Source organism: Ammospiza caudacuta, chromosome Z (genome assembly GCF_027887145.1).
Source record: "Ammospiza caudacuta isolate bAmmCau1 chromosome Z, bAmmCau1.pri, whole genome shotgun sequence".
NCBI lineage: Eukaryota > Metazoa > Chordata > Aves > Passeriformes > Passerellidae > Ammospiza > Ammospiza caudacuta.
Genome location: NC_080632.1, coordinates 21994493 through 22048180, shown reverse-complemented (window position 1 = coordinate 22048180; position 53688 = coordinate 21994493). Strand labels below are relative to the sequence as shown.

Genomic DNA, 53688 nt, shown 5'->3' with positions numbered 1-53688 from the left:
GATGATAAGGGAATTATTTGTTTAAATAAAAAGTAAGGTTAAATTGCGACGGAAGGCGCACGGCAGGGACACGCAGGCAAAGCCGGCTCCGCAGCAGCGCCACGGCCTGCGCGGCGAGCCCGGTGCGGCAGCGGCCGGGTCACCCGCTCTGCGGAGCGGCGCACGGGACGCCGCGATCCGACACTTGGTCCCTCGGGGTGCGGAGCCCGCCCCGGTATCCCCGGCGTGAGGCGGGCCCATGCAGGCAGGAGGCGGTGCCGCGGGGCCCAGCCAGGGGCGAGGAGGAAGCGAGCGCTGAGGCAGCGGCGGGCGGTGGTTGGCCGGTGCTGCCTCGCCTGAAAAGGCTGCCGAGCGGGGAGGGAGCCGCGGGCTGATAGCGCTGCGGCCCCGGTGGGGCGGTACGGACTGAGCCCTAGGAGCATGCGGCGGCGGGAGGAGGAGGAGTAAAGAGCCGTGGCAGCGCCTCCGCTGAGAGCGGACTCCGGGAGGAAGATGGAGCCCTTTCCCAGCGGTGAGTACCTGGGCGGCCGTCGGAGCCCGGGACGGGGCCGCGGGGCCTCCCGGCGGAGCCGCGTCCAGAGGAAAACGGGAGGCTTCGTAGTGTTGCTGCCCTCGTTGTTTGCGGCTTGAAAATTGTCTCATGTTAATTAGGAATAGGTGTTTTGAACGACAGAGGGGAAAGGAGCTCCCTCGCTTTTTCGGCGCTGTTGCGCTTCTTATGCCCGGCCGGGGTCTCACACTGGGAAGCCGGGGCCACTTGAACTCCAGGTGTACACTCGCCGTGTGTGGCACCACCGAAGGCGCCTTATAGGTGTCTGGAGTTCCAAAGCCATCATGACTCTGATGGGAAGTAGGCACCAGCCCCCCTGTTCATGGCGTTTTCCTGATCGGGGCATTCTCATCAGAACGTACCTCCAACCGCCCCCCCCCCCCCCCCCCCCCAAACCCGAGCGGAAGGAGAAATAAAATACAGAAGTATAAGCGGTGTACGAAATAGCATTTCAGGGTGTTCTTGAAACCCAGAAAGCTTTCAGAGCGCCCATGCAGTGACAGAAGTGCTTGAAATTCCGACGTGGTTGCATAGGCTCAGAGATAGGCATACGGGAGCGTTTGCTGGCATCGTAATACAGCAGTGTGTGTGCATCCTGTGCTTGTGCCTGAAATGAAGCCATGAAAAGTCGTGTTGCTTGTGCCTCTACTAATTGTAACACATTCTACCCGTCCAGGGCAGAGTAGGAAATGAAGCTCTCAGATCAAACTGAAACTGAAGTATGTTTGGTTAGATTCACAACCATGGCCAAATATGGAATTAGACAGTGGGTAAAACAACAGCCTTCCTGCTGAAAACGCAGCACTTTTGTTACAGGTGGGATTTGGTCTGTTAAATGGCAAGCATGTTGGATAGCCATCGGTAAAGTATCAGGTAGAGTTTGCTGCATCGTATTTTAAAAAAACCCCATGTGATAAAAAAAAAATTTTCTGTCTCATGGCAAAGAGGTTGGCCCTAAATGATCTTTAAGGTTCCTTTTAATCCATTCTAAGGTTCTATAAACCGTGTGTGAATCTATAAATATATGTTCATTGCCTTGCATTTCTCTTTTTTTGAAATGCATGAAATATCCCCTGCCATTGGATGCTGCCGTTTAGAATCTGAAAGAAACTGAAAGTCGTGAGCTCTGGGCATATTTTGGTGTTGTAACTCGCAAGAGCGCCCCCCCCCCCCTTTTTTTTTTCCCCTTTTTGTATTGTCATGCTAAAATTACAGTTTTTACAAGCAGTTGATGTTTTGGTTCTCCATTTAATCCTGGCCTTAGTGTAAGGTCTTTCAGCTACAGCCTATTTCAGTCACAGCGTTGTTTTGTGCATTCTTGTATGCATCATAAAAAGATCTTGTCTTTAAGAGTAGTGCAATTTGGGGGAGAATTTAATTTTGAAGTCATCTTGCTAAGGCCATTCCTTTTCAAAGAGATTAAATGTTGTTTTAAATGTCTGTTTGGCATAATGCTATTGCTGCACTGTGCAATAAAACGTTTTAAAAATTCTGCTCCATGCAACTGGGAGAAATGCACCTGTGGGCTTTAGCATGTAGCTTAAGGTGCCGAGAAGCAATATTCATGCACTGAGCTTCCTAATTTTGTTCCCTGAAATGAAAACACTAAAGATCATGGTAAGACTGGAAGAAAATTTGGAGCTGAAGTTGGTCAATAAGTTTCTTCCTGAGGGCTGGCTGTGCTGGAATGGATGCTGCAGAGAATATGCAAATATTAGAGCAAAAATGTTGCACCTTATTTCTGATGATCTTGGGGCATATTTGGTGCTCAATAGCAGTGGCAAAAAATCTGAAGTGAAGAGGGTGCTTACATTATTGGCTTTTTGAATAGAATTTTTATTTTTATGCCTGGTGGTGTGGAACCTTTTGTAGGCATCAAATTTTCCAAATAAACTGGATTTTTGTTTTGTCTTACCCAATACTTATGAGTTCTATTTGTGAGTCGTGTTGATTTCCTGTGCAAAGCGCTGTTTAAATTGAGAAGAAAGCATCACAGGAGGCTTACAATATTATACTTATAGATCTCTCAGTTCTTTGGGGTTTTTAACCCTTGTAAAATGTGGGGAAGAGGGACCAGGCTGGATCTTAAGATTTTGCAAAAGCATTTTAGTTGGATTCAGCACTCTGATACCCATTGGTCAAACTAGCAATGAGACAATTTCTTGTTTTTATTTGTGGGAGTAGAGCTGTGTCTGAATGAGTATGTGTCTAAAAATAGACTTTAAGGCAGCAAATGTACTAAAGTGGATATAAATTCCTGCTTTTCTAGTTCAGTATTTGTTTGGAATTCTTTTTCTTAAATAAAAGAAAAAACACAGTCATAATGTATTTCAAAGTTCAAAGAAACCCTTATCCTTTCCTTGAAATCCTAGTGGGTGTGCTGAACTCTTTACTCTTTGAATGGCTCCTCCTGTGGAAATGCTCAGATAAAGTAAATAAACTTGGGATTTTTATTTTTATTTTTTTTACTTCTTCCCTCTTCCCTGCACTGTAAACTTAGTTTGGGACCTCTCTGAAGAGATCTAGGCTGTGTCTTCTTCCCTGCTTAGGACTTTGGGTGGAGATGATGTATGAGGTCTGTAGCTCTAGAAGAGCAGTTAATTGCATATTTATTTTTAGCTCCTGGAATAACTGAGTTAATCATAGAATATCTCAGGTTGGAAGGGGACTATAAGGATCATTAAGTCCAACTCCCTGATCCTCTCAGGACTACCTAAAACTAAACCATGTAACTAAGAGTGGCATCTAGACTCTGGTAGGCTTGATGCCACAACCTGTTCCAGTGACCCGCCACCCTCTCAGTGAAGGGAATGACATTTTCCTGATGTCCCGTCTGCACTTCGTCTTGAAAGTTATGAATGCTATAAAGTAGTAAATGTTCCAGAAATGGTTACTGGTGGGATTTTTTTTGAGATGGATTCCTCTATTTGCATGACTGCTCTTAACTTGAGATTGTTCCCCCAGAACAAATAATCAAACTTTAATTAAAAGCTCATAGAAGTTTTGCTTATTTGTTGCGCAGAATTTTTCCACCTAAGATGTATGGTCTCCCATTCCTTTGAATTCTGCTTTGAATCAATGAGCAGAATTTTTTTTATTTTGACTAGTCATTTGTTACTTAAACAGTTTCACTAAAATGTAAAGAAACAAAAAAGCAAGTGAAAGAAGTGAAATACAGATTAAAGGAAATATGTAATGTGATTTTGGACATCTGTATCTTGGACATCAGTAGAAATTATTTTGCAAGTCTTTTGCTTATTTTTTAGATTGTATGTGTTTCTGAAAGGTCATTTCATAATTTCCTGTTTATTACATTAAATATGTCACTTCTCTACTTAGTATGGAAAAGAGAGAAGTGAGCTATTACAGAGTTTCTCATTTAAGACAGGTGACATGCGTGAACTTGCAGCTGCAGATGGGATAACTTGTGAGGATCTGAAGTGCAAATAGCACTGACTTTCACTGACATTCCTGAATTATTTTTAGCCTTTTCATACACAACAGATGCAATCTTTGATATTAATTACAGGAATAGATTGATGAGCAAAATAAAAAGACTCTCATGGGAAGAAGTGGGGGGGTTTTTGGAAAGTAGAAATAAAACAAGTTGGGTAATGTTCTTTACAAAATGAAAATGTTACTTGCAAAGTCTAGTTATTTCAGGTAGTTCTGTCAATTCTAAAATAACTTTGTTCTTTGTGTTAATTTCAGTACGGAAGTGTACTGGAGGTTGCAGGAGCATGTTGTGTGTGCAAAGCTTTAATTCTGTCGGAGACAGCAGGCATAGCCTTGACTGCCATTGTTTTACAATGCTGTGTCATGGGGCAGAAGGGTTCCTGTTTGTCTTAAACTGTTACTCAGTCCTAAACAGCAGATTGGGTAATTTAATTTTTTTTTGTACAATGGTAGATAGAAAACATGAAAGAGGTCTGTTCTTAATGTCTTCTTTTCTGCCCTGTGGTTTGCCTATCCCATCAATTACTACTGGAAAAAATTCTGATTTAATCTGTTCCTGAGTGTGAGTTTTACATTGTCCAGGTGCATTGTGCTGGGTTGTAGTTTTCCACAAAGCCATGTTGTATCTGTGCTTGTGTTCCTGTGTCAGCTGAGCAGAAACCTGTTTTTTCAATGTATTTGATATGTGTTTGCTTTTGCTGATTCTCTGTGAACCCCTGCCAAACAGTGGATGTTCAGAAGGGGAATTCAGTGAGTTAAAGAATGTCTGAAGATGAGAGTATAGGTGCTCATTATTGTCTATTTGTTAGTATTCTTCCATTAAGCAGTTGGTCTTCCACTTGCAGAATGAAACCATGGAGTATCTGTGTGTTTACTTCATAAGTAAAAAACAATGAAAGCTTATGCTGACCTCAGTATCTACCTGTAAAAGTATTCCAGGACTGTCTTGCCATCTTTTTTGGGAAGATGATGTAAAGTTGAGCAACCATGTTTCACATTGCTGGGGCTACGTGAATGCTGCATAAAGTTCTGTAACAACTGCCATAAAAATAGTACAAACAAATAAAAGCAAGGATAAAACCACCTCTGTTTGTTTCACTAGTCAGAATACTATTTTCATATTAGATGGGCATTGGTGTAACAATTATGTATAAAGAAGCTGAATTTATCTTTATTTAATGTATCCTCTGATTAAAGTAGTGATGAATTCAGAGTTCAAGTTTTTAATATTTTACTCAGTTATTTAAGAAAGTCCAGTTAATTTTCAGTTCTCCTGCACAATGGTGTTTTTTTTTTTTCATTGAGTACAAAAGCAAAGATTGTGTATAAGAGCAAAAAGACTGAGATTTCTTTATGTTTGGGAGCAGTATTATTCCTTTGTCTATCAGAGAAATATATGCATGGTAGCTGCTGCTTAGACTTCTGTCCAACAGTACCTTAAAATAAGATCATATTAACTTTTAAAATAAACCAAGATCTTGTGTGATCTGGGTTTTAATTGCGTCAAAGTATTTTAAAGAGTACATATGTGCCTTTTGAAGTTGTGTTTTGACTGTTTATGATACTGCTTTACATAGTGGAAGTATATTAACCTTAAAATGTAATAATCACAAAAAATTGTGTGCCTTCTTGCACACAGAAAGATGGATACTCTTGAAGGAAATTTGGAGTAAGGAAGGGAGGGAACATGTCTGGAAAACTCATCTGGTTGATTGAACAGACAGGAATTTCAGGGTAATATGGTGTGTTGGGTTCTGTGCAGTTCGTGTCCCTGGGGCACAGCTGATCCTTTATTGCTTCATGAGTGTTGTCTCAAAATAGATGTTCAAGGAAGACCTTAGAGCCAGCTCTTCTGGATTATTTAGGGCATGCAGTAGTCTGTTGAAGCAGAGGTCTTCTTTACCACATCAGGTGGAGAGTGAAGAAGTGGAATCCTGATTTCACTGAAACACAAGATGCTTTCAGTCAGTTGTTTTGTTCTTGTGGAAATAAGGTGAGTTTTGATTTTGGGATTTGTTTTTTATTCCAATCAAAACTACCACCAAGGTGTTTAAAGGAGTGTTTCGGCGTGCTTTACTAAGCATAACTGTGTGCAGAGAGCTTTCCTTTGGTTGTAATCGCTCTGACATTGAAGGAATATTTTCTGTTAACTGGAGTTCTTGTGTAACAATACTTCTACCACAGTGCCATTGACTTTTATGGAGAATTGATTGTGTTCAAAACTAAGAATGTGCTTAATTCACCTACTATTCTAGGGCCCAATGGTGATTTTTATGTAAGCTTTTCTGTTGTATATAGTTTCTTCATTAGCAATGAGCCGGTAGCACATTAGTAGAACCACTTTTACTATTTTTCATGGATGAAAAAGTTCTGACTTCTGTTAGTGGGAGATCAAAATGCTTTGATATGCTTTAGAGGCCTCATAATTCTGATCTGTAAACCACTATAAGAGAACAACAGACAGTAGGTTTTTAGAAACTGTGGCTGTCAATACAACATATATAAACTGTCAGTTGCTGTCCAAACCTGGATAGGGTTTTGGAGCAATGTAGATTTCAGTATGTCTTAAGCTACCAGGCAGACCCACTGCTACTTCTTTCCTTATCAATACTCTTTCTCTTGTTGTATTATGAGACTGAGAAAAATGTAGATAGATGTATTTTTGCTCCATTAAGTTGATACAAAACTTAGTGTGTTAGGCCATAACCTCTAGCCATTATTGCATCTTGCTTTCTGTGAATCGGACTACCAGTTACAGAGCAGTGAATACGTAACGTGGGCTTGTGACTGCAGATAGTTTGGGATGATTGGAGCTGTCAAGTGGGTATTAAGTAACAGTAGTAATCCAGAAGGCATATCAGGTTGCCTCTGTAGAGAGTGTTCAAGACAAGAGAATATGATTCTATTCATTTATTGCTAAAAGCAAACAAGAGAACGAAAAGATTAGGCAACCATCAGTTTGTATATAGTCTGTCAGGTTCTATACCTAACTGTTAGATGTTTCTGAAAACTCTCAAAATTTTTTTTACTTCAAAACAACTGGTACCAGCAGAGAGATGTTTTGTATTCTCAGCAGTGATGAACGAGGTTTTTATCAGACGTGAAATTAATGGACAGGTGTTGTGAAGAGGATTGTCAGCAGTTCTGAATATAGGAGTTGAGTAGCTCAAGAAATCTGAGACACAACTTCCTGTGTGTCTCTTAATATTCAGGACCTTTTCATTAGGCCCCTGTGGTTAAACGTTTTATGTGATTTTAATTGCAAAATACACCTTTGGTAAGACTGGAAGCAGGAAACTAAAGCAACCGTATTCTGTAATTAAAGCCAGAAGCTTCTTTCCTATCCCATTTTTTGTTCAACAAGTGGCTGAGGATTGAACACTGCCTCAACCTTGTGGAAGGTTTTCCTTCTCAGAAATATCCAAAGACGAAAATGTAATTTAAAACTATGTCCTCTTTCCTTCCCTCCATTTCCCCTGCATTTTCTCATAGGAAACCTAACTGGTACCAGATTTAAACTTGAAAATCTATGTTAATGTGAACTGACGTGATATTGCATCTCTTGGATATCAAAATCCAGACTAACCTTGGTTTGGTTAGCCTTAAGTTCTCCTCTTATTTCCTCATAGCTCCTCATTGCTAATGGACAACACCTGTCCATTAATTTCATGTCTGATAAATAATTATGACAAAAATAAGTTACAAATTTTTACCAGTTGTTTAGGTGGAGTATTCACTAAATGATCTATTCACTTTTTCCCCTTCTATGATATTTTCTTTTTTGTTGCTAACATAGAAGGCTCCATAGTATCCTGGCTATTTACATTTAAATCTAACTGGTCAATGGTGAAATGTAATTGATCCATGTAGTTCTTCAATCTGAGGTCCTGACAAAGCAAATGCAATGGTACTTTGCTTAAAAATCAGGAAGAGAACCTTTTAGAAGCACCCAAGACTAGTAAACACTGACTTCCTTGAAATTACACTCCTCGCTCATATTTGTTATGGCAACGTCAGATAAGAGAGGGTCTTAAAATGCATAATCACACATTGTTTTAATTTCTGTTATACAGTTAATTGGCAGGGTTTTGTTCCAGTCTATGTGCAGAAGCTTGTCACTGCACTATTTATCTCACATTGATTTTTAAAACCCACATAAACAAGTAAAAAGCAGAAGTAGACCTTGGAGTATAGCTTGAAGGGGCAAGTGACCTTGTAAGGCTTGGAGCTTGAGTTCCCTTGTGTAGTTTGGAGTGGAAAGCAAAATTTGTCCCCCTTTGCAATACAGGAAAATCTATTCATTTTCAAGTTAGGAGGTTTTATTGAGAAAGAAGAGGTTTTTTTCTCCCAAAACCAGCATCTGTTTTGAAGACCTTTTGTCTGTCCATTAGAAGTCATGATATATACTTAACTATACACAGTCTTCTAAACCTCTACCAGTTATTTGTATCTTGAAATCAGCCCTTACAGAGTGGCATATGTGGTTCAAGTTGTGAGCAGATGTTAGGTACGGTCTGTCTTTTAAGAGTATTTATTAAAGAGTATAACAGTATTTATTAAAATCATATGGAGTCATCATATCTGTTTGCATGTAGATGTTGATACTACAAAAAACAACAGATCCTCTTTTGTTTTACTGGAGTCTGTGTGCCTTTTTAAAAATTGCTTCTTTAATGTTTTTTTTAGTTGCATTCAGCATATGAAAGTGTATATATAAATGTATATGTGTCCAGTTTTGGTCTATTAAAAATATGCAACGCATATATAATCTTGCTGCATAGTGGGAATTAAGAACTTGCTCTTAGCTTACCTGTACCTTCTGTTCTGTCTCTAAAAAGCAGGCAAATCCCGTGCATGATTCAGATTCTCATAGCAGTGCTTCATATTGCCTAATACTTCTTCATTTGTTTGGGTTTTTTTTCCCATTGGATTATTTCCTTTTTCTGTTTGAATTCAGTAATTTGCGAGAGAAAAATGGTGACATCTATTTTGTAGCAGCCTAGCCTTTCTTTTTCCCCAGAAATATTGTTCTCCTGTAAAGGTTCTTAAAGTAAGGTTTAACACATTTAAAATAACTGCGGCATGAAAGATTTTGTTCCTAAATGCAAAGACTTATGTTTTCCTCTGAGTGGCTGCATATTAACCCTTTACATTGACTTTACCAGTAAGTAAAAATTCTGCTTAAATCTTCTTGTTGTAGGTAAACCGTGATAGGCAGCTAATCCCCATGTAGCCAAATGCTTAATTCCTTGCAGCTGGGTGGGGGAAAGAATCCCAAGGGCAAAAAAAGGGAAAAGTCGGGAGATGAAGACGAGGAAAGCAAAAGCTGTGTACATGCAAGCAAAAAGAAGCCCCAGCCCCAAAGTTGTAGGTGAAACCACAGTGAAATGAAGGCAGAGGGCTTTCCAGTAGAACTTGTGATTTCTGTGACATTCCAGTGGCTTGCTTTGTCTTTGTTAGCTGAGTAAAGGTTATAACTGTTTTCTTACTGCAGACAGATGCGGGTTTGAAATTACATGAATGACTGTACAGTAATTGTGTACTGTCCTGCTTTAGTAAGAGCAAATAATTTTTCTGTGTAGAATTGAATTATTTTCTTGCTCAGGAGGAACTTATAATGTATGGAATGCTTAGGGAGACATGGTAGAGAAGAAGGAAATCTTTAGTAAGGATCTTAACATAAGTAATGTGTTTGTGGACATGGGCTTTGTTTGCTGAGCAAGCTTATTGGAAGAGATAAGATAAGCTTTTCTTGATTCCCTCCAAACACAGAAGTTTTAATGGATGAGTTGGAGACAGCCCAGGGCATAACAGTGAAGGAAGTAATTCGCATTAGAGAAGGAAGGGCTAAATTGATATGACAAGGAATAATAATAAACAAACAAGTTCTTGAAGCATGCTGAAAATATTATAAAATTAAAAGGCAGCCTTGTCAGAAGTCACTGCTTATTACAATTCAGAAATTTTTAATGTCTGATTTGATGTATCTGTTGACACTTACCCACAAGATGAAATAGTGTAATGCAGTATTTAAGTGTTAATACAGTGACGTTAATCCCTGCTTCTAGGTTTTTAAAATATGAAGATTTTTACTTGTTTTATTCTTATGTTTTACTTACACATTGTTCACTAACAAAGTACATTATCTTTCAAAAATTAGATTTCATAAGTAAATCTTCAGGATTTTTTTTTTTGCTTGTAAATGTGTGAACTCAAATTTGAGCATGTCTTGAATTTAAGGAGTTGCACTTGTCTCCTGTAAGATCCATGTAGCCAGTCTTCGGAGTTTTTATGTTGAGTTCAGGGTCCAGAAATGCCATGAGTAATTTGCTTTCATGAAGACTCTGAATAAATATAACTTTTTGCTTGATGTTCCTCCTCACTCTTCCTTTCTTCTGTGGGAGGGAGGATAGGACTACAAACACCACTGCTTGCCCTGACCCATGAAAGCTTGAGGCTTTAGTTAGCATTTTGAATAGGTTTCCTTTGAATTTCTTTGTCCCAAAGAGTAGGCAGGTGGCAACAGGGATTATTTACTGACTATGCTGTAAAACAATTGTCTGTGAGAAAAGTTCAGCAAAACTGATATAACTTCTGTGGGGTGATATTTTAGAAGAACAGAAAAACAATTTTAAAAATTAATATTTGTTAGTTAAGTATTTTTTCCACTTCGAAGTTTTTTTTTCTAATTGCTTCTTCCAAAGTTTTGAGGCATTTCTTTTCAAGCTATGACCGGACAAGACATATACAGGGACAGAGCAGGGAGAGCGGGGAGTTAGAAGAGCTAAGCGAGTCTTGTATCTTTGCATGGAAACCAAGGTAAGGAAGGGGGTAGTTAAGAGTTGGTGACTGTTGCAAGCTTTGCAAGAATAAGGAACTACACTAATTCCTGTGTTAACTGCTCCTGGAAATAGGCATACAGTCCTACAGTGAGTCAGTGAATGTAGTGCTCAGAGGAGAAGTAGGAAGAGCTTGCTCACATTTTTAATTATTTAATCTTCTGGGTAGCAGCAGCTGGATGTCCAAAACTGTTGTTATGAAAGGAGAAAAAGAGAAAAGAGGAGGATGAAAAACAAAACACTGTCTGCATTATCCTCAACACTGGTATCTGGGAAAGGATAGTGGGATGTGTTGAGGGGTTGATGTACCTTCTGTTACAGGAAGTGGTGAGCTGGGTGGGGGAATAGCCCCAGTAATGCTCAGAGGGATGCTTTGTCAGTTTTAACAGCTAGGAATACAGTATGGCATCAGCAAATAAATTGAGATGGTCTACAAATTGTACAATTTACTTAATTAGATTAGATTATAGAATTTATACCTAATATTAGAAGTCCCCATGGTAAGCAATTGTTTATCAAATCATAGAATCATTTATTTTGGAAAAGACCTTTAGGATCATGGATTGCAACCACTAAGTGGTAGACTGGCAAGTCTACCACTAAACTATGTTCCTTAGTGCCGCATCCATGTGTCCTTACGTACCTCCAAGGATGATGACTCCATCACTTCACTGGCCAGCCTGTTCCAAAGCTTGATAAACCTTTTGATGAGGAAATTTTTCCTAACTTGAGGCCATTTCCTCTTGTGCTGTCATTTGCTACCTGAGAGAAGAGACCAACACCCCACCTCACTAACCTCCTTTCAGTAGGTTGGAAAGAAACTAAGTAACTTGGAAAATTCCTGTTCTACTTAAGTATGGTTTGTGGTTTTATGTGGTTTTTGTTTTTCTCCAGAATGTGTAGTTGAAATCTGGTGTAAAAATAGGAATTCCCTATATTGTATGGAAACTACTGTAAAGTTAAGTAACTTAACTCAGCATTTTGGCTCTAAATTTTCCCTTGTTATTTCAAATCACTTAGATTTAGAGTAATTTACCCATTGATAGAGTAAACAAAAAAAGAAATATCCTAAACCAGATTTAACTAAATAAGAATTAAATTTCTGGATAGAAGACATTAAATCTCTATACTGACCTCAGTTCCTTCATCATTCAGCACTGGCTCTGTGAGTTGATGAGGTAATAACTTTAACCAAAGTTCTGCTTCGTTTTTATCCCTATGAAGAGAAACTGCTTACTGATCATCATTTTTTTCCAGAAGTAACAGCAACTGAATGTTTAAGCTACACTTCTTTAGGTGTTTTGACCCCAAGCCCAGACAGTAACTCAGTCTCTCTGAGAACTGGTTATAGAAATGCAAATGGGAAAATTGCCTCCAAATTGTGGTTTTTGTTTTTCAACAAGAAATTAATTTTAGACTTCTGTTTGCTTCTTTTTTTTTTCTTTTAAATAAGCTACTCTTTACCTGTATTTTATGTATTTGAACTGCAGAAATTGTTATGAACACAGCCTGGGTATTTTCACCCAAGTTTTAAATTGGACAGCTACAAAAGCAGAGCAGCTGAAAAGTGGAAATGTCAGTAACAAATAATTTTCTGAGTGTTTTTGTTGCTCTTAGGTGGAGTTTGCATATAATGAAATTGGAAAAATGGCTCTAGGAGCCAAGAAAAAACGATCCACGAACACAAGACACTGCATGACTGTTTTGGGAGAAATTTGAGGACATCAAAATAACTGCTACATAGAGGAGAGCTCAGATGAGATGCTGTTTTCAGTTGGACTGCTGAGATTCAAAGTAGTTCCAGAAAAGATAATTGTTGAACTATCAAGTAACACCTTTATCTCTTTTTTAAACCTCTGTTTTAAAGAAGAAAAGAGAGGCCTGTGTCTTTAAGAGCTGGTATCATTAGACAGCTGGTGTTAAGCATAGCCTTTGATTTTATTTTTCTATTGTCTGCATCAGCGACTTTCAGCACCAGTGTGAAGATAAGTTTGTGCTACTTATTCTACAACTTCAAGACCTGTTGAGCCACTAGAAGCCTTTTGTGTTCAGTTAACTTTTGCTCAAACCTCTGAGCGCTGCTTCTGGTTTAACAGCTGTCACTGAAGGTGTCTGCTCTCCTGCAGCCTAAACCTGTAGGCCAAGGGTTGCCTTGGAGCAACTTACTCTAAATGCAGCTAGAGTAAGAGCAAATATCTTTAGACGAATTACAACAGTCCTGAAATAGACAGTTTGTAAACTAGGGAAAGCAATTTTAAATGAGTTAGATTTTCTTTTATAATAGAATGCTGCTTGCTCAGACTGTCCAGAAAAACTTATCAGCAAGCAGTGAATGAAAAATTCAAAACTAAGTTCTTTCAAAAGTAAATACCTCTCAGACAAAATCATATAGCAATTCTCCTAAATGTCTATAAGCACAGGTCTGATCAACTATTACTACCATTTTCTGCTAAATGTATAAAATGCCTGCCTTTTTTTTTTGCTTGATTTCAACACTTTTGTTCTTTGTTTTTTTAAATCAATCTACAGCAATCACTGTGCTGATTTTAACTGTGCTAATGTACACAATTTATCAAGTAAAAATAAGTCACTAGACCACAGCAATTAACAGTTCATACAAAAGGCAAATTTAATCCTTAAAGAATGGTTGCTAGGTAGTAGCAGGGAGCCGGCAGTACTGGGAATAATTGCATGCTGAACATGGAATATTGCTACCAAATAAGCTACAGAAACTTTCCAAGACTGTCTGTGGCATTACTGATGCTACTGAATGTTTATTTTTCAGTGTGCCTTTTTTTTTGTGTGTGCAAAGGTTGTGAGATATGGCGTCAGATTCAGTTTTTTGCTTTTGAGGGGAATGGAATTGCGTGTAAAGTCTGTCTGATTGATCATCACTTGTTTTGCATGTCTGTGACAAAAACTGTATTACATAGCTCCAGTCTGGGTCCAGTCAGTACTGTACTCCTACTGTTAAATTTTCTGATTGGGCAGAGATAGGATGCAATTCTGCTTTTCCTCTATTTGGAGATGGTCTGCTTTCAAATGTCAAAAGGTAATGCAGCTTCCGTGTACTTAGTGTTCAGGTGGATTGAGAGGCTTCAACCCATAGTTCTGGTCTTGCCATGAGCATTAAGATGACAATCGGTTCTGCGTATGAGTACATATGTTTGTTTATCCTTTTGCTTAACTGCCTTTAAAAATTCAGGCTTCATATTAATACTCAATGGTGAGAAAGCCTGGCTGTCCTTTTCCTAGCTGCTGATGCTTCAACAGTGAATTACAGTTTAAAGGTTAAATACCAGTATGGTTGCTTTTAGCCATTTGATTTAAGTGTCTTTTGTATAATTGTTCAGATTTTGAAGTGCTTGCCTGAGCAAGCAACCTGTCATAAGCTTTATTGCAGAGCGGCAGTTATTTCGGATTTGACCAGTCGGTTTTGAAATTCTGAATCTGCATTCCAAATGTGACAGAAGGCTTTTGATAGCCGGAGGTTTTCTCATTGTAAGCACTTATTTGTAGACTGAGCATTTACTGGCAGATACTGCCAGGGATCAATCAATGCCAATTATTTGTATTCTTTGAGAATTTTGTAATAAAAAATTAGATATTACCTAGTGATGAGATAATGTCATCTATGTGTTCAAATCCTATGGCAAATACCTTACAATACTGCATATAGACGGGACATAATAGACATATATGGATTTGAATAGTGCCTAAATAAGTAGGGAGGTGTGACTCTGAAAAACAAAAAAAACATATTATATGTAATGTGTTGAGGGTTTTATTCTTAAAATATTTATCTTCCACAAAACTATTGATACAAAATACTGTTAGTTTTCTAAGTTGTCACTTCTGTTTCTTGATCTTTGGTTTTTTTCTCATTTCATTTGCTGAAGTAGTTAAGTAGGGTAGAATGTTGCTTCCATCTCTGCTGGATTTTTGAAAATCATTTCTGTCGTATTAGGTTATGCAATTCATAAACAGCATTAGCTAAAGTTTCCAGCGTTATTTCATCTTTAGGTTTAGAAAGATGAAGTTTATATCTAAAAAAATGTTAATAATTAATGTTTTAAGTGTCCATTTTCAAAGTCTACCAATTCAGATGTGTAGCTGTCAATTAAACTTCTTCTTTGCTGGCCATTTTATTCTTCATCTGTTGAAAAAAGAATCTGATAGACAATTGTGTTTTACCTATACCCCTGGATGTTCTTATTTCTGTTTACTTAAAACTCTAATGCTGATCTGCAGTAATAAAAACCCTTAACTAATGATGTTTGGAACTAGTGATTTTTGGTTTCCATTGAGGAAGTGATTGCACTTTCTGAAATATTTCTCAAGTTTGGATTTCCAGTGTAGTATTTGGAATCAAATTTTCTTCAAAATGCCTTTGTATGCCAGTTTGAGTATCTGTGACAATGAATCTGTTTTAGAACTCCCCTTTGGGCTGTCCATCTCTCTTCTCTCCTCTCAGACAGCTTAGAAACAATAACCAGGACAATAGTTATGGGTGAGGATAGGTTGTAAGATTTGGAGGAAGTCTCAAGCCATGAGTCCAGCATAAGATGCACAAGTAACAGTGCATGTTCCTTTCTGTCTTCTATAAAAACATTAATATTTCACAGTTTGGAACTGGGGTGATTGATCTGCTGCTTCCTGTAAAGTAGAACTGGTGAACTGCCATAGTAAGAGCAGAGCCCAAGGATATAGTTTTAATTTTTACAATTCTGTTAAAATCATATTTTTACTAAGTAACTCAGCATAAATACATAGATTTAAGTTATATGTAGAAGTTTGGTCTAGGCTGAATTTAATTTAAAAATCCCCCAAACTTAAAAGAGATGACTGAATACCATATGCTATGTTGCTTTTCCATAGTGCTTCTATGTACTTACATGGCGCATCAACACTTCTGAAATTTAGATAGGACAGTTCAGAGATTTGGTGTATTAAATATTTCTCTGTCTCTACCCTCCTCCTATTTGAGGTTGAAGATGCAGATTTGCATCAGACAGTTCAGGAAGACAAGTGTAAACCTTTAATAGTGTTTCCAAATTTTTAGTGCCTCAGATGTCCTTAAGCACATTTTAGATGACTCTTTAATGTGAAAAATCAGAGTTTTGTTTCTACAGTCAAGTCTAGTCTTTCTAGGAAAGAAGGGAGCATTAAGATTTTTTTCTTACAGTGCCAGCCTTAGTTTGTGGAAAATATTGAGTAATTTTAAATTTATATAGAAACTAATAATAGAAACACGTAATGTTTCTGAAAGCTTTTTGAATATTCATTGTACTTTTTTCCTATAGCTAGTTTTGTTCCTTCTTGTATGCAAACTGTACAATACAAGTACATCTGGTTTTAATTGAGTCTCATATTTCATCTTGTTCTGGTCACTAGCTTGACATGACTACAGACATAAGATGTGTGAGAGAAATTTCACTAAGTAAGTGTATTTTTGGTTTCCTCTCATAAATATAGATGAGTACTGTGCTGTGAATAATGTCTTAATCTTTTCCCTAAAATAACAGATTCTGTAGCAGATATACCTATTATTTGCAAACTTTCTGGAGCCATGCCTGCACAAGTCATATTATCTCTTAAAGACTGTGCAATTGTAGCAGAAAACTGTCATGGCTAGTAGGTTCTTCTAAATTTGTGCTGTTTCTAGTTGGGTTTTTTTCAGATACAATGAGAAATTATTATTTCACTAAGCAAAATACAAATTTTAAGTTACAGTGAAAGCATTTTTTTGCTATCTAATTTTCAACCTTTGTTTTATCTTCTTTTTCTGGGAAATAGTTGTACTAAATTTACTGCTTTTGAAATGGGAGAAGGCAGTGATTCTGTATGTGTCATTATTTCTGCAGAATTCCTTCATTGGCTTTTCCAAGTGACCTACTGTTAGTACTGACAAGGACTAAACAACTTAAAGAGCAGTAGCGTTTGTTCAGTTTTGTATCCATGGCTATGTATGAGTGACTTGCTTCATTCGTAGCTACCACATTTCTTTCTGTTTGTCCCAAAGACCAAGTAAGAGAGAGAAGGTCAGGTTCCATATACTCTAACCATTCTTACTATTTTTACTGGTGAGTTAAACATACATACAAGCATGCATTTCTCTGCTGGGAGCGTGCTTACGTGCCATACACAAAATATTTGCAAGTACTCATAAGTGGTTCAGATAGTTTCTCAGAGTCCTGGAAACAGGGAATTTTATGCTGTTTGCCAAACATTAACAGTGTAGAACTAATTCTCCAATTCCTAAGTATTAGTAGAGCCTTTGTTCTTCTAGTTTTAGACTGTGTCACACAGTATTTGTGCCCAACAGCATCTTCTCCAGCTCACTTTATTGTCCTGGTGGTAAGCTCATTCATGTGTTAGGAGTAACATACTCTGATCTTAGTACCTGTGCTGAAACCTTGCAAGTGTTTCACCACTACTTCTAGCTGAGGTGGCATTTAGACAGGTAGATAAAGATAAAAAATATGTTTAAAGGGAAAAAAATCCATCTTGGAGTTGCTTTTTGCCCTGCTGAATGGATTTAACCAAAGCAACCAGGCTTTTAATAGGAGCAAATTTATGTGGTTTGTTTATGGAATTTGCTGTTTTGTCAACAGCTGTTTCTGCAGAAAAAAGGGCCAATGCTTTTAAATTTGAACATAAAAGTTATCTATGCAAAACAGTATTATAGCTCTTAATAGCTAATGGCATTGTTAAACATCTATTCCTGAAATCATTGGGCAAAATTATTCTTTGACCTACTATCAGTGAGTTGCTTGATAGCAAAACAAGTAACTTGGCTTACGGTTTTTCTGTTTTTCTTTCTTGACCCACAATGCATGGATGTCTTGTTTTGGGCAGGCTTAACTCTGCACATTCTCTCCTATTATTTATATGCAGCTGAAGTAGTTTACATTCAGTGGGAATCAGTTTTTATTCCAGTTGGTTGCCACACTTTATACCCCTTTACAAATTTGGTCTGGGTTTTGCTACTTCTGCTGGTACATGCTACCCAATAGTTGTTTTGCTCCTAGGTTATTCCAGAATTACAGAAAGGTTCTCACTTATTTTCAGTGGGAGTTTGACTGCTATAATGTGTCAGGTGTTACTGTAATTCATCTAACATTTTTTCAGTTAAAATATTTTATTATAACTTCTCGCTATTTTAAGATTGTATTGTGGTGGATTTCAGTCTCAGAAAGCAGGAACAGTCTGTCTGAATGGAATAGGATTTTTAGGATTTTTTTAGTTTTAGCCTCTTAATCAGAATTGAGAAATTGAAAAAATCCCTTTGAGGATTTTCTGCATATCTTTTAAAAAGGAATGAACTCAATTAATAGGTCACTTAGATCCATATAAGACATTTGAGTATTGAGATTTCTGCTCTGAGGTAGAATACCCAGACATGATAGACATAGACAAAAGACAACTGATTTTGTTTTGCAAGGGAAAAGTACATACTTCTAGAACTAAAAAGAGATATCAGTAGCATTACAGGAAGATACTGTCTCTGAAATATAAAGGAATAATTTCTTTCTGTATTCTGCGGAATATTTATAATGTATTCTAAAAACCAAACATCAGGAGATATTTTGTTGTTGCACACACTAAAATTCAAAACATTGTGTTGTCTATTAAACTTCAGGAAAAAAGCTTACGTTCTTCTCCTTAATGAGATTGGACCTCTTCAGACAGAATAAGCGCTGGGAGCAAATGCTAGACTAGTGTTTTACTTCAACACCTGGTTGTTCCTGTAGGATCATGTGACATGCTGAACATGAGTATTGTGGTGAAGTTGCTTCGTAAGTTTGAGGACTGATTTGTGAGAAGTGAAGAGTGTATGTTTTGCAGGAGCAAGCTGTGTGCTTGCCTTTGTGTCCTTAAGTCACTCTTTACAGCCTAGGTCACTTTATCAGAGCCTGTGGGGATTACATTGTCAAAGACCGCAGTACACGCAGCAAGCTCATTGTGCTGTTGTCTTGGCGCAAACTGCATTTGAAGTTCACATCCTAAGCATTCTGTCCTCTTCAAAGAAAATAATAGACCCAGCTTTTTACCATCCCTGAATATTGTAATGAGGAGATATCTTGCAATATATTTTTGGGAATCTGTGCTGTAGGAGGCAGCTGTAAAGAAACTTTCAGAACCATCAATTTTGAGAAAATATCTGCCTGCCCTAATTTTTTCAGTATAAGGAAGATTAGTTTTCTGGATTTGTCAATCATATAGTAGTTAACCTCACATCTTTTCTCAGAATTGTTTCTAACTGTGAGTATTCATATTATTCACCATTAAATGTGATAATAGATCATGTATTGGGGAAGATGTTTAAAATCTCTTGCTTTCAGAATAAAAATTTGTAGAAGAATTGTGTAAAATCTCTTTTGTTTGGGTATGTTTAAGCTTTTAGCTGATGTAGCTAAAAGCTTAAGCTTTTCACCTTTAGGCTCTTAGCATTTTATTAGGACTCTTTAGAGAACTGCAAGACTCACTTCCAAGATTTTTTTCTTCTACCTCCTTGTTTGCTCATACTAGACTTGTGTTTAGCAAAGATTTAGATTCAAGTTGCCATGCTTGATGGCAGATGGCTTTTGTAGCACATTTTAGCAGCTCAGATCAGTACTTCCATTATTGTGGACTCATGTGAACACAAATGTCTCTAGCTCACCTGCAGCCTCTGGCATGACAGTGGTAGTTCACTGGAACCCTGCAAGTTCTTTCCAGGTTAATTTTCCTACTCCTGAATTTATAATAATTTATCCTGTGGTATATTTGGAATATGAATTAATCTGCTTTGTATGTGTTTTAAAATGGGAATGTTTGTTGCTTGGCCATACAAGGTATGAGATGACTGTGAAATGTGATGCTTTCATGAAATGTGATGCAATCATGCTCCTCGAGATGCTTCTTATTCCGTGTGGCATGTTTCAGTTTAAGAATACTGGGGTTTTCCTCTTCATGTGGCTGTTTATCTCATATTGTAACAGCTCATGGGCTAAAATAGAAATATCATAAAAGTTCAGTTCACTCACACTATCATGTTAGCAATGCCAGTGAACTAGCAGGAAGCAAAGAGTTCAGAATTGATCTGAGTGTTAAAGTTTTAAACAAATTTTCTATGGTTCATCTCCTAAAAATGTGTTCTGTGAATAAAGAATAAAAAGACTTTTATGTCAGCATAAATAGCTCTAGTAATCTTTTGATACTTGGTCTGTGTTCTTTCCAATGGAGAGTAGTTAGTCTGGTGATGCTTTTCATATGCATTAAAGTTTTGATCTTGCAGATTTTGATTACTTCCAATTTGTGCAAATACTTCTGTAGAAATTGCCTATAACTCTTGTTTTCCTAGAAAATAATGTCTCTAGGTATTAAAACTGTGAATTGTCTTGAAGCTAACTTGTAGTTTAACTTTTCTATCTTAGTTTTAGTTTGAGATTTTTTAGTATAATTGTTTTTCACTGAAAAAGTTGTTACTACATGCATGCAACTTTGAAAATACTGTCTTTAGAAGTAATTTACTAGAGAATAAGTTCCTCAAAAAGCAAACTGTATTCTGAACCTCAGAGCTAATGAAACCTACTTTCTGCTAGATTTATGCACTTTATCTTTCTCCTCCTTCCCTCTGCAGTGCCTCCCATGTCTTCTACCTCTTTTGCTGGCCATGCAGCTGCACATGCCATGGCTGGGGTTGGAGCTGTGTACTGATTGACTGCTACCTTTTGGAGTGGTTAAGATGTGAGTCTTAATACCTGCCTTTTCTACATAGCAGATACGGATTTGGGTGTCTTCTACCAGCCGCTGGTTGTTTTGGGGTGGGATTTCATTGGGTCTTGAAGAAATTTGGTCTTGAGCCTGTTTTCAAATTCAATTGAAGCTAGTCAGCAGATTTTGAAAGCAACCAGCAGAGGCGAGTAGTCAAGAAATTATGTTAAAAGTTATAGTGAATTTTTGATTAACTGTTCTTGGAAGAAGAGGAATTGTAGAAGAGTTTCTGCTGCACAATACTTTCTTTACGCATTTTTTTCCTCCACTAGTTTGCCTATGTGTTTTCATTTCTAATTTAACTTTAGCTTTCTGTCCTCTCAGTTCTGTGTGGCTCCCAGTCTGACATGCAAGTGCATGTGTTCCAGTGTAGAAGTCATGGTGCTAGACCACTGAATGCAATCACAGCCTGAAGGCTGGCTTGTGAGCCCTGTACTGGGAAATGGCATAAGAATAGAAAATTCTGGAAGCTGCTTTTGCCTAGAGGTTGGAGCAGATGGCTTCCTGAAGTCCCTTCCAGCCTCAGATATCTTGTGATCCTCTGATCCTTTTCCTTCTTAGAGAAGGTAGATCCAAGTTTCACCAAACTCCCTGCTTTCATACATTGCTATATCTCCTGTTCAGGTTAACTAGTACATTTCTCTTACTGGATTTTCTGGGGAAGGATTTTTAAAATTTTCTTTTTACCTTATTTTAAGGCCTTTTTTTTGCTACAACTACTGAACTCCAGTTCTTCTGATTTTGTGGCCTTGAAACAGGAAGTCTTGATACATTTAGAGTGAGTGTTGAGAAACTTAGTATATCTAGTTTGAAAATATTCTTGCCATCTTTTCTTTAAAATGTTTTATTTTCACTTCTGAGATTTTCAGCCATATAGAAACTTGACTTTCATAAAATGAAAAATAAAATAAATTATACATTGGAGGAACAGTTGTATTCTAGGTTGTTTATAGATTGGCAAAATGTGCATTCTTGCCAGAAATTAATACAAGTTAGCCTACTTTATAGTAAGTTTACATGCAGAGCAAAATTCAGCTTTCTTCTTCTGGAAACAAATAATGTGGAAGATAGAGGTGTGATGTGAATATTGGTCAGTTGACTGTAGACAGGCGTGTCCAAAAGATACTAGATTAATTTCTGAACCCTTGCAGTTGGGCAAGAGTGTTTTCTAGTCCCTTGGATAGATAGAACTGTGTCTGGAGAGTGATTAGCTAAAAGATAACCTTTTGCATAAACAAAGATACGGAAGATACAATCAGAAGTTTGATCAAAATGTAACTGTATATTGTAAAAATGTGATTTTAAAATTTGGTATGAATTTCAATTCCTCATTTATATTCACTGGTCCATTATCTATTAAGGACAAATTTTATGGAGGCAAACAGTCTGATTGGCACTGATTTGACTTCTTAGGTGCGTGGATTGTTTCAAGGATTATCTTAAATGAAGATGTCAGTTGGAACTCTGACTTTTATACTGCTGTTTTTCTGTGAGAAATATTTTTATTGTTTTTGCAATAAAAATAGTTTTTTTGTGAAAAAAAAAATTTGTGAAATTTTTTTTTGTTTGTGAAAAAATTAAGTTTAAAAATGTCTAATGAGTGTGTTATTTGTGTGGCTGCCCTCACATTGGCAGATTTTCTCCTCTGCTAAAGAACTCAAAAAGTAGCATATTTGAAACACTTCTAGAACTGTATTGACTGTTGTGCTTTACTGTGCAACATAAGAAATAATCCAACTTGAAGAATTTAGTTGAGTACAAATATAATTTACTGGAGTAGAGGAAATGCAGGCAAGCCAGTGGCATCAGTGGACTGGGAGAGCAGTGCTGTGGTCTAGCTGACCTCCAGTTATGGTGTAAGATGCTTTTCATTATGCCCAAGGAGTGCATCCTTCTGAAGATACTGAAAGCAAAGTTAGTGTAGGCAGAAAAGCGTAGAAATATTTCCAGGAAACAAACTTAGGAGAGAAAATGGAAGAGATCTTGATGGTATACACTGTAAAGACGTTTCCCATTCTGTAATTCAGTGAAATTTCTTGGAGATGTTAAAATCAAGCCTGTTGTTTATGATTTAATATATGGTCATTTCTTTTTCAGATCAAATCCAGTTACCCAGGAATATGATTGAGAATAGTATGTTTGAAGAGGAGCCCGATGTGGTTGACCTGGCAAAAGAGCCTTGTTTACATCCACTGGAGTCTGATGAAGTGGAATATGAACCAAGAAGCTCTCGTCTCTTGGTGCGTGGCCTTGGAGAGCATGAAATGGATGATGATGAGGAGGATTATGAGTCATCAGCAAAATTGTTGGGGATGTCCTTCATGAACAGAAGCTCGAGTCTGCAGAATAACATGTCTGCATATAGACAAAATCCAAATGGATCATGCTCAGTTCCCTCTACGAGGACCTTAGTGGTTTGCACAGTTGTTTTTGTGATTGCATTTTCATTAATAATAGTGATTTATCTTCTTCCCAAGTGTACATTTACCAAAGAAGGCTGCCATAAAAAAAATCATACAATGGAACTAATATATCCTTTGGCAACCAATGGAAAACTATTTCCATGGGCAAAAATTAGACTTCCTCCTGATGTTGTACCACTGCACTATGATCTTGTCTTGCAGCCAAATTTAACTACTCTGAAATTTACAGGCTCCGTAAAAATAGTGGTCAACATCCTCCATGTAACTCGGAAGATTGTACTTCACAGCTCAGGACTTAATATCACCAAGGCGACAATTACTTCAGCACAAGGGCAGCAAGCAAAGCCAGTTGAATTCCTGGAATATCCATTGCATGACCAGATTGCACTCATGGCTCCGGAGGCTCTCCTTGCTGGACAGAATTACACTGTCGACATGGAATATTCATCTAATTTATCAGACACCTACTATGGTTTCTACAAAATTTCTTACAAGGATGAGAACTCTAAGCAAAGGTATGCCCACTAATACATCTTCTCTGTTCTGTCACTTCTAGATTGTGCTTTGATAACAGAAATAAAAAGGTTGCTTTTTTTATTGGACATTTTATGCAACTTATTCCCATTGAGAAAAACCAGTCTTTTATCTCTTGATTAATCTACTTGGAAAATGTCTTTCATGGATGAGTTCCTTAAGTCAGGGCAGCCTCTCCTACAGTGAAGTGTACTTCAGTGTGGAGGTTGTAGGTGGTTGTAGTGTGGCTTTTTTGGTTTGTTAAATTTTTAATTTCTCTCTTTGGAAATTCTTCCCACATTTCTTGAACCCTTAAGTCTCAAGGCAGGGACTGAGGAAACAAAGTCCTGTCCTCATAAAAAGATGCCGGGTTCAAGACCACCAGAGGAACCCAGTGGGGCCCAAAGGGATGCACCACGCAGTCGTAAGGGAATGGAGAGATGTCAGTGCCAAGACACTCTCAATCATATATGAAAAAGTCACAGCAGTCAGGCAGTCTCACATGACTGGAGAAAAGGGAAACATCACACTTACTTTTACAAAGAGTAAATTAGTGCTTTTTATCAAGATTATTAAAAATTGGCCCTCCGTCCCCACTTTAGATGGGCCTTATGTTGGTCATGTACTTAAGAGTGTTCATGCCTTTGTGGGCAAGTAACTATCCGTGCAGGTCTTCTAGAAACAGTGTGATGCAATAAAAAAGAGACAAGAAGAGCAGTGTGGGTTAGCTAAGCAACTTATTGCAGGCATTAAAAACTTGAATTCCCACGAAGTAAGCAGACGTAAGAGTGCAGTGGCCAAGTGTAGAAGGCAAACATTACCTAGATGATTGAAATTCAGTGGATTTTTTTCCTATTCTGATGTAGCTGCAGCTTTCTTTTCTGTTTGTATTTACTGTAGTAGAAAGAGAATGCTTAATTGTTCACAGAGGAAAAATACGACCTGTGAGTAGTTTTTTGAGATTTTGTCCCCCTTCAGTCCAGTGCTACCTGCTTTTGTTCAGGAAAAGGCTGTTTTAACCTGTATGTTGAACATGTTTTAACGTGTATGTTTTTCAGTAAATCCTTCCCAGATAACTCTTCAGTGATTTCATCATTTTCACTGCCTTGCCTGCCTCTTCTTTTTGCAGGGGCATTGTGTCTGTCTGTTGTCTGTAGTTTTACAAATGCAGACTACTCTGATAAGCTCTGTTGTTACTGTACTTTCTATATAAAACTCAAACTATCAATTGATTTTGGAAGAAAATATATTTTCTTTAGTTTAGTTCTACTTTCTTTTGAATATTTTTTAAATCGACACAAAAATACAAAATTACAAAATGGCAAAATAACTCACTTAGCTTGTTGCCCAAAGCAAAATATAAAATAAATAAATAGGGCCTTATTTCTATTTTTATGCACAATGGTTCTTTATTCTTTGCTTTTCTTCTGCATAATCTTGCAGTGAAACTGCATTAATTTGTCAGAGGTAAGAAAAGAGTTAGAAGTTAAAAGCAGACATCTTGTGAGTTGTCAGCACTGTGTCTTCTCAGAAAGTCTGTATATCCAAAAATGTTTGAATCATAATGCAGAACAAATAAACCACCTAAACATTTCTGGGTAGTTTGGCAGTAGGTTAAAAAAAAAAGCAAGAAAGAAAAAAACCAAAAATGTGTACCATCTTCTCCGTGTAGCACCAGTAAGTACTTCAATTAGTAGACTTGCTTAACTCTGTGTTGTCTTGCAGGTGTGAAAGTCAGAGATGCTCTCCATCAAAAGCTGTAATTTCCATGGCTAGTTAGTGTAAAAATAGTGGAGAGGGAAGATAGACTCCTGGGAAGTTGTCTTGTAATATTAATAGCTGTTGTATTAGAGACAACACAGTACATGAACTTGGACAGAATCCATCTACTAGCCAGCACAGGGAGTAGGCACACTGTTAGATGAACTGTGGGAACATCTGCAGGAAATGGCCTGGCAATTAGATGAAAAGGCTCCCTTGCAGCCCTATCTACTGCAGAGATTGAAAAATTAAATTAGCAAGCATAACTATTAAATAGTTTAATTTTTCAGTCTTCTTTTTGCTCCCTCTCTCTGGAAACTGGCTGGCTTATATTTTGGCAATTGTTTTGTAAGTGGGTTATTTCAGATGTATTCTTCTTCGTTCAGAAAGCAAAAAATAGCCAAGAAGATTACTCCTCAAATAACTATGTTACTTGAGTTTTAAAGAAAAAATTGTGAATGAAACATTTATTCTGACTGGCTCAGCCAGTCTTCAAAAAGTTATTCCCATAACAAGCTCTTAGAATGTTTGGAAGGGAAATAACTGTTCTATCGTAACTAAACTGACATTTATGCTTTTAATAATTCTTATTTTGCTCTTCTCCACTCTTCCCATTAGGTGGTTTGCAGCAACTCAGTTTGAACCTCTGGCAGCAAGGTCTGCTTTTCCATGCTTTGATGAACCAGCACTTAAAGCTACTTTTTTAATCAAGATCAGAAGGGATGAGAAACTTTCCACTCTGTCAAATATGCCAAAGGTACCTGATTTTGTAGGGGAATTTTAGTAGAGCTGCTGCCTAGGTAATCCATTTCAGTGTTTATTGCATTAATATCCAGGTGATTTACCTGAGTGGGTAAGCTATAAACTGTATGACTTTATCAACTGTTTTGTTCTCAAAGACTCGAACTTTGCAGAGAAAACACTTGTTCAATGCATTGCACAGTGTAGGATGTTACAGACAGTTGAATGACTGAAGGATTCCTGTTGGAAATTAAATGAACTATTATTTTGCAAAGGCTATGTTGTTGGTGATGTTGGTCTCAACAGCCCTTGAGGTTTGCTTTTGAGTTTTCCATGTTTGCTGCTGCTGCATATGTGCAGAGTACTGGAGTACCTTCAGCAGTAGTTTGTGTAATTAGCACCAGTCTATGTGAAAGATATGTCTGATCTTGAAGGATGTGCTTCTGTGGCTAAATGAGGGGAGGTGTGTTACGAACACAGAGTCAGCTCCAGAATGTGAATGAGGAATCTGACATTCCTTCGGCTAGAAATTTTCCGACAAAATCTTTTAGGAGCTTATCTGAATTTTATGGTGATAGTTTGTCATTATGCCTTTGACAAACTTTTATGGAAGCCTAATTCAAGTTAGACAGACGAGAAAGACTGACATTACCTAGTCTGTGTCTGAACTAGTTTTTCTCTCATCAAAACATTACCACCATTTATCATCCAGCAGAAACTCAATACTGACATTGGTCTAATCTGTAAATGAGAAAATTAGACCTTTGGTGTTTCTGGTGCATTTATGTACACTGTGCAGCTTGGGTTCCAGGAAGCTGTCTAAAGCTCAGGGTGCTGATGCAGATGCCTTGTTTTTGAAAACCAAGTAATAACTGCAACCTTATGAAACAGGTACCTTTTCACAGCGTACAAACATTTATTTGGATTTGTAATGATTCTTAGCCATACAGGAAGAAATGAACTCTGGTGGACCACTCTTCTGTTTTATGTAAAAAAGAAAGGGTGCTCACTCAATCTCCTCTGCTAGGAGCTGGGCAAGTGGTTAATGTGTTGGTCAAGCTGGTCAAGATACTAATAATGCCAAGGTTGTAGATTAGAACCCTGTGTGGGCCAATCACTTGGACTTGGATTCTGTGGTCCTTGTAGGTGCCTTCCAACTCAGAATATTTTGTAATGTGTGCAGCAGACATTGCTGAAATAATCATCTGTACCTGCGTGACCAAGAGATCTCCAAAGTAGGCCTTGTCAGCTAGTGTGTACATCACTAACTTGGCAACATACCGTGTCTTGACATGGATTAAGGCTAGAAATAAACTCTGTATTTGGGGCTGTCGAGCTACCTTTGTGGTTTTGTTTGTCCTGGTTTTGGTTTGGGTGTGTTGTTTGTTTTTTTGTTGTTTTTTTTTTAAATGAGAACAACTAATTTTTAAACCAGTTTATCTGCAGCTGCAGCAGACTTTCTTAAACAGACGGTCATCTCCTTATGAAGCAAAAGCTCTAATAAAGGCAGAAATTTATGAATTCACTAGAGAAATTGAAATATGGCATTCTGCTCATGCATAATGGTCAGTTATTATAGTGGTTATGGCTTCAAGTTTAAAAATCCATTTCTCTTTAAGGCTGACAGTTAAATTTTCAGTGACAGTTCAATGTCAAAATATTGTTTGGTTTCAAATGGTCTTGTTTAAAACTAATATTGTTGTTATTTTTTTAATGTTTGTGGATTCGAAAAATAAAATCATATATGAAGTTTCAGAATTTATAAACTGCCATCTTTCTTTCCAGACCTTTAGTATTTTGCACTATAGTGGTTTTAAAAATTTTGCTTCTTTTTATATTTCATGTTTGTGAAGGAATACATAGAAAAAAGACATATAGCATGATTTTCTAGGACTAGTATTAAAGAAAACTGCACAGACAGTAAGTTGAGGTACAGTACAGTATCTTCTGTATAGTATTTTACTGTGTGCTCAGAAAACTGGGCAGACGGTCACTTTTGTCAATGTGTTTAAGCTGGGCATCTTTTGGCTTTGAAGTAATTGGTCTTAGGTTTTCCTCAGTTTTTGAAATGCATTCTCTTTTGATTTATAAAAGTGCATCTGATTAATATTTTGTTCAATTTTAAAATAGTAAGTATGTCTGGTTACCTAGTTTTGCTGAGACTTATGGAAAGAGACTGATGTAACACCAGTGTTTTCAGTAGGGTATGCTGAAATGTGTCCCTGGTCTAGCCTAATGCTCCCTTGAATCAGTGCTGATCTATATGTTGATTTTGGATTATACTGGGATTTTAAATGCAATCCATATTAGGTTAGTTTCTCCAACAGAGTAGTAGTTTGGTAATACTGCATAATAAAACTTGACAAATAATTTTTGTATATATAAGTGTAAATGTTTCATGTCTTCCTAAACTTGTTACATTGTTGTAAGCATCATCAATCCCTCTGAAATATAACAAAAGTACAAAGATATTATATAAGTGTGCCTATAAACTGTTTGTGGCATGAAATAATTACTTAGCATTGGTTTCTTTTATGTCTTAGTGTTCTTTTGTCTGCATTAATAATAATTTCCCCTGCAGAAAGCCACTACACCTGTGACAAATGGAATTGTTCAAGATGAGTTTTTTGTGAGTTTGAAGATGAGCACCTATCTACTAGCTTTTGTTGTTGCAGACTTGAAAAACATCAGCAGGGAAACTAATGGGACTCTGGTATGTGTTTGTTTCACTTTAAGTTCTGCTTCACTCTTCCCAAGCTGACCAGACTACTAAACAAAACAAAATGATCCCCAAGCAAAATAGCAAACTCTGTCTCTTTTAAATTTATTTATCTTCTTGGTTTCATTATGCTCATCATAGGTAGGGGACAAAAGCTATATGCTGTAAAGTGGACTGAGGTGATACCAGGCTGAATACACTTTTACAACAAGGGACTCTGGGTCAGGTCTTGTTAGAAGTGGGAATTTACAAAATGCAGAATTCTTAAGAGCTTTCAGAGCCAGCAGCTTTAAACTCTTCTTTTCGATGCTTCATCTGTCAACAGTAATGTCATACAAACCAGGAGTTGTTCTGAGAATGTAAAGAAATGTGACAAGTTTCTAGAAACACCTACACATGGTTTCAACCACTGCCACAAAAATTATCAGTACCTGCCAAGATAACGTATCTGAAAAACTCATGCTCTACAGTAAAGCAAATTTAGGTGGACTTTAAAATCTGCATTTAGTCACTTATATACAGTTATTTAATTTTGTTTTTCCAAAGGTTCCAGACATCAAAGAGTAGGTCCCGCTTGAGCTTTGTCCTTTGCAAGGGTATGGCCTATTTCTGTAATGTGTGCAGTTAGAGAAACTAAAGAATAAACGTGGTAATATTAGTAGTTGTTCCTTAATCTTTTTTTAGTAAGTGCAGAAGCTTCATATAGGCAACGACTTTGGTGACTCCTTAGCGAAAACTGCCCCTTTGTGGTGAAATGTCAGAACTGCCTATGTACCAAGAAAATGCCAGAGGGAATAGTGCTAGTAGCATTGTAGAAGGAAAAGCCCTCTCTTTAGTCCCATAAATAAACACAAGTAAAGATGCAAGACAGGCTTTAATTCTGATCTAGACAAGTATTTCTAATGAAAGATTAATAGAACAGATTGTTACACTTTTTTTTTTTTTGCTTTTGTGGCTTTTATTCAGGTCTATTTGAACTGTATACTGCTGAAACCATACAGTCAGCTCTTTGAGGCAGATAACTTTTTAACTTAATAAGAATACTTCTTATTTATATTTAATTTATTATTTTTAATATCTTCTTTTTTAAAAAATGTAGTAGTATTTTAATCTTATTAAGAATACTTGCCACCATGAAGGGAGAAAGCATAAGAATACCAAATAAGGTCAGAGTTTTAGTAGGTCTAAAGTAGTCTCATGAGTGTCCAGCAGGCCAAGGAAGTCAGTAAAAAGGAAGCATATATTGGCATTTCCCAGGAAATAGAGACCCAGAATGCTTTCAGCTGTTTGTGATTGGGAGATACAAAGAATTTGAGCTTCACACAGAAGAAGTTTATTGTCATGAAAGCTTTAAGATGGTGCAGAGTTGAATTAAAGTTGCTTCATGCTTATGCTTTTGTACTCCAGGAACACTGGACTGGATTCTTATTCATATGTGCTTCATTCAAACTCTAAAATTAAAAAGTGACCTTTTCCATCTGTTTGACATGTCATTTGTTGAATTAATTTATAGCACAGGAAGAGCGACTCCTTTTTTATAGAACTGGAATATGGTTGTCCACTTATTTCTTTGTTTGTGTACGGAAGGGTGTCCTAAACATGAATGTACCTGTAACTTAATCAAACATGTTTTCTTGATACATAAGGGGGAGATTGTAACCTCTCAATTTTGATATAAATGCTTCTTACATCATGTCTAATGTGGCCATAGGGATGAGCTTTATGCCAATTTTTTTTTGAGAGAGAGAATTCTTGCAGATTATACTACTGCTATCATACTATATATAAATGCTGTCATAGACTAAAGATTGGTTGAGGCATACAAGGAAGGTCACTTAATAACTTATGAGGGATTTTAAAATTTGTGTCATGTAGACTCTTCTTGGACACATTCCTTAAAGCTCTCATCCTTGAATTGTTCTTGCATACACACAGGACAATGTCCCTGTATTTTGACCTGTTAATAGGCTCTAATAAGAAAAATCAGCTTTTTATGAGCAAGTTCATAACTACTCTATGTAATTTGTGTATGTACTTTCAATGTGTCTTACCTGTTTCAGGAACTTTGCCAGGTCCTCCTTCACTTCTAAATCTTTTGTAGCTGTAAGTTTCAAAATATTTTTTCTTCTCTGTTTGGATTAGGTATCTGTCTATGCCATACCGCAGCATCTAAACCAAGTTGGGTATGCCCTAGACACAGCAGTGAAGCTTCTGGAATTTTACCAAAAATACTTTTTTATGAAATACCCTCTTGAAAAATTAGGTAAGTTCTTTAAGACTTTTTTTTTAATTAAAAAAAAACAGAAGAAGCTCTGAACTGAGAAATGCATGGGAATTTTCATTTTTAAAAAAAGTATTACTATTATAAGATAAATAAAAAACCTAAATATATGCTTGTCCAGCTGCAGGTATTAAGTGATTCCCAGGCTGGAAAGCTTTTGTGAGCATTTGAAAACAGATTGCTTATATTTTTACATAAATTTACACAGAAGAATTTCTTCGGTGTTACTGAGCTTAGTAGTGAGGAAATTCTCAATCTGTGTACCATGTTCACAACTACAGGACCTGCAGCTTGACTCCTCTACATGCATTAGTTTGCCTGGAAAGATAGTGAAATGCAGTCTTTTAAGACACTACTTTTCAGTAGTGTACTTTTCAGGCCATCTCATTTCTATGCTACTTTTGCAGGATCCATAGGCACAGTCTTGTTAAGTTATGTCAGAGTACTGCTAGAGAAACATCATTATCAATCTATGGGGCATCTGTACTTGGGATTTGAGTGTATGTCCACACTGCAGTGTTTAAATAATTAAAATAGGTAGTCTTGAAAGATAGTATTGGTTTAACTAGCAATTTTCAAAATCTTTTTTCAAATCTTTTCCAGATCTGGTAGCAATTCCTGATTTTCAGTCTGGTGCAATGGAAAATTGGGGCTTGATCACCTTCCGAGAAACAACACTCTTATTTGACAACAACACTTCTTCAGCAAGGGATAAAAAGCTAATAACTGCAGTGATAGCACATGAGCTTGCCCATCAGGTAGTAGTCTGGGTAGTTGTTTGTTTTTTCCTTTTTAATTTCTTTGCTTTTTAAGTGCAGTTCTGTCCTTAAATTCACCCCTCCCCTCACTGCGACTGGGTAGTGCATTGTGTCTGTTTAGAAAACCTGCAGGTGTATTTTCTACAGCACAGCAGGCAGAGTTCAACTCTCATGCCATGCTTAAGGAGATGTTGCTGCAAAGGCTTCACTGTGGTTTTGACTGACCTTCATTTTACCTTACCTTCATTTTAGATAAGGTAGAGGATGGATGGAGTACTTCTTATTTGATTTTAATTCTAAGAAAATAATGATGTTTTTGGTCTTTCTTAGTGGTTTGGCAATCTAGTAACTATGGAATGGTGGAATGATCTCTGGCTGAATGAGGGATTTGCCACATTCATGGAATACTTTGCCATGGAGGAGGTTTTTCCAGAATTACGTTCAGTAAGTAATTTCTATAGTCCCATTTTCAGTACCTTCACTATTAGCTGTTTTTAAGTGCTGCCTATAAATGATTGATACGTATAAACTGATATTAAAATTTATTTTGGGCACCATTGAGATCAAGCATCTCTGCTTTTGCATTTTATCATATTGGAAGTGATAAAAGGGTTAAAAAAAAGTGATAAAGGCTTTGAGAAGGGTACATTGTTCCTGTGGGTTGTAAATTTTTTTAGCTTTTTTTTGATAGTAACCTACAGGCAGTCTGCTGTGTTTTGTGAAGGTTAAAGTGTTCTGTGCAAAATAGCAGGTGTTAAAACATGTAGATGTCTATGTATCAAATTATACCTTAAAATCTTTTTAGAAGTGCAGACATGCTGTTGAACAAGTTTGTCTACTTCTGCTTTTCCTAATAGACCTAGGAAGCATTAGGTTATTAAATATGCCTGAGGTTGCAATCACATGAAAGAAGCACAGTTGCCAGCCATGGTATAACCACATTTATTAAAAGTGTACATAGCTTTTATAATATTTTCACCATTGGATTGGAACAGTGTGAGCCTGGAAAGCCAATAGTATAATTGTTAATAAATTTGCTAACCAATTATTCAGTTCCCTAATAGCAAAATCAGACTTTTCTCTTAAAGATAAATGTTTATATAGTAGTTCTTTCTGCAAACTAGTGTGCACCTGCTGCTTGTTACATTTTTAAAAACTTTATTATATCTCTTCTGCCTTGACTGAATAGTCTTTTCTTTCTAACTAAATGCTCTTTGTTATAAGTTCCCTTAGTTTTCTTTCCCTACATGAAGTAACTCCTGTCTTCTCATCATTGTGGTACTTGCTTGTGTCTGAATCAGTTTGAATTTCACAAATGACCAGACCTGGCATAAAAATACCAAATGGTCCACCATAGAGGATTCTGGGTTACACTTAATACAAGCGCTACTCCCACAAGCACTTCTGTTTACAAATATGGCTGAAGGATAGAATCTTTCTGATATAATAATGTAGTGATTACTTACTAACTCACTCAAGTGCTAAGTGACCTAGCTTTTCAGACACTGGAAAACATGATGGATTCAAATTTGGTCTCTATTTTCCAATGGAAAGGTATCAACTGCTGCCGTAAAACTTTTTTGTCAGTGAGAATGACAGGCAGATAAACAAAGGTTAGTGGAATTAAATGTAGAGGGTAGTGGAGAGACTAATTTTTCATTCTGGGTAGAGATAGCTCCAAGTAAAGGACATACCTGAGCCCTGAAATCAACCTCTAGGAGTGTTTACGAGATTTGCCTTAGTCATGGGATTAAACACCTGATTTGCACTGAGTGTTTCCTGCCTGGTAGATATCATCATCTTCTCAGCATTCTGGAGAAGTGTGAGTTTGAGTTCTTAAATCACTGTTATTAGTATTAAGAAACTTGAGTTGCTAACCTGGTCCAGTAGAATTATTTTACAGCACTGGATGTTTCAAAACTTCTTCATTTGGTCTAGCTTGGTTGTTTAGTTGGATTGTCACCAAAAGTATGCAGCCATTCTGCTTGTTGGGGGCATATGTGCTGAGGGTGGGACAAAAAAGTAGTGTTCTTTTTTAACAAGGACACATCTAACATCTATGTACTTCATTCCAAACGCTCTCTGACAAGCTGCCTTTACGAATATCTCATTTCATTGTTTGATGGTCCTAGAATGTGTTTTGGTGAAAATAAAAGACATTACCCAGAACTTCTCCATTCAAGAAGAGTAGCCTTAACATTTTAAACTTTAACAGTTATTTTTATTGTATTTCACAGAGGGTTTTTGTGGGTTTGTTTGTTGTTATTGTTGGGGTTTTTGTTGTTTTTTTAACTCTCTACTGTACAGAGAATTGTTTGCTTGTTTGATGAAATGAAATGGACACATACCAATATGATCAACTTCTTTTCAGTGTTTGGAGTTTTCTTGTTCTGGTACCAGTGTGTTAAATTCTAATATCCCCATTCTAGAAGAAAAGAAGTAAAGAGATTTTGGTAATCACTAGATAAACAGCTGTTTACATTTTCCAAACATTATTATAATGAATAATTTCTCTAGACTTCATGACATGAAAGTCATGTTTTTGTATTCCCTACCTCCTGGAAATGAACTGAAAACAGCGGTGAAATTTGACACACACTTATTTAGAAGGTGCATTTTTGTCTAGTGCCATTGACACACTTGCCTGAGACAGGGGCTTAAAGGTCTGCATAATGATGCAAACTCAAAAGTGAGAATCCATGGCTAAAATGTGGCAGGGAAATAGCTTTTAGACAAGGTATCCTGACAATTCTTTGCTGCCTGGACAATGGAGGAGCAAAGCAGGGACAACTTTTACTTTTCTGCTTAACATGTACATTTCAGCTCCCTAAACAGCTAAAAATGTTTCTCTTCCAGGATGAAGATTTCCTTACTTTAATTTTCAAGGCTATGATGAAGGATGCCTTGAATTCTTCACATCCAGTCTCTTCTTCTGTTCAGTCTTCAGAGCAAATTGAAGAAATGTTTGATGCTCTTTCTTACATCAAGGTAACTGTAAAAATATTCCAAAATATTTGGAAAGTGATACATTAGCTATTGAAAATATGAATGTGGAATCACAAGTAAATAGGCATATACTGACAGACCTTTGGTTATTTACACCCAACTCAAACAATGCGGGATTTTTCAATAGTGTTTTTGAGATCTATGTAGCATTTAATTAGGAAAATATTATATATATGTATTTGTTGCTTTACTTAACATCTTGTTCAGTGCTTGAGCATTAAATATAATACTCATGAAGATGTAAGAGGGGAGCCAATAGATGAAGCAACATAACTGGTTAGGCATATATTCTTTTGGTAGCAGAATGTAACAAGTGGTTTAAAAAAGAGTGAAAACAAAACACCAAAGTAGTCACTCAGTCTTATACTCTCTCTGGTTTAAAAAACCTCCAGGATTTTAGAGATAGCCTGAACTGGACACTTGCCTCTGAATGCAAATTATTTTACTGCATATCCTGGTTGTCTGAAATGCGATTATTTATAATGTCTAGTGAGAGTTGTGTGTGAGGCGTATGTTATTAAAGCATCTTGGTGCCTTGCTTAAAAATGCATGAGAGAAGTACCTGTATTTGCAAAATTTTTATTCACATTGTCTCAGGTTTTAGATACCAGATATTGGTAGTGTTGGAGGAAAGCCCTTTCTTTGTTCATTTTAGATTATCTGCCATTTTTTTCCATCACTATCATCTAATTAGAAGTCATGGGGACAGCTATTTTCTGCTGAAAAATAGTCAAATACTGCATCTTCCTCTGCTCAGTGGAATGCAGTTCCCATGACAGTCTTGGTTTGTTTCCTTTTGCAAGTCTCATCTGGTCAACATGTCTTGTCTGGCATCCTTGAATAGTCTGGGATGCCACATAGACTTACGGTAGTGATGTGCTTCCATTTATTTTGGACTCTGCTCTCTCAGCTGCAAGAACAGATATTTGTGATTTTCAGGTTACCTTGGTTGCCAGATGAATTTGGATTCTCTCCTTTTATCAAAAGGCATGGCTGTTGTTTCATGCTTCAGAGGTGCTGTCTCAAGTAATTCCCTTTTTAGTGAGCTTCTGGAAGCTATGCATTTGGCAGAATCATGTCTATAGCCAACTAACTTTAGAGATACAAATTATGACAGTCTTGGACTGATTGAAACTTCTCTATATAATTTTAATGGAAAAGTTTCCTAAGTGATTGGATTGGAATTGCAGTCAATTAGTATAACATTATATTTGGAGAATTATTTTATTACTTCATTGCTACTAATAAGTATGTGCACATTTTGAATAGAATTGTACTAACCTATACCTTTAAGAGCTGATCAAAAGAGGTTTTGCACATTGTCAGAAATAGTGTTTTCACAGCTGCTTTCTGTGTTTCAGGGGATTTCATTGCATAGCTTTTCATTCATGCATGAAGTTTATGTGTTATACTATTCTTGTCCTTATAGCTTAGGTAGAGTTCTTGGCAATTCATGTGAGAAGACACTTGTAATGTAGTCCCTGATAGGCAAAGGATTGTCTGTTACTGAATTGTACAATGTAATTTGTTCTACTGAACTACCAACTGACGCAGATTAGGAGGTGACCTCTGCATTGTACTGTCTTGAACAGAAATAATTGTGCAATATAATTTTTAGTCCGGCTGTTTTGCGGACTGTCAGTAAACCTAACACCCATGTGTGGGACAAGATCCACCTGGAAGGATATGACAGTAGGAAAAACAAGGAAGCAGAGCTGTAGGTCAAGTATAGATGCATACAGGAGGGGAAATAGTGGCCATATTATTAAAAACTGTAGTAAGGGCTATTCCTGACATTTGATGAGTAATAAATAACCAGGCTGCCTTCAGTTTCAGATAAGATCTTACTCACATTCCAGAACGTGCAACTGGAATGTGTGAGAACAATGCATTATCTCTATAAAATCTTCTTCTACTTGTTTCTTTCCTAGAAATAGTACCAAAAATATAAAGTGTACCTTTAAACTATTCTTGATCACAGGCTGCTCCTCTGTGTTCAGTTTTACAATATGGAGGTCCTCAGGCAAATTACTTATTGGTGGCTTTCACATAGAAACATTCACAGCCTTTTTGATACTAAAACTACACTTTCTTTTTTTTCTTTACAAGATGTTGCTGTATTTAAACACATCAAAACATACTTGTTCTTCTGCAGTCAATTCCAGCCTACCAAGTGTATCTTACATTTTTAATGTATTTTTAGGTTTTTGATTCAAATGAACATCATATGACTGTTAAACACTTACTCACAAGTGCAGTTCTGTACCATACAGATGAGTATTACTAATGAAAAATGGCAGCCAGCAGACACATATCAGTAAGAAGGCAATATTTTTCAGATTATATTGATTGGAAAAAATGTCAAATTCTACTAGTCCATTTTGTAATTTAGTTTGAGCCTTTAAAATATTTTTCCCTAAGCAGCTGGGGAAAATTTTCAAACTACATTGTGTTTTCTGTAACTGCATTTGGAGTTTGTGAAATAGTAAAAGAATATTTTCCCAAGGAAACTGAGTTTAAAGGTAAATATTTGAAGGTTATTATTTGGAATAAAATCTGCTAGCTTCTGATTTACTCCTGTGAAAGAGCTATAATATGCATATGCTTTTAAAAGTTCTGTAACTTGAATTTACTGATACATTTTCTTTTTTTTTCTACCTAAAGGGGGCTTCACTTCTTTTGATGCTGAAGCATTATCTCACTAAGGATGTTTTCCAAGCTGGCATTGAGGTATACTTGCATAATCACAGCTATGGAACTGCCCAGAGTGATGACCTGTGGGACAGCATGAATGAGGTATCCATCTTGGACACACTGTTCTTTTTTTTTTTCCCCTCAACTTCTCTAAAGAGTATAATAGGTTTTATTTATTTCCTTGTTGATTAAAAAGATAGGATAATAAACTGCAGGTAAGCACTCTGAATTTTTTGCTCATTTTATTCCAAAATTCTTTCATATAGGTAGGGAGAAGTTTACTGAAGCTTCTAGGGCTACATTGCATACCATCCCAAAAAAGCACTATGAGTGAGTATGTACTGCCCTGCATGTCCATCCAGAATGGACATATCCTCTCTAGAATTACATGGGTAGTGTGTTAAGACCAGAATGAAAGTAATAAAATTCAGGACAAGATTTGCTTTCAAGGAATAGCTATATCCAGCCTCACAGAGGTCTTGTGTTGTGTTGTGTCTTGGGTTACTCTCTACTAATGTTACTTTGTGATAGCTTCTGTTTTAAAAAGTGTGATGAAATTTTAGGAAAGCAGACTGTACAGGCAGCTCTCAAATTATAAGGCAGGTATAAAGCTGTGTCTAATTTTAAAACTACTGTAAAGGGGTCAATAAAGCAAGGGCTTGGGTAGAAGAGAGTGAGGACTAGAGTCAGCAAGGCTGTGGGAATCAGAGAGGCCAGGGTAGGGAGGGTGGAGAGAAGTCAAGAAGGACAAGGGAAGGACTGAGGGTCTGGGGAACTACAGATTATTGGCGGGAACTGAGTGCCAAGGAAGGTCATGGACTAAATCATCTTTAGTACCATTATAGGGCACATACAGGACAACCAGGGAACCAGGCCCAGCCAGCATGGATTTAGGAGGGACAGGTCCTGCCTGACCAACCTGGTCTCCTTTTATGACCAGGTGACCCTCCTTTTATGACCTGGTGGATGGGGGAAAGGCTGTGGATGTTGTCTACCTGACCTTCAGCAAAGCCTTTGATATTGTATCCCACAGCATTTCCTTAGAAAAGCTGGCAGCTCATGGCCCAGGCAGGTGCACTCTTTATTGGGTTAAGAACTGTCTGGATGGCTGGAGCTCAGAGAGTGGAGGGAAATTTTCAAGTTCACTGTCAAAGTAGATTGTTTCCAGGTGCAAAATCATGCAACCACTTACTTGGTAACTTAAGAAGAAAATTAAGTGTTCTCCATTTGCTTTTTATGTTATGATTGTTTTTACAGATTACCAATGGAACACTAGATGTAAAAAAAATGATGAAGACTTGGATTGTGCATAAAGGATTTCCTTTAGTCACGGTTGTCCGAAAGGGAAAGATTATTTCAGTACAACAGGAGAAATTCTTGTATCGTGTGGAACCGGAAAATTGGACATCAGATGCAAGGTTATTACCTTCTTAATACCTTTTATCCATTAAAAGTAAGCTGCTGTCTTAAGTTTGTACATCTTTCTGTCTTGTATTCAGGCATTTTAGTGTTTCCTTTGTAGGCAGGTAGTAACAGAGATTGATCTAGTATCTGCCTGAAGGTGCATGTCTATTTCCACTGAGGCAACTGGTAAAAATCAGGGACACCCTTTGTAATCTGAATTACATGCATCCTTCTCCTGAAGCTTTTAAGCTTGACATCATGAGTTGGTTTTCAATACCAAAAGGCAGATCTCATAAGTAAAGGTTTCTTTACATTTGAGAAAGTTTTGTGTGTTTAACAAGACTCTAAAGAAAGGCAGGCTGCAGAAGTTTCACAGAAGTTAGAGATGCATGTATCCTACTTCAGAGCCTCTGTTTCTAACTTCCAAAATTCAGTTGTATACTTTGGGCTTTGCTACAAGAATGTAGAGAAACTAGAATCAATGCTTTCTTGGCTTTGAAATTTTAAGATGACACTACTACATGACAACAAATGACTGAATGTACAACAGAGGCAATATCTATTGTACCAAAACCTAAAGGGAAATACGTACACTGATACTGAAGAAGCAAAGATATGGCAGTTGGTAGTTTTAAAATTTTGTTTACTGCAAATGTAACTTACCTTATGACCCTTGACAGCGTCTTCTAACAAAAATATATAAGTGTGAATTCTTTGATATTTTGCTGGTTTTATTCAGTTTTTTACATTTAATAAGAGCTAAGTCCATTGCATCATCTTGCAGAAAAATATGTCCGTGAAAGAAATTTGTCTCTTGAAATGTAGGAATTTAGAGGGCTCTGTTTTATTATTGTTATGCAGAGAAACAAAAGCAATGTGGGGTTGAAAGGTAAGGGAAGAAGGGAAGGATTTTTAAGCTAAGTAATTTCTGCTTCTAGTTGATGTAAATTTGGGGCATGTATGAAAAGGTTCACAAAAAGAGTAGTCTATGTGAGTCATACATAGAGAGGACCCCCGTCAAAATCAGATTAATATGTGCAGCTTCTTTCATCCCACTCAGATTTATGTTTTTCTCTAAATAGCCAAGTCCTTATCATCGTTATGAGCCTCCTTAGCATTTTTCTTCCAGCTTGCAGTTCACTTAAAGTCTTTGTGCTGTACAATGAATTTTGGTTTCTATACTATGATTTGGAATTTGAGTCTTGTACTTGGATAATTTTTTAATTTTAGTTAAAACTTGTAAAAGATCAGAAAAACAACGTTGGACTCAGGTAAAAATCATACTGGATGAATTTCTAATGCAGCCAGAGATTTACTGTCTGTATGATTTTGGACTAGCCACCTAGTGTGCTGGAACTGGGAAAGAAGTGCAAGGAAAAGTGGAATGCATCAGGGACTAGTGCAGTTTCAGATCTTACCGGTGATGTATACAGTGGGATCAAGTGCTCCCGCAGAGAATTTGTAGGTGACGCCAAGCCGAGTGGTCCAACACCCAAGCAGTTGGTGTGGCGGGGGGGAAGGGATACCATACAGAAGAATCTGGACAAGCTCGAGCACTGGGTCCTTGGTCCGGCCAACCTCTGGTATCAACACAGGCTTGGGGATGAACAAATCAAGAGTAGCATTGCAATGGAGGACTTGGGGGAGTCATGGTACTGGACACAGGCCAGCAGCGTGCATTCACAGCCCAGAATTCCAGTTGTATCTTGTGCTGCATCCAAAGCCATATGGGCAGCAGGGGAGGGAGGGGATTCTGTCTCTCCACTCTGTTCTGGTGAGAGCCCACTTGGAGCCCTGCAGCCAGCTCTGGGGTCCCAGCACAGGAAGGACATGGATCTGTTGGAGTGAGTCCAGAGTCGATTCACAAAAACAATCAGATGGACATAACACCTCTCCTATACAAGGACATTCAGACAATTTGGGCTGTTCGCCCTGGAGAACAAAAGGCTCTGGGGAAACCTCACTGCATTCTTTCAGGTACTTAAAGGAAAGATGGGAACAGACTTTTTATCAGGTCCTGTCATGATAGGACAAAGAATAATGGTTTTAAAATAAAAAAGGGTAGGTTTAGACTAGATATAAGGAATAGTATTTTTATGATAAGGGTGGTAGAACAGTGGCACTGGTGACCCAGAGGGGTGGTCAATGCCCCATCCCTGAAAACATTCAGAGCCAGGTTGAATGGGACTCTGAGCAACATGATCTAGTTGAAGGTGTTCCTACTTATTGCAGGGGACCTGAACTAGTTGATCTTAAAAGGTCTCTTTGAATCTAGTCTGTTCTATAAAATTTACTCATTTTTCAACATGGTGGGATTTAAAAAATAATTTCTGTACATGCTGTGCATTTATACTTTCATCATATTCTGATTAGGTAAGGGAGATTTATACTTCATTATTCTACTCAGCATTCAGTGATGCTAGTATTATTAGTATACAAAATTATATACATTAAATTATATTACAGCAAATTAAATTAAAACAAACCATTCAAGGGAGATAATATGTATCTAACTCAGCAGTAAACATTTGTTTTCCTTTGCAGTTACCTGTGGCATATTCCTCTCACTTACATAACAAATAGGTGCAACTTCACCTATTGCACTAATGCATATTTACTGGATCAGAAGTCAGGTATGTGTCTAAAAGCTTTGGTAGTAAGTTAATTTTGTGTTACAGGTACATGATTTCAGAGCACCCTTGAGTAAGATGTGAAGCTGAAGGCATACAGAGTACAAAATAATTTCAGAGATCTGGAGCGGAGCACTGCTGATGTTGTCATCATCAGAGAGCTGGTTCCCTGTAGCATTCTGTGTATAAATACATGACAGCAACTGGAACAGAATCATAGGTTTGAAATTTGTAAAAGCCTATGCTTTTCATCACAATGCATTCACACAATCTCTCAAACTCTCAAATGTTCTTTAGAGAGGAAGTTATGTGAAAGTTAATCTGCCAGGTTGCTGAAATGTTAGGAAGTAACTTTCCACTGAAATGTTTATTTTATTTAACTGTGTGGGAAAATATTGTATTTGGAACTGTAGGTGGGGCTGTTTGAAAGAACAACTGGACAAAAGGAGAAAAATTAACTGCTGCAACTTGGGACGGACTGTGATAAAGTTCATTCAGTCAGGTGTAGGAAGAGGGATGAGGAAGTACAGCCTGGAATTTTTAAGCTGTCTTTCAAAACCTTACTGGCTTTTCCTTTGACATTATAGGGGAAAATAGTGGGAAAGTATTTGCTGTCTCTCTGGTACTAGTCTACTTCATAGACTTTTATTTGGACAAACAGTTGTTAAATGTTTGTTTCAGCTGATAACATATTGTCTGTCTACTAGCTGTCATTGAACTTCCAGAAGAGGTGGAATGGATAAAATTCAATGTGGACATGAATGGCTATTACATAGTACACTATGCTGAAGACTGGAAAACACTGATTGATCTCTTGAAAAAAAACCACACTGCTCTGAGTCCTAAAGACAGAGCAAATTTGATCAACAATATCTTCAACCTTGCACGGTAAGACTTTGGTATTGGAAAAGGTATTTAATATGTGTTTCAAGTTTTTTCCAAGTCAGAGATCAAATTTAGTTTCTAGAGACAGCTGCTTTAGAGGAAGTTTAACTCAGTCTTCAGTAGCCTTGTTGGAACTGTTCACTGATGCTCTAGATGTTATCTCCCTCTTCTTTATAGCATCATCTGTTTGTTTGGATCACAGAGAGTCACATGATAGTTTCCATTGGTGGAAGATACTGTTTTTTTAGTGACCAGTAATCTGCCTGCTAACTGTTTTCCTGTACTCTAGTGCTTCACTTTAGAAAAGTAAGCTATTTCCCTCTTAAATTTTTACTGGTGCCCTCTCATGTGTTTCACCACCACTATCAGAAGCAGGCGAGGTGGAACATAGTGGATTGTCTTTTCGGAAACTGCTGTTCTATCTGAATACCCTTATTTGTGATAAATATTTTCAGACTTACTTGCCACACTTCATTACCCATTTTCAATTTTTGTTAACTGGAGGCATGTTAGTGGCCATTGTTGCTTTGTTGTAATCTTGCTGAAGTTAAAATGTGAATATTTCTACATGTAAGTTATTTCTTATGTCACCCCCTCTATTCACTTCTCTCTCTATTAGTGTAATAGAAAGCATAACTTCTGATTTGTTTCAGGAAGTGCTTTAGTTTTGTAATCCATTTTAATGTTTTGTGTTCATTGACCCATAGTCTAGGAAGAGAGTCTCTGGAAAAGGCCTTTGAGTTGATTGATTACCTCAACAAAGAGAACAGCACTGCACCACTTACTCAGGCTTTGTTCCAGCTGAGTTTTATATACAGCCTTTTAGACAAAAAAGGTGAACAAGAACTGGCAGCACGAGTCATGGTATGTCTTAGGTTTTCATAAATGATAATTCTAAATAATTAGCTGTAATGTTCTTTATAGTTACATTCTCTTTTTACATGTTGACTGCTGAACATATTCATTAATTTTACTAAGTTGGATGGGGATTCTGGAGAGTTGCCAGTCTTGACAGCTTTTTCTAATGGTCTCTTACCAAAATGTTACATTTTTTGCACCAGCTTCTTACCCTCTCCTTCCCCTGTTTCTGTACCGTACGCATATGCCCCAAAATGTTTTGTAGGGAGTGTGGTGCAGTGGTGGCTGGGGCTATCTTAAAGTGCCCGTACAGGTCAGTTTAGTACAAATATGTAATTAAACAGATTCCATATACTTTTCTTGTACAGAAGAGTTATTTTCAAAAGTTACAGTGGCTAGAGATCGTAGATCTAATTGCTTTGTAGAGAGACAAGATAAAAAACTGGAACTGTTTTCTGTAGAAATAGAAACACAAGGATGGTTGTCATTGTCCTGTTCCAGTTGTGTAAAGGAATAATGCAATGTAATTCTACAGACTTGACAGTGAAATCAATATTGTAGGTTCAGTTCTTGATGAGTATATATCTTTCATTTCTCTGTATACCTTCTAATTATGGAGCTTCTTGTCCGTATTCATTTACTGGTTTAAAATGACCTTTGCTGCTTTGCAGTATAAAACATCAGTAAAGTGTTTTAGTCTATAAGAAAATTATTAAATTATTAGGTAAAATAGCAGACATTTTTTCTTTATGCTAGGAAGGGATAATTCATGAGTGCTTAAGGAAACATAAGGAAAACAGCAGTGTTTTAATTTACCCAAAGTTGTTAAGAATCTGCTATAAACAGCCCAAGCTCTGGGTTGCAATGCAGTGTCTATGCAGTTTTATTTAAGTTCAAAATTTTCAGCTGAAATATGGTGGCTGATCACACATCTGGCTGTGGTTTTGGCAAGCAACAGAACTACAAAACTGAAGAGTGTTTGGCCTATAGACATACAAAAGTTGTTTCTTTGTCCTAAATGAAGGAGTATTTACTGTGCCTTGGTGAAGTTAAAAGCAGTTGAACATACAGAAGTTGTAGTGCTTGTGATTGTAAGCTGATTACAGGAGGCTCAGAGAGGAGTCTTCAGTTTCCATGTGCAGTTTAACATGTAATCTGGCCCATCTTTAAGATTTATGTGATATCTGATACTCATTCCTACAGTTAAGAAATAGCATGTGTAAGTTGTAATATATAGATGAAAAACTACCATATTTAGCTTCCACAGTTCAAAAGCTCAACCTTTTAATTTTTATTTTTTCTTACTTTAAACTAATTTTCTATATAGAAAATCCTCTTGGAAGGGATTAGCTATTGCTAGTAACTTTTTCCTCCTTTAGCATAGGATAGAGCACTTGCTTGGAGATAAAATGGATCAACAGCACTGGACAGATGATGGGACCCTGTCTGAACGAGAGCTCCGGTCAACACTGCTGGCTTTTGCCTGCACCCATGATATAAGAAACTGTAGAACAACTGCGGCTAGGATGTTTGAGACTTGGATGAAGTCTAATGGAACAGTAAGGTACCACAAAAACTGAGCTTCTACTTCTTTTTCCCATCTCCTTTCTTGTTACATTGCCACCATTGTACTTGGGAAAAGCACCCCAATAGCAAAGAGAACAATCAAAAAAAACCCCACCTCACCACACCACTACAACTGACTTAGTATTGATAAAGAATGTGATTCTGTCTTCAACTGTTCCATGTGTAGAAGTAATAGCTGTTTCACAATGAGAGAGTGACTGTGCCAGACTTGTCTCCATTCTCATTTAGTTTTAGCTGCAAAACCAGCCATAAATATTTTTTCATCTGCATTTCCTGAGCTGCATGCTGAAAGAACATTACTTAGTGGCAAAGCCAAAGCACACGTTTTTATCATGCAGAATTCCTTCTGCTGTGGATCCATGTGCATTTTTAACTGTAGAAAATTCTCAATTTTGTGTACAATTTACTTTGTTTTCATGTGGCTAAATGATTTGCTTTTTCCTAGTGACTGAAAGTATTAGATTGGCATGAATTCAGTAATGCCAAATCTTAACAATTGCTACAGAATCAAATTGCTCCAAAGAGAGGCATCTCCTTCAAGTTAATAGTTTAATTTTGTGACTTCTTTCTTCTTTCCTCAGGTGAACCTTTTTGTACCCCCTATGTTTATTTGTTTTGTTGTTTTTGCTTTTCCCTGTAGTCTGCCTAGTGATGTTATGAAAGCCATATTTGCAGTTGGTGCCAAGTCTGATGCTGGCTGGGAATTCCTCCTGAAGATGTATTTCTCTTCAGTTTCTGAAGCAGAGAAAAGCAAAATGATTGAAGCCTTGGCCAGCACAGAAGATGCCAGAAAGCTGATCTGGTATGAAGGAGCCAAAAAGTTGTATGCTGTGTAAATTACAAGTGATAAAATCTTCCAGGAAAAGTGCATTTCCTTTTTTCTATTGTTGAAAAAAATTCTGATTGCTAAAGAAGATCCATCCAAATGTTTTGCACAGGCTTCCATACACACAAAGAACCTTGTATTTTTCACTTAAAAATAACTAATGTAACAGAGCAACACAAAAAAACCAAATTCTGAATATGCATAAAGAGAAAAGAATTTAATTTACAGGCTTTGCACTACTGGTAACACAGAATTTCAGATTTTGCAGTGCAGGTAGCAAAATTGCAGACTGCTCTATAGAATCTTAAAAGATTGATAAATATTTATAATCAAAATAATAACTAGTTGAGGTATATTTGTTGTTTGGGTTTTTTTGCTCTTCCTTTTTCCATTTCCTTATTTGGGTGAAAATTTGACTTTACATTATGTTCCTCTCTGTAGACTAAATCTTAATACTGCATGGACAATGCAGACTTGTCTGCTAATTTCATCTTCGGCTTCCCTCTCTTCCATCTTCAATGTGTTGTTTTTCTTTTACAAGTTATTAGAATTTACTTCATCTTCTCCAAGCCCAGTGAAAATTCAGGTACTTGCTAAGGTCATTCTGACTTCTGGAAATTAAATCTTAAGTAAATAGAGTTGTTGTAATAAAATGTAACTGATTTCTTCCAGGTTCTAGAATTTCCTTGCTTGATGTGTTATATCATTTTTTCCATCTAATTGAGGACTTTTAGAAAACCCATGTGAACATATGAATCATGGGGATTTTTCCTGTCTCTTTGCATATGCTTTGTCTCTTAGGCTAATGCAGAACAGTCTTGAAGGAGAAATCATCAGGTCACAGGAGCTTTCACATATCATATCAACCATTAGCCAGAGTTTGCCTGGATATTTGCTGGCCTGGGACTTCGTCAAAGAGAACTGGGAAAAGCTTACACGAAAGTAAGGCTTTTCATGCAGCTGAAACTTTCAACCTCTCAGTGGCAAAAGCACATGTTTCTTTGTTTCAAACAAGACCATAAATATGAGTGTTCATGTAAGAATATTCATGTTAAAATTCTAAATCATGTTTTAAAATCAGAGTTTGCAAATATAACTTGCTACATTAAATTTGAACTCTCAACAATCATCCTAGAGCCTCACAGTAATTCTGAACAATCTTGATCCTAGTTTCTCTTGAAAGGTTGCTGTCTCCAAAATGATTGGTTCAGTTGAAAGATATTTATGTGGATCAAACGGATTCAAATGGATTCCAGGGAAATAATTCAGCATTTATAGTTTCTGAATTGCCACTCCTAAAAGCAAATAACCAAAATATCCCACTTGCTTCAGAAATATGTTGTCTTTCACTGTCCTTGAAGGATACCCAGCAGGAAAGCTGGCCCCCCAAGTCTTCAGAAAGCCAACAATACTAGAAACATCCGTTTCTAAATCCCAGATTTGATTTTAAATAGTTTCATTCTGATTGAAAAGTTTGTCCTCTATGAAAACTTCTGCTCTAGCAAGCTCTTCATAACCAATATTACAGTTATTTCACTTGAAGGAAAACCTGGTTGCAAGTTCAATTCTGGTAGAGCTTTAGAACATATACGTACCACAAATACAGATCTTGATATTCACTGTGTGGTGTCCTCAGTTCTTTACTATTTGATCTGTTACTGATAGAAGTTTGAAAATTTTCCATGGCTCTTGCTCTGATGTTACATTTTAGAGGGAATAGGGAGCTAGAGGCTTGTATTTCTAAGAACATCTATTTCTTTTGAAAAATAAGGTATGTAATTGTAATGTAAGGTATTGTATTTAGGCGCTTTTAATATTTTCGAACTACTAAACAAAAAACTAGAAAAAGTAGAAAAGAATGCATACATAAGCCAAAACTGCATCTTAAAGTGTCTCCTGGCTGAAAGTATTTGTTTATCTTACAGGTTTCACCTAGGATCATATACTATCCAGAATATTATTTCCTGGTCAACTTCTCAGTTTGCAACAAAGGCACATCTGCTTGAGGTTGGTGGCACAATCTACCAGAAAGGGTTATTTTCTAGTGCCAATGCTGTTTTCATTTAGTTGAAGGATGAGGAAAACACATGTTTGCATTTTATTTATATCCTTGACATACTGTTGAGAGTATGTATATCAGTTTCTTTCCCTATCAGGTGCTTTCCCTATTTCACATGTGGTAAATATATGCATAGACACTGGGAGATTATATACTGAGTCTGTGACAGAGTTGCATTACAGAGTGGAACCCAGTTATTGGTTTATACTGCTCTGTTTTCCTGTACACTGGAACACACTGTCTCACAAAGTAATGACTTGATCTATATGTAATTTTGGTCTAGATTTTGTAGACAAGATTTGCTTTCTGTATCTCTGAAATGTGATACTGTGCCATAAAAACTGCTTTTTGCTGGTTTTTTCCATCATCAATCGCAAAGAGTTATTGTGGAAGTTGAGTATCAGTCAGTTGTTCAATAGCTTTCAGAAGGCTCTGTTGTCTTCCCTAAGAAGACTTTGAAATTAATGTATCAAGAATTATTTATGGTTTAGTCTAATGTTTTCATTCAGATAATTTGGTAGAGATTGGTGTTAATGGTTTGATCCATAATATTTTAGGTGTTAGCATTGATAGTTATAATGATGATTGGGTGTGGTGGCTGTTCCAGAATGCTGGAGAGGGTTGCTTGCAACAACCAATTCTTTGTCACAGAATAGCACTCCTTTTTCAGAACTCTGCATAGTTTCTGTTGGCTTTGTGATATGGTAAATGAATATCTGTTTATTGATGAAATGACATATTGAAACCAAATGAGTTATTGGTGCTGTATGTGTGAAAAAATGCTTTCCTTGCATTTTGGGAAACCTTTGAGAGGTTTGCTTACTGCATAGATACAAACAATTCTCAAAAACAGATTTGCTGCAACATGTGTGTGTAGCCTTTGCTGCAGAACTTATTTATCTGGCTAATATTGATTTTAATTAAGATTTTATTTTTCTTTCTTTATTCTTGCTGTGCAGGTCAAGTCATTTTTTGAGTCAAAATCAGAAGAGAGTTCTCAACTGCATTGTGTAAAAGAGGCAATTGACACAATTCAGCTCAATATCCAGTGGATGGAGAGAAACTTGGCAAAGCTACAAGAACTGCTGTAGTACATATAATACTGTGCTGTGTCAGCCATTTAGGAGCTCTGTCAGCAGTTATTGTGTTTCATTTGCAAAAGCCAGGGTGAAACGAGGATCACTGCAACATTGCACTATTAAGGAATCTAGATTGCTCAGGGCATGTCTCAGAAAAATTTTTATTTTCCTTGAAGCATTTTGAGCAATATATAAGTACTTACCCTAAAACTGTTTTCATCTGTTGACCAAACATCTGCACAAATGATTAAATATAATTTTGTATGTGAAACTTATGCCCTTTCCTTTGAAGTTGTGTTATAGTTTCTTGGCAGAGGGTTAATACTGACAGGTAAGAAAGAAAGAGTTACCGTGACTTCTTTGCAGGCTGCTCCATTGAGCAGTAGATTTTTTCTTAATGCAAAACTGTATGTGGTTTCCACATATGTAGATATAGAAGCTGTTGTGAAACAGAATTATATTTCAGATATGTAAGTAGTAGTGAATGTTATAAAGTTTAAGAGGCGAAATAAATACAATTCCAATTCAATTTAAGTTTGGATTTTTTATTTTCATGGTGTTCTTTAGGAATTACACACTAAAAAAAATCTTATACTAACAATATACAATTTGATATGTAAAAGTGGCTGGATGGTAATATGGAAAAGAAGAAACAGCAAAGCCAAGCATTTTAGAGATGAGATTTCCAGAAACAGTGGTGTGGCCTTGGAACTTGTGCTCTGAATTGATCAGATAGTTTTGAGAATCTCATCATTAATTGTTGAACTTTAACTGATTTTGCAGTATTGGTCTCTGACCAGCTGCACAGAGTTGTATTTTTTCAGGTTAGTTCATCTGTTAGACTGATACTGATTTGTGCCCTTTTCACTACTGACTTCCAGTTTCACCACTTGATGCAGAGCATTTGCCATTGATAGATTAGTCAGTCACTTCATTTTTGTAAGCTTCTGGTCTTTCATTGCCTGATAACTTGGAAATCACAGTGTAATTTGTGTTCTTTTTCATGGCCTTAGTTTTAGGAAAGCTTCTAATTTAGATCCTAACGATTTGTTTCTCTACTATGGTAAAAAATCTTGCGAGACAAATCTTCAAAATCTTTTAAAGAATAGGAGCTAAAACCCTAATGTGCAACACTATAAAGATACCTGCAGTGCAATCTGTGTCTTTCAGAAGTGGTGAAAAAAGCCATTTTGGAGTTACAGTGTGTATATATACTCAATACATGCAAGAATAAACATACTTTTTATCTTTTCATTTCACTACCATTGTATCTTTTGTGGTTTCATGCTAGCCGATTTATAACTAACTTTAACTAACTAACTAACTAACAGTTAAATTATGGAATGAGAATTGCAATTAAGTATATTCTTGGAATTTTTATACTCGGTGTGTTATTACTTTGATTCCTTCTGTATTTTAAATCTTTCAAATTCTACAGAAATACTGTTTCCATCTTAGAATATTTGTGTATATTATGTGTGTGTTTGTATGTATATGTACATATATTACAGCGTCCTGAGTGGGTCGCTGGGGGTGAGAGAGAGACAAGAATCTTGTTTCTTGATCAGAAGGCTGGATTTATTGATATATGATATATAATACATTATGACTATACTAATAAGAATAAAGAGAGAAGTTGTAGAGGCTTCCTAAGCTAGGAATAGAAAGAAAGAATCTATAACAAAGTTGTGTCCAGGGACTCTGTCCCCAGCTTGCACTTGTGATTGGCCCTTAATTATAAACATAGAAACATGAGCCAATCAAGGTGCATCCCATTGCATTCCACAGCAGCTAACAATTGTTTACATTCTCTTTCTGGGGGCCCTCAGCTTCCCGGAAAATGCAGAAATCTGAAAGAAAGGATTTCTGTAAAAAAATGTCAGCGACATACATATATATGCCATCTTTTTCTTCCTAGTCACTTCTTAAATTAAATTAGAAGTCAATTGTAAACTACCACTTTTCTATCTCTGCTGCCCCCTCACATGTGTTTTATTTCATTCCTGGCCACAGTATTGAGTCTTTAAAAATTTAAAATCAAAACTGTGGAAGAGGATCCCATCTTCCTCCTCATTTCTGCGCTGGAATTCTAAAAATTGTCACTATTCTATTAAAATGCTTTAGTGACAACTATGAAGCAATAACTTGGAGCTGAGTTTCAGACAAGAAAGTGTACAAATAAAATCTGGAAAGTTGGGGAGGTTTTTTCATTTTGCCATTTGTAGCATATGCATACTTTTGTTATGTCAGTTGTAGAGGTTTTAGAATTGTTTTTCTGTTAGGGAGTCTCCAGCCCTATTAATAAGTTGTATTGGAGTCAGTTCCTCCTTCCATGAGAAATGCTTAAATACAATTCTCATTTTTTGAATGTATTGGGAATTGATGAAGACTGAAATATCAAAGGGCTGGTGCAAGGCAGACTGCCTTTGCTGGCAAAGTTCTTGTTGGATATGGCTTAGGGCAGGGTGAGGGTCAGGAAAAGGGTGAGATGTCAGTGCAGGACAGAGAGCAGAAACCCAGTGTTAGGAGGACTGGGAAAAAGCCTTCAAGGGAAGGTGAGGACTGCCACTCCACCCTGAGAGCCAGAGAGAGTTGGATGTCCCATTAGCTGGATTCTGGTTAGAGGTAGTGTGAGTAAGGCTAATAAAGCTTAGCCATAGGTGCAGTTCAAAAACTTGAACTGTTCAAGGTAATGCAGGATTATGGAATTCTCAGTATAGATAAGTAGTACTTAGTAAGTGAGATTACCAGATGTATGTAGGACACCACCTATTAGGGGCTGTACAAAATGCAGACTAATAGGCTGAAGTGTAGTAAGCAAATGTTTCCTTAGATGCCTTAGGAGTTTACTTAATGAGCCAGCCTTAGCAATGCTAGAGGGATAACTACAGAATTTGAAGATCCAGCAGGACTTCCAAAAAAGGATGTGGCATTGGGGCAGGGTTGATTTGGGAGAGAAGGGCTGTGTGACAAACCAAGCTTGGCCACTCCCAGAGGAATGTGGCTTGCACATTACCTTCAGTGCCTTTGATACTATCGACACAGCAGCCCCCTTTCATTGGTGGTGCAGCTCCTCAACTCAGAGGCTGTGCAAGGACAGAGAGGCCTCACAGGGCTTGATCCTGCACTTGATACTGTCTTTTACTTCCTCTTCAGCTCCAGATCTCCAACTCCATTGCTAAATTTCAGTGGTGGCAAGAGCAGAGGGCTGCTTAGATCAGCAAGCACCTGCAGCTGCAGAAAGTGTTCCAGAGAGCAGAAGGCAGAGCCCAAGGATACTGCCATTGTGGGCACTTCTCTCCCATCACAGCCAGCAGCAGGGATTTACCTTGCCATTTCTTTCCACTCAGCATCCTCAGCCTCTCTTATACAGCTTTCATCCAGCTCAGAGAACAAGTCATGAGGGATGTGTTGCTCATCCTACTTGGTCCTGAGGATGAACTGTACCCACTGGAATGGAGTGCCTGGGGACAGAAGACAAAGCTCCATCCTGTTACTGTGGCTATTGTGCTCACATTCAAAGTGGGCTTTAGATGTGCACCAGTTCAGCCATTATTACTGGGTTAGGTCCTTACCCCTAGGTCTGTGCAGGTTTGCCCAGAGCCATGGAGGAGAAACATCTGTTTCATCTCTGCATAAGGATAGATTGCTTTCTTCCCCACACTTCCATTTTTAAAGGCAGGATCCCTCTAAGGAAGCTGTGTTTAGCTAAAATACGTGCTTAAACTGCCCTAAATGTAAAAAAAAAGTCTGGGAAAAGGTCATCTTGCTAAACAACATCACTTGTCCCTCACAAGAACAACTAGCCACATGGACCTGCCTGCAGAAGACTCACATAGTGCCCACATAGCCCCCAGGAGATTAGTGAGTGATGTGGATTGTTGCAGTCATCCTGCTCTTTTGGAGTAAAGGCCTCCACTTTCTGATGCTTTCAGCTGTGGGGTTCATGATGCCAGTGGTTGTGCCTGATCAGTGGTATCTGCACATCCTTGCACAGGATTCAGAGGTCTGCAAAAAAGTGGCATCTGCTCTCGATACTGGGGAGCCAGCTGATGCAGAAACCGCAGTTAAATCAGTGCATCCATCCAAGGAAGAAATACCAACTTCTCTTGATTTCATATTCATTGTATCCCTTAATGGTGCAGTCCTGTCCTTTCTTTGAAGTCCAGTTTGCTCCAGCTTTGCAACAAGCACAGGCAGCAAGTGTTCCTGAAATTAAACCTCTTCTCAAATTTCAGCTTTGGCTGAACAACTCCAATTTGTTCATGACTCATTAAATAAAGAACTCAGGTTTTGTTGAAAAATCTTTGCATGGCACAAAGTGACAAGATCAAATCAGCCCCCTGATGATCAACTCAAGAATAAAAAAAAAAATCACAGAACAATGTCTGCACCCCATCACATCATTCTTCTGACCTCTCCAAGTTAGGAGCAGCCTCTGTGAGAAATCTGCCTATGAGCTGTCCAGCCCTGTGGTGAAGGCTCACACTAGAGCTTCTGGGGAGGCTTTCTCCCTTGGTTTAAAAGCTCTAATATTTTTTTAAAGACTGTGGAAATAACTGTTTATTAATGTGGCATCACAGCGTATTTTGCTGCACATGCTGTAACACTGCGCAGCAGGTGTAGGGACTGTGTGCAATGGACAGACCCACAACACTGATGGCCCTTCTACTGATGGCCCTTAGCAGACAGCCCTTTCTGACTTCTCATACTGAGTACTGACAGCATTGCTCATCATTCCCCAGTTAGTTGCTGCCTCTTCATCTGTATAGCAGGGGGAAGGTACAAGCTGGGGCTGGGGAAGTACAATTCTCTTATGTCCTCCCAGGCATCATCCACTCCTGCCTCCGTGCAATCCAT

General features: G+C 37.4%; 1 protein-coding gene across 2 annotated transcripts; it reads left to right on the top strand.

Moving 5' to 3' along the window:
• Positions 1 to 314: 314 nt before the first annotated feature.
• On the top strand, positions 315 to 50288 carry LNPEP (leucyl and cystinyl aminopeptidase). 2 transcript variants are annotated; one of them, XM_058823381.1, is made up of 19 exons: positions 335 to 511; positions 20471 to 20577; positions 22702 to 23542; positions 25920 to 26058; positions 28624 to 28755; positions 30904 to 31024; positions 31646 to 31800; positions 32131 to 32244; positions 34657 to 34788; positions 37471 to 37602; positions 38758 to 38918; positions 41449 to 41537; positions 42242 to 42422; positions 43127 to 43283; positions 44657 to 44841; positions 45505 to 45666; positions 46492 to 46632; positions 47616 to 47697; positions 48709 to 50288. In XM_058823381.1, exons 3-19 carry the CDS (start codon positions 22725 to 22727, stop codon positions 48838 to 48840), a joined length of 3033 nt encoding a protein of 1010 aa, XP_058679364.1. In that variant the 5' UTR covers positions 335 to 511; positions 20471 to 20577; positions 22702 to 22724; the 3' UTR covers positions 48841 to 50288. The 2 variants fall into 2 exon arrangements, with proteins under 2 accessions (XP_058679363.1, XP_058679364.1); XM_058823380.1 differs by lacking the exon at positions 20471 to 20577 and having other exon boundaries at positions 315 to 511.
• The last annotated feature ends 3400 nt before the right edge of the window (positions 50289 to 53688 follow it).

Coding starts and splice junctions, on each gene's coding strand:
- LNPEP (XM_058823380.1), top strand. Junction 28,756..30,903: donor GGGAAACTAATGGGACTCTG/GTATGTGTTTGT, acceptor TGTTTGGATTAG/GTATCTGTCTATGCCATACC. Junction 47,698..48,708: donor CAAAGGCACATCTGCTTGAG/GTTGGTGGCACA, acceptor CTTGCTGTGCAG/GTCAAGTCATTTTTTGAGTC.